General features: G+C 40.4%; 6 protein-coding genes across 6 annotated transcripts; 2 read left to right on the plus strand and 4 right to left on the minus strand.

The window, feature by feature from the left end:
* Positions 1–4,562: 4,562 nt before the first annotated feature.
* Positions 4,563–8,637, minus strand: txnipb (thioredoxin interacting protein b). Its single transcript, XM_048261032.1, has 8 exons — positions 8,590–8,637; positions 8,054–8,113; positions 6,912–7,169; positions 6,712–6,787; positions 6,450–6,597; positions 5,939–6,298; positions 5,503–5,781; positions 4,563–5,370 (listed from the first exon to the last, which is right to left on the minus strand). Exons 1-8 carry the CDS (start codon positions 8,603–8,605, stop codon positions 5,338–5,340), a joined length of 1,230 nt encoding a protein of 409 aa, XP_048116989.1. The 5' UTR covers positions 8,606–8,637; the 3' UTR covers positions 4,563–5,337.
* A 1,745-nt stretch (positions 8,638–10,382) lies between these two features.
* hjv (hemojuvelin BMP co-receptor) lies at positions 10,383–16,495 on the minus strand. The gene is made up of 4 exons (XM_048260330.1): positions 16,379–16,495; positions 13,275–13,429; positions 12,573–13,072; positions 10,383–11,963 (listed from the first exon to the last, which is right to left on the minus strand). Exons 2-4 carry the CDS (start codon positions 13,366–13,368, stop codon positions 11,343–11,345), a joined length of 1,215 nt encoding a protein of 404 aa, XP_048116287.1. The 5' UTR covers positions 13,369–13,429; positions 16,379–16,495; the 3' UTR covers positions 10,383–11,342.
* A 2,213-nt stretch (positions 16,496–18,708) lies between these two features.
* On the minus strand, positions 18,709–41,032 carry thbs3a (thrombospondin 3a). Its single transcript, XM_048260329.1, is given in 25 exon segments — positions 18,709–19,189; positions 19,333–19,472; positions 21,224–21,396; positions 22,062–22,258; positions 22,347–22,395; positions 23,474–23,632; positions 23,634–23,653; positions 23,865–24,058; positions 26,352–26,404; positions 26,990–27,108; positions 27,204–27,363; positions 30,793–30,900; positions 31,705–31,815; positions 32,201–32,353; positions 32,559–32,633; positions 33,146–33,286; positions 33,492–33,640; positions 33,753–33,804; positions 35,482–35,564; positions 35,703–35,729; positions 36,364–36,466; positions 36,721–36,974; positions 37,206–37,412; positions 40,198–40,570; positions 40,920–41,032. Coding segments are annotated over 24 exon segments (2,880 nt in total). The 5' UTR covers positions 40,289–40,570; positions 40,920–41,032; the 3' UTR covers positions 18,709–19,127.
* Positions 41,033–42,919: 1,887 nt separating this feature from the next.
* mtx1a (metaxin 1a) lies at positions 42,920–57,404 on the minus strand. The gene is made up of 8 exons (XM_048261458.1): positions 57,312–57,404; positions 51,099–51,168; positions 50,755–50,834; positions 48,816–48,908; positions 47,664–47,846; positions 46,010–46,086; positions 45,540–45,697; positions 42,920–45,074 (listed from the first exon to the last, which is right to left on the minus strand). The coding sequence occupies exons 1-8, from the start codon at positions 57,390–57,392 to the stop codon at positions 44,851–44,853; spliced, it is 966 nt and encodes a 321-aa protein (XP_048117415.1). The 5' UTR covers positions 57,393–57,404; the 3' UTR covers positions 42,920–44,850.
* A 4,531-nt stretch (positions 57,405–61,935) lies between these two features.
* LOC125305782 (mucin-5AC-like) lies at positions 61,936–64,774 on the plus strand. The gene is made up of 7 exons (XM_048260731.1): positions 61,936–62,167; positions 62,474–62,554; positions 62,839–63,020; positions 63,794–63,855; positions 63,971–64,095; positions 64,183–64,602; positions 64,746–64,774. The coding sequence occupies exons 1-7, from the start codon at positions 62,077–62,079 to the stop codon at positions 64,772–64,774; spliced, it is 990 nt and encodes a 329-aa protein (XP_048116688.1). The 5' UTR covers positions 61,936–62,076.
* A 61-nt stretch (positions 64,775–64,835) lies between these two features.
* On the plus strand, positions 64,836–70,231 carry LOC125306206 (mucin-1-like). The gene is made up of 7 exons (XM_048261432.1): positions 64,836–64,936; positions 65,766–65,827; positions 65,941–66,065; positions 66,253–66,509; positions 67,783–67,923; positions 69,709–69,790; positions 70,003–70,231. The coding sequence occupies exons 2-6, from the start codon at positions 65,817–65,819 to the stop codon at positions 69,766–69,768; spliced, it is 594 nt and encodes a 197-aa protein (XP_048117389.1). The 5' UTR covers positions 64,836–64,936; positions 65,766–65,816; the 3' UTR covers positions 69,769–69,790; positions 70,003–70,231.
* The last annotated feature ends 1,505 nt before the right edge of the window (positions 70,232–71,736 follow it).

The raw sequence follows: 71,736 nt of genomic DNA on the forward strand, positions 1-71,736 counted from the left end.
TTTGCGTGCAGGGCATGGGAGAGTCTGACATTTTGATTGGGAATGGCTCAGCAAATATGGCGCTCTCTTAAAGGAGAATTCCGGTGTGATATTGACCTAAAGTGTATTGAAACATGATACCGAGTGTGAGCGTTATGTCTCATAGCCCATCTCGGCTTGTCCCCTGCACTCCAAAATCTGGCTAGTTAGCCGATGCTACCAACAGCTTTTTCAATAGTGGTGCTTCGGCATCGGGCTAGCCATGCAAATAAATCACTGTTTTACACCCATTTACGAGGCTCAATGTATCTCCACACTTCATTGGTAGACTTCCGAGGGCCCTCACATTTAAAATGAGACATTGAGAACTTTGAAAAAGCACTGGTAGTTTACTTACAAGACGATTTATACAGACAGTACCTTCCGCGGTTTAAGCGTTTGCAGCCATCTTGAATTTAGTCCGCGATAAATTTCGAACGGAGCAGTAAGAATGAACAGGTATGATAAGGGATCATAATTCAGTGGAAATGCATGGATTCCAGTTTCTTCCAGTAGCAGCAACTGGAATCCATGCATTTCCACTGAATTATTTTTGGAATCTGATCCCTTATCATACCTGTTCATTCTACTGCTGGCTTCGTCGCATCAATAACCTCGATGCGAAGCACCACTATTGAAAAAGCTGTTGGTAGCATCGGCTAACTAGTGCCAGATTTTGGAGTGCAGGGGACAAGCCGAGATGGGCTATGAGACATACGTTCACACTCGGTATCATGTTTCAATACACTTTAGGTCAATATCACACCGGAATTCTCCTTTAACTATAGATGTCTGTGTCAGCGGAGGCCAAGCCACACCAGTCTGTTTGAGCAGAGTATCATGAAATGTGCTCACTAATTTCTTTAATTCAAGAGCAAACCCGCAGTTTGTTCAAAGATTAAGTGAGAGTCTTGGCCTGCAATCACACACACCTAGTCATGCAGTGGCTTGCACCACAACTCCTCCCATCTAGACACATACACTTGAACCGTATTGGGATGGATTGAAAGATTCAAGATGACATGATTTGTCCCCTTTTCAGAAGATTCATAAATAAATAAATCTCACTACAGTGTGACATCCACTTCTGCAGGCGACAGTATTGCCATTAATCACTGTTGTCCCTCCCCTATGATGATGAGAAACAAAAATGCTATATCAAATAGTCTTTTATGATTGGCTATGCATTGTTATACTGGTATTGTTTTGATTGGTATGTCCCCTCTGGGTTAAAGTAGGTCCTGACCACAACGCCATACACAACCATTGATTGTTGAGATCCATTTTTTCAACCACAACCTGAACCCTTTTTGCTGTAACTCTGTGTCCCTGTAAGTGGGGTGGGGGTCCCTTCAAATCTTGGGAGCCAAGCCCACTTTGACTGTCAATTGATTTGTTCATTTGTGATTACAAGACATGCATTGCCAATGGTAGCTTAGGCGAACGTTCAACCAGGAAGACTCATAGTGTAGTCTAACCAACATCATTCATTCATTTATTCATTCATTCATTCATGGGCCTACACTCAAGTCTTTCTAGGAACTCTTGTGTTCTAAGTCATCCTATCACACTATTTCAACTAACCAACAGGGAAGTAATGGGTGCTTTTACATTGTTCCGTCTAACACCCCTCTCTGTTACCTATAGAGTACAGCGACTTTGGTATCTCCTCCTTCCAGCCATCGCCACCAGCTGATCCCTGTCTCGATATTTTGGGGGTAGGCTTCACACCCCTGCCTTCTACCGATGGCAGGAATTGAGATCTCCTCGCCACTAGAGAGATCGAAGACGGGGGCCTATGCAAAATACTGTTTCTATTATCAGAACATTAACCATATTATGTTCTGTATTCTGGGTTGCATGGTTGGTAAATGTGTTGTTAGCTCTATCTTGCCTACTGAGTCTCTCTGGTAGAACTGTGGTGAATGTATGAAGGAGGTGACTCAGACCTACTTGGAAGTTCCTGTCCGTCTAAAGTTGGAATAAATCGGCGGGCTACATTATCACACCATCTGGAAAAGGAAAGCAATGGAGGAGCAGAGGCAGGGGGGTAGAAGCACAGATGCCGCTACCTTTTTGAGAGAAGGTCTCCCCTCTGAGACAGCTGCGAGTCCAGTAAACAACAGCATCAGGTTTCTAATTTGGTGGTTGCTCGCTTGTGGGACACGTCCTTACCACATACACTCACCTACCAAAGCTGGTAGCACGGTTTACAGCATGTGGATCTTCTGGGGTCTTGTTTAATGAAACTGTAGTTTAACATTGGTTGGCTCCTTACATAATGCTGTCACACATTTATGTGTGTCCTTTGTTACCCTTCTGTCACTGAGAGAGGTGAACATTTTACAGCTAATTATGCAGGAATTAATGGTCCAGAATGACCATTTCAGGTGTAATAGAACAAGCATATATTCAGTAATTCAGGTCTTAAGTTATATGAATCATGTATTTCTGTTGAAGAACAATGTTTGGCATAGGGGATTTGCTCTGTAGCAATACTAATCTGTCATCTCAATAACAGATTCAGTTTAATTAGTAAAAAAATCAGGGAAATAACCCAATCTGATGTAGACACTTTAATTATCACTACTTTCCACAATAGCTCAATGTTTAGAACTGCTGTGTTTACAAATAATTAGCTGAACATGAAGAGATCTAGGACTGTTGATATCTTGCTACACAAAGTTCATCTGTGCAGCCAAATTGTTTCCTATGCCATGGAACATTGTAAACAGATCACCTGTCAGTATTATGCATCATGTGCCTTTTCTTTTTTCCACCCGTTTGTTTTGACTTTTGCAAAGCGACCTTGAGTTTGAGGCGCTATATATAACTTATTATCATTTTTCTTCTTCTTCTTCTTCTTCTTATTATTAATATTATGTGCTGACCATTTACATACGTACACACAAACACATGCACTATATAGACAAAATTATTGGGACACTTATTCACTGAATTCATGTGTTTCATTCAGACTTACTGCCATTGGTGTATAAAGCACCTGTAAGCACCTAGTCATGCAGTCTGCATTCAAATACATTTGTGAAACAATGGTAGTTGGGGGCCGCACATTTTCGCACAAATTCATCTAAAAGCGCCAAATTTGGCACAGATGTAGCTTAGATCATACTGAAATGATTTAGCTAGAGCGCCGGAGTCAATGACCCTTGGGGCCAAGATGGCGGCCAAATCCAATATGGCCGCTGCCCGAAAAGGGTTCCGGCTATAACTTTTGAACCACATGAGTTACAAATACAAACTTGATATCTTTTTCAGCTTAATTGATCATGGGAAACACATAGGAATGTTAATATGTATGACCCGGTGCATCTGGACCTCTTATTCCTTGAAAGGGACATCAGGCAACGTTTTCGTGTTAATTACTCATCTTCGTAAGTCGGTATATGGTTAAATGACTCATTACAGGGCGAATGAAGACTCTCTCGCCCGCCCCTACTGCCTGTAGGAAGAATATCCCGCTTGCAAGTTCAGTGTATCGTACCCGCCGACCTTTTCAGTATAAATCTATTCAGTATGACCTGTGCTACATCTGTGCCAAATTTGGCGCTTTTAGAAGAATTTGCGCGAAATGACCTATGTGCTTAAGGCCCGTATATGGGTCGTTCTGAAGAGCTCAGTGAATTCAATCGTGGTACTGTCAACAGTGGTGGGCAAGCTACTTGGAAAATGTAGTGAGCTAAGCTACCTCTACATTAAATTAAGCTTAACTACACAAAAACTTCCTCAAGACAAAATGTAGCAAGCTAAGCTACATACATTAGTAGTTTACTACATCAGAAGCTACTTTGTCATTTACAAAAAAATAACCTAACCAACATACTGTATCTGTCATAACAGTTACTTTGATTTACACATGTGGGTACAATTACCCAGGGAAGAAGGGCTAATAAAACATGGTGGGTGAGTTTGGTGTGGCCAAACTTGACTGACCTGCATGGAGACCTCACTCAACCCCATGTTGAGGGATGAACTAACTGAGATTGCAAGCTAGGCTTTCGCCACCAGCATCACTGACCCTGACCTCACAAATGCTCTTAAATTAACGTTGTCCAAAGAGCAACTCAAGGTTAAGGAAATAAGTCTTTGGGCTTTATTGTGTCATCCCTGACTATTTATGTATTTTAATGTATGACACAGACTACTGTTTCATATCTTATATATAAGTGGTCAAATAAAATCAATCAAGGCCAATGTCAGCCGGGTATTGAACCCACAGCTTTTCAGGTTACTTACTGCATGCTAGCTCAGCTCCTTAGCAGCCACCACATCTTCAGGATGACATGGGCAAAAAAAATCCCACACACTCACGAAAATCTTGTGGCAAGCCTTCCCAGAAGAGGAAGCTGTCATAGCCATCCTGTCCTAGCTTTAGAACAGTCCTAGTGTAGTCCTAGCATTATAAAACATCCAGCAGTTGTAATGGCTAGGTGTCCCAATACTTCCAGTGTTTCTCCACCAAACATTCTTTGCTTTTAATTTACAACAGTTTGTGTATGGTCTTACAAGAAGAGAGAAGCATATTAATGTGTTCACTATTTTATTGTCATCAAAATAGTGGCAGCCCATAGGGCATATGAAAATAAATAACACACATAAATAGAAAAAAACTTATACATGGCTGCATGTTTAGATGTGTGCAAACATGAATGTTAAGAAAAACATTTCTAATTTTCTCAGTTGGAAAAGAGTTCTCAATTCTCAAATAAAGAATTATTTTTAAATAAATAACACATTCAGTTATCATTTTACACAACAATGAAAGTATACAAGTTTGATACAAAGAATGGAAAAATATTGCATGGCAATTACATTAAATAAGGTGAACATATGCATTCTGTCTGGTACTTTTCAAATAAAAGTGGTAATTCAACTATTTGAGCAAAACCGCTGAGCAAAGACCTGAATCTGCACTTGTTATGGAATGGTATATGGTTCTACATAAGATGGCTTAGAAACCCAGGAGGATAGGTTCTTGATTGAGATGGACCACACTTGCAGTACAGTAGCATCTACTTAAGGATATCCCTTGATGTTACACCAGACAGAGTACCACAAAATGCTGAAAGCCTAATTTTCCTACATCTCATCTAATTTTCCTGCATTTCATTATTCATTTTCATTTCATTCTCTATTTAGTTATCCTTTGTTCTCAATTCTTTCCAACAATGCTGCCGATCCACTCTTCGGTCCTTCAGGAGTCGTCTGACTTCACTTTGCGTTTAGCAGGCTTTCTTCTCAATGCCATTTCTGGAGTTTGCACAAATGCCAAAGAAGCCACTTCATTGAGCCAACCGTTCAACAGAACTGAACCTGAACACCATCATCCATCTGAGAAAAGCACAAAATCAAAAAAGAGAGAAATTGTTGAGTGTGAGTTAACTGAAAAGAAAGACTGACACACAATTTTCCCTTCATCAATCCAACTCTATAGCCCCTGTATAAGATGACCCTTAACCCTACCTCAGTATACGCAGGGGGAGGTCGCATGAAGATGGGGGCGTCATCTTCGTCATAGTCTTCCAGGAGCGGGGTGAGGGGGCTGTCCACCCTCAGATCCTGAGGGATCTCACTGTAGCTTGGGGGAGATGAGGGAATGCCAGTGGAGAGCCAGTTGCTTGACTGGGCGCTCTGCTGGCTGGACATGCTGCTGGAGCGGCTGCCAAAGCCATAGGGAAGGGTCCCAACGACCATGGGCAGCTCCAGCGTCAGCTTGTCACTGCCAGGGATGTGGATATAGAGCTGAAGAATGAAAAAAAAAACAAGCAAAAGTTAATTATATTATATTATTATATATATTATACTATATTCTACTGTACTACATACTGTTTGTTGTGCAGTTTTGTGAAAATGAAAGTGAACTTCATGCCCTGTGGTAGGTTCTTAGTGCATCACTCACCATCAGGGAGTAGTCCACATGGATGATGTTGCAGCCCAAGATGGTGGGCTTGATTTTGGGAACACGAAGCCGCTTCCCCTGCCACATGTCACACATGCCAGATATTATATGGTTGCCTCGGACAGAGCACAGTTTCTCCTTGATAAGTTTGGTTTTGCCGTTCGCCAGGTAGATATGTCTGGCAATGATAGCCGCTTTGGGGACGACGATGCGCGAGCAGGTGTTCTCAAACTTGGCATTGATGCAGATGTCTTCTCCCTCGCAGTAACCTTTACGGTCGATCTTGCCTTGGATGGAGACACTGCCGTCAGGAATGAACATGCATGTCACCTTCTTCTCCTTCATTCCAGCAACAGGAGACTGCAAAGCAAGGCCATAAAATAACGTTCAACTGATGCTGTCATGGATTTCATTGCAATGCCTGCCAGTTTAATATTACAATTATCTTCAAAATGATCTCCTATCACCAGGAGTACTTAGATTTGGATGTTGACTTGTTTTCGTGACTTACCTTTAAGTCTGGGGTGTTAACATCAAGGGGCTCTACAACTTCAAAATACTTCTTGCACTCTGCAGCAGACTGAGAAGGCCTCTCCATCACAGCCTTCACATAATAGTGAACATGGCCAAACTTCCCATCATAGGATGACACCAGCTGCCTGAAATAAGCAATTGAATACAATACTGAAACTGCCATGACTTTAACTATGATTAAAGCCTAAGCCATTTTGTTCATTCAACACATCAAGAGGGGGAGCTTTTAGGCTACCTACCCTTGCTGGGGGAGTTCAAATCCAAACATATACTCGTATCTGTTTCCAGGCCTGAAAGTGACACACCCATCTGTATCTGAAAGAGTAAAATAAATAAATATCAGACTGAATTTATATTGCATACATTTATTTTCTTTGCTCTGTGTGACCCGCGCAATCATGTTTCGTCGGTAGGCTAGTAGTGTTTTGGTTAACTTTACCTGTCTGTTCATGGTCCAGGTGAACGACGTCCTCATATTTCAAGTAGTCAATTGCATCGTGACACCTCCGTTTCCCTTTCAGATATTCCACTTTTGCGTTGCCAATTCCAAAAACTCTCATTGCTGACACTTTCATCACCTCCGAGACCTCCACTATGATCCGACCGGCCACCTTGTCTCCGCTATAATAAACAGTCTTGCTCGGGTCATTGAACAATACCTCGAAGGTCTTCGGCTTCTTGGACAAGACAACCATGTCTGTGATGAAAAGCGTAGGCTATAATGTGAGTATGTAATTAAATACTAGTAAATTAGGCTCTACACTGTAAGCCTAAATAAACCTACTGTATTGCAGAAATTGTGTAATTTGGTTTTATAGTTAAGAGTATTTAAATTCGCCTCCCTACAACTGTCTAACTGTGGATGTAGTAGTAATAATGGGTAGTGGCAAGTTCATTATATACCCACCCATGGTACCATTTTGGCGTGTAGTGAGGCCATAGCTCTGCGTCTTGTCAACATGTGCATACCTCATGCACGAAATTAACTACCTCGTGGACAGTGGTCCGATTGGTCAAACACAGCGTTGACTATGCCAGTATCCAATGAAAGTGTGGGTACAACGCGTGCACAACTCGTGGATGACAGTAGCCTACTGAGCTGGGACATGTCTTTGAGCTGAGGAGCGAGCCCCAGTACATGGCTAACCTATCAGGGCTTAGATGTCGCTGTTGACTTAGAGACCAGCAATGTGGCTATGTGTCTACCCCTCAACTTCCCCCTGGATATTAAAGTCAGCAGTTCAAATTATTTTTGTTTTTATGCACCACCTGATTGTTGCCATTTCTTTTTTCTTTTTAGATCATTCGTTTGATCTGAAGACAGTATGTTCAGAAGATATTTTATATTCTAAAGAGAGAAGTCGCACCCTACATAGTTTAGTTAATTTCCATATCTAATAGGCTATAGGCTACAAATGCACAATGTGCCAACAGGGACAAGCAGCCTATTCTATGCATTGCATTATGCAAGACACTATCCCAGAACTCCACAGTGTCACATCATGATGTAGTAGGCTAGCCATCTGTTAGACTGGCTTGCTAAAAGTGGACCATGTTGTTTGCAGTAGTGATACATCGTACCTGGACATGAAAGAAATGTCCACAGAGTAGATCCAGACATGCTTGCACCTGCAATCAATGCTGTACAGAAAAGGACAAAACTGAATCAGTCACTAAATAAAGCACAAATGAAACTGGGCATTTGATCCATAGATAACATGAAAGGGAGCCTACTGCAGTCAGCAATAGATTTATATTTCAAACTGAAGTGTGGAAAAATATCTAAACAATAATGCCTTAAATTATTGTGCCTCAATAACCTTAGGCCTACTTTCTGTCCGTGACGGCTTACTCTAATGCCATCTACTGGGAGACTGGGTGTCATCCAAATGGACCCATATATGTCTGTTCTCATTGCAATGGATCACTGATAACATTATTTATTGTTAAAATTGTTTTGCATTATAATATTACAGATAGCAATGATTTATGTGATAAGTCACAGAAATCACATGATGTATCATAAACCAATCAATCAACCTATTAAAAGAGCAAACAAGTAAGTTGTTCAAGTGTTCGAATTCCATCATCATCCTGAAATATTATTTTTGACTCACCAGGCACTTTGATCATTTGTTGTAGGCTAAATAGGAGGATGAAATCTCAGACAGGTTCATCCCTAAAGCCACATCTGGGTGGACAGTATGATCAGACTCATTGTGATGCAACAATGTAGTCAATGAAGAAGCTCTTTACATGTACACTTGTTAGCAAACTGCAATAGAATGTGAAATAGAACTTCAATGTGCTTTTAAACAAAACCAAACGATAATAACAAATAAAAAAAAATAGAAGCCAATCTTGATAAAGCTTACTCATCAAAATAAAGAATAATTAGTAAGCACAATTTGTTTTTTATCGACTAAATCAAAATCACAATATTAACTAATGCAATTATCTAATGGCAAAGGCTGCAATTAATTGTGCAGCTTGCAACTCTGCCCAAATGGTTAATGTTGTCAGATCTATGATTTTATATTCATGTCATTCATCAATAATTGAGAGACAGAGAAGCTCACTTAACACCTAATGTTCCTCAAATCATGCAGCCCTGCTCCTCAATAGGCTAGAACACGCCACCTTCTGCCCAGAATAGGTGTTGCCTCAAAGCAGTGTCCAAGACCACCCACCTACCATTCAGCCACCTGGCTGCTCCCGTTTAGTTGAGTAAGCGCAGTTTTTTTTTGAGTAAACACAAATCATCACTAACATGGTTTGGTTTAATAGCCTAATTATGTTCATGAGATGTACAGTTGTGGCTAAAACTTTTGACAGTGGCACATATTTTGGGTCTCACAAACTTTGCTGCTTCAGTTTGTGTGGTGCCGATGTACATTGTTTCTAGATTATTGTGCAGAGTGATCCGATGCGTATTAGTAATTCATTGGAAATAGCTTCTTTAGCATTAAAAGTTAACTTTATCACAAAAACCTAATCGTATCATCAGCATAGGGTAAATGAATGAATACAGGTCAGTTAGAATAACTCTAGCTTTCTGACTCAATTAAATGAGCAGACTGATGGCTATAAATGGAGGGAATAAGTGCTCAAAATCATGTGTTTTCTTGTGTTAGGAATGGTTACCCCTCAAATGCAGCTGAAATGCTTATACTTGTTCTTCAGTATACATGAAACAAGAAAAGAATAATCCAAAAATACTGAAGGAGCAAAGTTTGTGAACCACAAAATGTATGTCATTGCTAAAACCTTTGGCCACAACTGTGCAGTATGTCAACACCTATTGTCTTTGATGAGGCTAATAATTTAAAACCGTCAGTCTACCTATAGCACCAATAGATGGGCGGCTGGTCTCTTTGGAAACTCCACATGGGTGGCCCTTGGCGAGTCCCCAACAACAGCTGCCACTCAGTCCAGTGACAACTCAACAACAGATGGCTTTATTATTGACAGAGGAAAAGGCACGCAAAATTCATTCATACAAAGTAGGTACGTTGCCTCCCTCAACAGATCTATATGTCAGTGTATTTTAATTACTCTAAATTGATTTTGAATATGGTCCTTTGATGTGATTTAGGCTGATACTTAAGGTGGCATAACCATCCAAACTGCTTTCACAAATAACAGGCAATAAAGAATCAATATTTTTGCAATGGTTTTTTACTTTTTGAGATTGTTAATTGAATTATAAATACAATTCAATGTCTTACTTGTGCAAGATATCATTGTTTTGAGTGGGAATAAATCAAATGCACTTAGACTACATTGTGTTTTGATTATTTCAGCATTTGAAGAAATCACACAGATTTACTCTACAGCAATCAGCAATAGCCTACTGCCATTTAAGTGTCCCAATAGTCCAATGGTAGAAGATCATTCAGAGAACACTTAATATGTATGTCTGGGATAGATGTGTTTATTTTTATTATCTTACAACACAAAACAATATACTACACGTACAGATGTTGTGTAAATAGTGATTAACATCTTATGTAACAATGTTACAGTAATCCTGTGTGAATATATTAGAAAGTGTCTTTTAGTCCAAAGATTTCTGCCCAATAAATATAAAGCTATTTTCATTTCACCTGCATTATAATTGTCATCTCTCCCACTGTCATGGGGATGGGTTAGTAATCAGTATACCTTAAACACAAACAACATATTAGACAAGCAACACATATACTTTCAGGAGATACAGTTCCAGACTGTGTCATATTCTTTTACATCATTTTACGCATGTAAAGTTTTCATCATGACAGTGACACACTTTCCAACTGACTTTGTACAGACTTTAAAAATAGCAATAACTTATGGTTTTGTAAAATGTGCCTTTCTCCGTGACACACTATGTTCATATTCTTTAGTCAATATATTCACATATACAAGTAGTTTAAATTAATGGCATGAAAGTTTAACTAAAATAAATCTATAAATACTAAAGCTTATTTTATATTAGGTGCAAAATATGGCTCCCTGAACCCATGCAGTGGATGTAAGAAGCAGCACAGGGGAAATATTCAGTTACTTACCTAATAATTTGAACAAAGCGCTACCAGCCCCCAGACACTGGGATGATAATATAATCTATGTTTGGCTTGTAATATACTCTTACCCTTTCTTTTCAGTAGGGAGTACTAGAAATGTGTTACGCCACAAATTACAAGAAAATGTAACCTACAAATTAATAATAGAAATTAACAGCAACAGCGATTAAATATACAATAGCACAGTGTTCCCTAATAAATTAGTCATTTTGAGAGAAAGAACTAATAAGTTATAGATTATTTTATAAGTTAAATGGGTTCTTTGGCTTTTATGTCCACCATGTCAACAGGTCCAAATGCCACCATCATACACTTTGCTCTAAAAGAAATGAGAGAGTGACATCTGTGAGAGACACTATCAGAAGCGTGAGTAGAGCACATGACAGGTGACTGCTTGTTGCCGCAGCCGTTAACAGATGCACTCTCCCTGTGTCCGCAATCATGCCACGTGCGTCCTGCAGCGCGGCGACAGCCGAGGAGCTGAAGTTGACATCCCCCGTGGTCAGCAAGTCGAACAGGCAAGCCTGGAAGTACATGTCCTTGGCGGGCAGCAAAGATGCGCAGTGCGTGTAGGCATCCGTGCCGGGCTGTGGCGGCGGGTGCTCCAGCCGCTGGGAGGCCGGGCAGCCCCACTTGCACAGCTGCAGGTCCTGCTCAGGGCTGAAGGCGTCCACGATGGCGCGGGGTGCGCGCACCGAGAGGCTCAGTGAGCGCCCGCTCTGCCGCACCACCAGCGTCGTGCCGATGTGCGTGGCGTTGATCTGCGCGTGCCGCCCGGGGCCGGTGCTCACCTGCAGGCTGTGGTGCCCACGCCGCTCACCACTGGTGATGGAGCCGTCGAGAAAGGCTGGGGGCACGTTGTCCAGCTCAGCGCGATAGTTCTGCTGCTCGATGCACTCACGCCAATTCTTAAAGATGATAGTTATCTGAGCATTGGGATAAAGAGGGACAACAACGGAGGAAAAAAATTCAAATGCACTTCAGTCTCAGTTCATGTTTTTCTAGTGTCATTAAATACATATCAGTGAAGTTATATACCGGTACATAGTAATTTTCTTTTTACAAGTCATTTTCTTACAAAAAAGTGATTTTACAAGAATGCAAGGTCTGAATAAGGGCTCCCCCTACCACTTTGGGTTGCATATTTTACCACCGTCTCTTTGGTATTTTAGCTGGCTCTGCCATAATGAACATCTAAATAATGAAGCCATCTTATAGCTAGCCGGCATGGTGGGCTTGAGTCTTGGTGTATGTCCAGAGAATTTTAGCATTTTAGCATTTTGTGTTTCTCGCTTCTCATGGGACTTCCGGATTCAGACACCGCTGGGACACTAGTGCAGATCTTGCAAGGCTGGTTTTTAGGAGATGGTAGAGGAGCTAGGAGAGCCGCCATTCTCGCCACAACATGTAACTTAACCATCACAATGGTTTTCTAAACTGTGTTATTAAGTTGAAAATCTTGCATAGTTCCCCTTTAACACAAAAGCTGGACCAATCAGTCAAACATGTCAAAAAATACCCCACTTGTCCCCTACCTTAGTGAGAGCTGTGGCAGACACCTCTCCCGGCAGGACTTCACTGGTTGCCTGCACGTACAGGTAGTCATTATCAATGAGAGGCCAGGCTCCCTGCACAGCGCATGTTTGGAACTCATCATGGAAGGTGCGCACGTGTGGGTCCCCGAACACGCCACAGTGGAGGTACTCAGGGGCCTTCCCCTCGCGCTGCAGGTAGCTTTTCTCATAGAAACAGGCGTCCCTGGAGATGGGGACCTGAGTTGGGCGCCGCGGCCGAGCAGTTGGGCCCGTTTTGGGGCAGCTATGTTGCATGAGAAGGTCCTCGATGCCCTGGACGGCTGAGTGGAACGCCAGGTCCCCCCTGCAGGCGCGAGCAGTCCGGCGGGTGCAGTGAGAATAGGAGCGCAAGGCGCTGCAGTAACCAGCGTTCCCACCCTCCCTGCCAGCTCCACCACCAAGGTCCAAGGTGGCAGCCACAAACTCCGAGTTACACTTCAGTATTTTGCACTGTGCCCATACTGCAGTCAAGGAAGATAAGGAGAACAACAACACAGAGTGCATGTTGATTAATAAAACCACATACATTTCATATTTACAGATTAGGCTTCGGTTAACTGAAATGTAATAACAGATAACCTAAGTTGGAGATTATATATGGAATAGCAGATAAGCAAACAATAATAACTGTGTTAACAGTTATGTACTACATACACAACTTACCTTGTACGCAACACAGATGAGACAGCAGCAAGACTACATAAATACTGTGCTTCCATGGGAGCCCAGTGTAGCTACTGCAGTCCTGTGTGCCCATTCCCGTCCATGCAGACACAGCCTCACTGGGCTGCCAGTGATAACCACACAGGATCCAAACACTTTAAATACAAGAAAAGACATCTTAGAAATTAGCTTTTTACAGAGACAAATGCATAGCTGTATAGCAGCCTTGATTGATCATAATAGTTTACCATAGTGACCAACATGATGTAGTCATGTAATGCACATTGTAGAAGTTTAAAAATAGGGCTTTGTGTGTACAGTGGTGGTATCTATTGATGGATAAAAGGCAAATGCTACGAATACCAGGCACATATTATTTGAAAGATGCAGTTGGCCAGTTCCTTTCTATGCAAACAGTATGGCATAATGAACAACCACAACACAACAATCCATACTGTAAACCTCTAATCACCATCCAGAACTTTCACCTGTGGCTGCTTGTAGTATTTAATAATGTCAGATTATACCACTGGTATTGTTCTTAGGGTACATTTAAAGTTTAGGTATTTTTGGGGACTGTAATCGTCCCTCTAGAGTTGCAATATATTTATATTTTACTCTGCTGTTGTAAATAGTAAACCTCTCGTGACGTATCCCCCCTGTACACAATGAAAATGCTTTTGTTGTGGAGTTGAAGGATTAACAACAGGCAAAAACTATCTCCAAAGAACTATATCTACTGACAAAGTAATGTTTCACAATTCTCGTGAGATTTGTCGTTGTTTTATATTAACTCGCTATGTATACTGTAGCTATGTTGAGCGATTCACCTATTACAAGCTTGTTCACCATCAAATTGGCTTTGTAAAGGTGAAAATCTGTGTTAAGTTGTACAATTTTGAAGGATGCCCTGCCAACCTTCAGCACCAGATACAGTGTTTCCACTGTCTTTGACATCTACAGCAATCTATATTATGTGGATTCTAACATAGTTCCAGCCCCCTTCTGTACTTCACAATCTTGTTAAACCTGGAGATCAAAAAGAATGACGCTGAAGTGTTTTTTTTATGATTATAGTCAAATAATACAATCAGCATTTGACATAATTATATAAATTTATATATAGTCTGATTTCACTTTTGCCATTGCCAGCAGTAATTATATTTTTGCAGCGGTAATTACATGAAAATAATTTACCGTAGAACGTTGGGAAATCCCATTCAAGTCAAGGGAGCTTTTGTGAAGAGCCGTATAATAAAAATAGTGACATTTGTGTGGCAAGGTGATTGGACATGCAGCATGACTCTTTATGTTTACTCCACACCTGAAGGCTAGTAGAATTCTCAAGGGATGCTGGATCTGCACCAACCATGTTTGTGTGTATGTGTGTATGTGTGTGTGTGTGTGTGTGTGTTGCAATTTGGACTCTTCCTTTGTTGACAGAGCACAGAGCAAACAACGAAAAGTGAACCAGAAGTGACCAAACTAACATAGTTAAAATGAAAGTTCCCATGTTTTTTGGGGTCACTGAATGTCAATCCATTTCAATCACTCAATCATACATGTCATTTTGTATTTAGTGTGCATCGTCTTAGCAGAATGCTGGGTCTAAATCAGACTAAAGAAGCTGTATAGTGATGAGTGACTTTGTCAATAATGTGTACAAGCACCACAATGACAGTCATATAGTCTTGCGCCTAACTCCTAACTCGTGTTGTTTACAACAGATGGCAGTGCCATCACTTCTCTCATGTGGGGTTATTGAAAAAAAGAAACATATAAAGCTGAAGTGCAATTAAACAGTGTGGTCCATTCAGCCAAAACACCAATGTCTGACCTTTCTTCCAGTTTATGGGACCTGTGAGCTCCACTAAACGGGGCAAGTTACTGGAGTTGCAGGGCAGAAATAGAGGAGTCTAAATATACCCTCCATGACCGTCTCCACCCAACCCCTTCCCCAACCATGTGTCCCCAGCTGAAATAGCCTCCACCAAAGGGCTGGGGCAGGAAGGCAGGTGTCGGAAATACAGTGGAAGTTGTAGCATTCACAGATATACACTATCGATGACTTGACACCTCAGGTTTCATTGCAGCATTTCCATCATGGTGTTGTAGAGGTTTGATGCTGTTGCTGGGAGTAGCCCCTGCTGAAAAAGTGTGTGTGTGTGTGTGTGTGTTTGTGTTTCTTCTACTCTCTGTATACCCAGGATTTGGCTCCTTTTGTGGTGCAACCACCATTGTGCTCACCAGTGTGTGTAGTGATTTGGAATGCGGTGCTGATTCTGATTCTGATGCAGCTGCACTTTTTGAGTGCATATAGGCAAAGCCTTCCCCTCACATCTCGCAACTCAGCAGGACTCATTGCTAAAATGCACAGGCAATATAACTCATGTTAAATATACACAATTGTGTCTAACTCACATACGCATATTTGGTGACACACCTTTACAGTTGTGAGGTCCACCACAATCGTACAACCCAAAATGTGATGGATACTTCCAAAGATAAGCATGATGACAAATACACATGAGTTTGGGGGGTTTGGGTGAGGAGAGTGCTTGTAAGTGACCACACCATACTTAAAGCCGTTATGTTGGATCACTGATGTACTCTGTGGACTGACACCACTTAGCAGTTCATTCCTCAAATTCGTACTAATTAAATGTATACATATGGTATAAGAACATAGAATGACTACATGTATTACATGACCAAAGGAATTAAAGACTGCCAACTGAAAATGAAACAGTTTGTAACTTGGCTCTAGCCTATACCAGATACAGTAAACTTTGTGCTATACTGTGACACCCTTGGCACTATCCACCTTATGACAGTGTTTTCAGATCTAACCACAACAGAGCTGATAAGGCAGTGAAACATACCAATGATTAACAAGCTCTATTATAACGACAGAATGAAATAGGTTTGGCACAAAATATTATTTTCATAAGAAAATGGACTATAGGCTACCATTGAATAGGCTACCATAGGCTATATTAAACAATGATCACTGTATTTTAACCACGTAGTCGTGAAATTATCAAGTCATGACAGCACATATGAAAACAGAATACGACCATTAAATCACATAGTCAAATGCTTACCTCTTTTAACGTCGGCTTCCAAAAAGTCCTGGCTGCTCTCAACCGGCATGCTCATACACTCACACTGGATGAGTCAACTGCTCGTTGCCACCCGCTTTTCCTCCCCCCATACCAACTTTAGGATGAGTGAGATTTCTGACAGAGTTCCTCTACGAGAAGCATAAATTACCCGCTGCGAGCACCTGCTGTCTGTGCAACAACTGTCCTCAGAGGTGGAAATACTCTAAAGAGCTGGGGAGCTATTTTAGAACGTCACACGTCTTTCAGTGTGGAATCTGTTGTTGTTTTTCCTAATAGCATGTGTGAATGCATTGATGATACGATAACTCAAATAAATCAATTATGCGCCCACGAATTCAAAATAAAACAAATGTATATTTAAGTCAAAGTAGCCTATAAATGTCATTGGAAGCATGAAAAATTAATGCGAAAAAAGACACTTTTGCTGTTTTGGTGTGTTTAATAAGATAGCCTAATCGACTGCGCAAACGAAACATTTCACATCGGCATAGGCCTACACTTATCCATCTGTGGACAGGTCATCAGTTTGGTGTTACTTTTGGTTGTTTACCGATTAAACGCCTTATCTTTACATCTTTTTGACCACTTCCAGCCTCCGGTTTTCTAACTCTTCATTGGTATGCAGGTTTGGGCTATAGTCTACATTGCTGGGTAGGCCTGCCAACGGATATTCGTCCACCTGCATTCATTCTTTGATCTTTTAAGTTACATTTAGCCTAAGATCAAAGTAGGCTAAGGTTATATTCAAATAGACAAAATGTCAAAAGGGACCTATCAATGTCTGTTTTTTTTTTTTTTTCTTTCTTTCTTTTTGTCGTATATGGACACTTTTGTACCCCAACAGCTGTACAAAGTATAGGGGTAGGTAACCATCTGATTGTCCTTTAAGCGGGCACATGCTTCAGTGAGCTTTGCACAGTGGCTTTTGTTGACTCTGGCAGTGGGGGCGGGGCACGCAACGAAGCACAAACCTCAACAGAGTTGTGAGAGAAAAAATTTAGGAAAGGCGACTGTGCACGTTATGGTAGCATACTTCGTGATACAGATCACACCTGGCACTGTATGGACTCATTTTGAGTTTTTTTTAAATCTCCGAATTTAATCTTTGTAATTCTATAGTCAGCCGTTTTGACCTATTTTAATTTCGACGGATGGTTGCTATCCTGTGAGTCGGGTTTAGAACATAAAGGGAACATAGTAACAGATGTGACTTCAGATTGTAAACTGAAACATGTTGGGTAAGTGATACATTTAAAAATTCTCGGTCCTGTTATCTTTGTCAGGGAACCTGTAGCACTCTTGCTGTAACTTTGTTCGTCCCATTCATTGACCATGCGCGCGCCAAAGTTAATGAATTTAAGTGAATTATGCATTTCGTAGATTAGCGTAGCCAAAATCGCGGACTACTTTTACGTGTTTTATCTCAATTATTTTAAAGCCACACACTTAATAAGTATTCAGACCTGAAAGCATATGCTGCGTTATTTAGCCTAAGTATTTTCACCTGTTAAACGTAGGTTAAGTGTGTAACTTCGCGATTTAGCCTAGTTAAGGAAACAATGTTAGTAGCTATACTTAGTGTGTATGGCTTGCAAACTCGTAAAACAACGGGGACTAACTTATCTATTAGGACTAGAAACCAATACATTTTTCCTCATGGGATACCCCAAGAAACGTGACATGTGCACGTTTTCTTAGGCAAGTTAATCGGAGTGTGTGCGAGGTCCAGTTCTTAAAAAGAATGACCTAGTCCTAATAGCCTTGGCTTCTAACAATATTTTGTTTTAAATAAAGACAGGACATTTTTTTATTGTAGTAGTAAGTAATGTGGACCGTAATGTGGGAGGGTGATTAATTATTTTCATGATCTTATCCAGTCTCCCAGGGTCTGGCAGGTGTGGGATGCGGTGCACTGTTGTACAATCTCCTCCCAATATTGCACTCGTCCCGGCCTCCCAGACTTTGTGGAAATAGCGTCACCTTTGTTAAGGAAATTGCCTCTAGATGATACTGGTCATTGGGGCTAGATGATGCTGATCACTGAAGCAGGTGTAAAAAAAAAAAAACTTACTGCAATGCTAGGGAGACTGAGATGTGTAAGGCACACTGTGTCGTAGTGTGTCAACTTTTACATGAGTTCGCTTCTTTGAAAACACTTTTTAAAGCATGTTGACTTTGCAAGACAGCACTGAATTCCTATTTAATATGAATAGGTAATGTAATGTAGGCCATCATGTTTAATGGCAATTTGTCTTTTCTGTTGTTCTCTCTTCTGATGAAAGGTTTAAAAACATTTCCAAAACAGCACATTCCCATCTGTAATCCCTTTATTCCTGTAATGACTGTACACAGAACTCTCAAAAATGTGACTGGTATTCATCATCATCATCACCCAATGAGCAAGGACAGTGACTTTTTCACCTCAGCACAATAGCCTCATCCTCATCTTATTGTCAATTCATCACCGCTCAAGATTGTCTTTATTTATCCTCACCACTGCCCTATGATGATGCCATTTTGTTTTTCAGTCCAGTGTGATGGGGAGTATGTTGGTAGTGGCTAATCTCTGAAAGTCCACCCCCTCTTAAAGAAAGCAGGCCCTCACACTCGCAGTAGTTGGTATACAGGCCCTGTTGATGCTGTGCAGACCATGTGTGCTGGTGTCGGTGCTGGACCTGGGGGCCATCTTACTGCCTCACACACTGGCAGACCATCACTAGCCCTATCCTCACACATGAATGTGCGTCATGGAGCTTTCGCGGTGACGGTTGAAATCTTCTGGAATAGTGTCTAGTGAAACACATAGAAAGAGATTAGAGAGAGTATTATTTATTTCTGAATATTTAAACCTTTAAAACATTATATTAGAGGAGCATATTTTTTGGCATGTACAGAATTAGGTTTGTGAATGTGTTATTTTGAGTTATCCATACCATTACAGCGATAACGCAGGTTCGACCAAATGATGTTCTCTTGGGAGAAGCAGAAGACTCCCAGTCTACCACCTCGCATAGTGGTGTCAACGACCACATTTGAATCGGCCACCATCTCCGTCCCCTCAAAGAGTCTCACTCTAGAACACAACAATAAATAGAGTCTCAATCTAGAATGCAGCAATAATGAAACCAGTCAAAAAGCCACCTCCACCTACAGTGCCATTAAGAGGAATGCATGCAATGTGTCACATTCTAGATCCTTTTACACTTGACTGTTGCTCAGTCATTTTACATCCTTCAGTAAATGTGTTTTTTTTTACTTTGATTTTCATCTTAAAACAATTATATGCTACTTATTTTAATGTGGCAAATCAAGTAAATAACATTTTTAACTCAGGTTCATGTTTATTTTTTCTATTTTATCTCATCTTTAGAATTATTATTATTATTATTATTATTATTACTATTATTATTATTATTTCTGGGGACTAAAAGGGGAAAGCTGGGGACTACAGAAGTAAATGGGCATGCCTACTGTATTCACTGGGCGATGACGCAATGGGAGAAAGTAGCCCGAGCTCAAGTGCAGTGAGTCGTCTATTCACCAGTCTGCCCAGAATACAAAGCAGGTGTCTCTCTGTTGGTGTTTGAATGGGCCTCCAAGACAAACAAAGACCTGGCTCTCCCCATGGGGAGAGGCTCCCTTACCCTATTCCAACACAGAAACTGTAATTTGTGTCAAAGCTAATAAAGTGTTTTATGAAGTATTCAGTTGTAATGGTTTAATTCCTCTTACTGTAAGTCTGATATGTGGTCAAATGTCTGAATAGAAGACAGACAGACACATTATTAATGCTGTGTGCAGACATAAGGTATCCCATTCATTTTGAAAGTTTTACAATATTATATAAATATATTTTTTAATAATTCTCTTGTGTTTCTTCATCAGTTTCACTGTGTTCCTTTCAATCACACTCGATCCCGCCCTTCCTGCCAGACCTCTATACTTTCTTCTGGATCTGCATATCAACAGGCATCCAGCAAATTCTTGCCAATGATTTCATTGGCATGGCAACCAGAACAATGAAAGGCTAGGGGGGCCCACTCTCTGTAAAGTCACAGAGATTCAGAGATGTTTTTTTTTTTACAGAAACGATAATGATAACGAACCTTGCCCCCAACCAACCAAACACACACACAAACACACACACACACACACACACACACACACACACAATGTCCTTTCCTTTCCCCTTTCCCATCACAAAACCTTGAATGTAGAGGTGCTCTTGTAGCATTCCAAGCTCAAACCCCAGGAACACTCAGCAGACATTCTTTTGGAGGCTTTTTGTCCTCTGTGCATGCACATACTCTCTGCTAGACCATACAAGCCCAGCTGAATTCAAAGTGGTACTAGTCTCCAAAGTAGTACTATTGGGGATACACAGTGAGGTCTAATAAAGGCATAAGCAAACTGGAAATCTATCGGCCGGGCACCACTGAGAACACAACCAAAGCAGAGTGTATGCAGGGCGCAAAATAGAATGGAAGACTGATCGCACGTCTGCTGTTACCAATTGCATTGATTATAGTGGAAGCCAGGGTTGTGCAAAATTCCAGAATTTAATTGAAACTGGCTCTTAAATTCCAATTCAATTCTTGAATTTCACTTGCATTTCAATTAAGGTAGCAAACAGGAAGCAGAATTGCAATTTGAATTGTGCACAACCCTGGTGTGGCGTATTGTTGCAGCATAATGCCCCCTCATTAATGCAAATTTTCCGCTTCAGTTTGGCTTTCAGTGTCACATGGTTACAGGCCGTAAGCTCCAAGAACCTCCAGTAGAGCTGTCTGGCCGCAGTGCATGATGGGAGTGCCCCGGGCTCACCTGATGTAGCCCACCTGGGGCCTGTGGCTGAGGTGCCAGCGGTAGGAGGTCTTGTCGCTCCAGCCCACGTTTCGTGGGTCCTGCCACAACAACTTCACTTCCCCTTCAGTGTCACCTGCGTGCCACAGAGCATTTCTCAGGTATTCGCCAGGACCGGTGCGAGATTTCACTGCCTGCCAAAAACAAAGCAAGTCCAAACAACTTAAATTGCTAATGATATAGTAGATAGCCCGTCCAGTAGGTTTGAATTGTAGTAGAATTACTTTAGGAAGGAAAGAATGACTTGACTCCCATTTCATCCCATACTGTTAGGCTACTTATTATACTCCAATGCTACTTTGTGTGTAAAATAATATAACATAAAATATACCTCTTGATTATTGACCACTATACCTTTTGGTGTATATTAGGTAACACTTTACTTGACAGTATCAACATAAGAGTGACATGACATTGTCATGAACACATGACACTGTAATGACACATGAACCCTAACTCTAACCCTAATCCTAACCCTAATTTGTTATGACAAAACCGAATGTCACTTAATAACAGAAGCGTTATGTCATAAACGTTTATGACTTGTTTAAGACACGTTCATGACAGTGTCATGTCACTCTTATGTCGATACTGTCAAGTAAAGTGTAACCATATATTAATATGAGTATTTTTATTTTATTATAGCATTCTTATTTTCTACATAGCATCATACATACATTTTGTCGCTTTGAACAAAAGTGTCTGCCAAATCCCATAACCATGACACACATACATAAGGGATGGTACTATCATGACATCCTAATGAGGCATACTTCACTGTATCTGGCAGTCCACCTACTTTGAGCTGCAGTCCAGGCTCTGCCATGGCCCTGAATGGAACAGACTGCCAATACGTCTGCTCAGTCTGTTTCCACATCACCACATAGAAGCTAGATGAGTCCTGGTATCCAAAGATGAAGCCTGCATAGTCGTCATCAGTCACTGTGTTGACGTGGAATGTGCCTTCAAAATCCACCCCATTGAAAGCAGTGTATCCTGTGAGTGGAAAAAGATGAGGAGATATGTTTTTGTAAGATAAAAAGCTTTTCAGCATTTTTTTCTCAAACTGTAAATGTCAACTTACCCACTGCCAATCCGGGGTCACTATTCATAGTCTGGACAATCTCCATACCCTAGTTAAATTGTGATAAAAGCACACATCACTGGGTGCAATACCTACATTTACATTTATTCATTTAGCAGACGCTTTTTATCCAAAGCGACTTAAATGTCAATTATATCACAAGGGCCACTGTCCCCGGAGCAACTTGGGGTTAAGTGCCTTGTTATTATATAATACACTGGACCCCAATTATTATATAATACACTGGACCCTAATCTGAATGATAGACAATTCTTAAGTTTAACTCATGCATGGACCAAACACAATTCTCATTGCTGGGCGAATATGTATGATTATACAGTATAAATACAGAAGTGACTTTAGACTTTGCCCATTTATGTCAATCAAATTTTAGCCAAATTTGAAAGCATAGACATCTGTCATTCCCTTTAACACCAAGCAGCACAACTTCAAACAGTGCATCATTATTTTGATAGTCAGCGGGCAGCTGCGCATTTGAAGGAATCTGCTTGCAGGCGAGACCGTATGGAACAGGTATTCCACTAAACCATGCTTTACTAAAACCTGTTTGTGACTAGCAGAGAATAGCCTAAACGCCTCTGCACTCTATTATTTGAACGCATAAGCAAAGTGAAACCACCTTCACCGTGGTCTCATAGTCAACGACAAAACAGTTAATTACTTTCACTATTGACGGTTTCCATCGAAAACATAGCCTGAAAAAAGCAACACTTATACCAATAATGTTCGAATGACTGAATAAAAATCTCAAGGACATTTACTCTGCAGAGGAATTGCTGCTTACATCTTGTGACAGTGCATCTTCAGCTGTGCTTTACATGCGCCTTTCGGTATAGACCAGGTTTTTTTTGGTCAGTGGCATAGTGATTTTTAGAGGGTGTAAGATATTTTTGATCATGCGCCAGACCACATCTTCTGCACAAGGCTTAATAAAAGTGAAGCGCATGGCGCAAAATTCTCCACTGACTAACTGTAAGATAGGAATAAACTTTGCTTCGCGATAAAAATAATCTTTGCGCCGTGTTTTTGATTGTCAAAATAGAGACCTTGAACATAAACAAACCATTATCATCAGCTCCAAGTTTCAGTGTCAGAAGAAAACATACCTGGTTAAGCACAACCCAGTTGGGGTCAATTTGAGCGTCACCTTCTGGGTCAAGAATGACTGTCTGATAAGCTCTGAAGTCTGTCAGTGTGACCTCAGCACTTTCTGGGCACACGTCCACCAGATCCAACACAGAGTCGTTGTCAAAGTCATTTTCACATCACGTCACCAATACCATTACCTGTGAAGACACAACAGAGAAATTAACCCCCGTGTTCAAGAGTAATGTAGAACAATTTGTATAATTTACACAATTTGTTAGTCAGAAAGAATTTATAAAAGACAGATCAAAGATGTTTAACCCTATGACACCACCCAGAACTACAGTGGATAATACAGTTTACATGTATCGCTATATGCACTCTTTTATCTTAAAATAAAATACCAGTCACCATCAGAGTCTTTCTGGTTGGGGTTAGGTATTAGACGACAGTTATCTGGACCGCGACCACCCACATCAGGAATGCCATCGTTATCATCATCGTCATCACAGTCATCTCCGAGGCCGTCGTTGTCCGAGTCTAACTGAGAGCTGTTTGGGATGTCTGGACAGTTGTCACGTGAGTCCTGATGGCCATCTCCATCACTGTAATTGAAAACAGGATGGTTGAAACAGGATTAGAGCTTCTCCATTGATTAGGGCTGTTCTGTATCGTTATAATTGTATTTGTTAATTTCCTGCATTTTGAATTTGGCAATGGCATTTTAGCATTTTATATTTGGTATCGTAATTCTAGTCTTCCACTGCTAACTATTTTGTACTGTTCACTGTTCCTACTAGAACATCTGATCACTCATCATTTCCAATTGTATACTGCACCACAGTGAATTTGAAATTTGTTGGATAGTATCATCTCACCAGTGTATTTGTCATCTTTAGTGTTGTGAGTGTTTTTCTTGTATGTGTGTTATGTTGTATGTGTGTGTTATGTTGTATGTGCTTGGTATGTTGTGCATGGTATGTTGCAGGTGCATGCTGGGAGTTGTATGAAGTGTGTGTGTGTGTGTGTGTGTGTGTGTGTGTTTGGTTGGCGGCCAAGGTTTGTTATCATTATAAATTACATTACATTAAAACAATTTTGTATGTGTCATATAAGCTACTGGATGCCTACATTTCCCTTGAGATAAATTAAGTATCTATCTCTATGTCTATGCAGTGTTATATAACAATATGTAGTTCTCGGTTTTGAAAGCCTCTCACTGATGTATATTTTGAGAAATGAAATAACTGAGTGAAAAAATGAAACATCAGGCTTAACTTTTCTGTTCATTATATAGGCCATTATCAACTTCATTTGGTGATTATGCATTTCAAACACTACAATCACATCCCTATCTGCCAATAGGGGGCGCCAGATTATTCTAAATGGAAGCACCTTAAGTACATTGCAGTATTTCCACACTGTAACTTACTAGAATTACAGTCAAGGCTGAAATTGTTGGTACCCATCTTCAATATATCTCTGAAGTAAGTCATCAACATTCATCCTTGTTTATACCATGTTTGATGCTAATTACACTTCCATTCAGCAGAATATTTGAAATATTATATTATATATATTATTATTATATAATACAACATTAAAATGGAATTGACAAAAATGATGGTACCCTTCACCTGAGGCAATCACTTCCAACAAACATTTTCTGTGGCTCTGAATGAGACTTCTGCCATCTGTCAACAGGTAGTTTCGGCTACTCTTTCTGAACAAACTGCTCCAGCCATCTCAAGGTTGAAGGGTGCCTTCTACAGACTGCATGTTTTAACTCTTTCCAAAGCAACCAATATCACATCCTCCTCCATTTTTTCAAAATAGGAATGGTGTTCTTTTCTTTCAGTTTTTTATTTTTTATTTTTTTACAGAGCTGCTGAGGTCACTTTTCTAAAAAGCTCCAAGTTTCATCTCATCAGTCCAAAGGACATCTCAGAAGGGTTGGAACTTGACAATACTCATTTTAGCCAATTCCAGTCTGGCTTTTTAAGCTTTTCTTTCATTGGAGTACTCCAAGGAGCCCACTGCTGTCTAAAAAGTGACAGATGGTGTGATCAGACACTGATGTACATCCACCTTGGTGTTGTTCACCTTGGAAGTTTACTTTGGCACTTTGTCTTCCAATTTGCACTATCCTTCCATTCAGTCCAAGGTCAACTATCCTCTTGCAGACACATCCAGTGAGGTTGGTTACAGTCCCATGCACCTTACATGTAAACTTGTTAAAAACATGTGCAACTATAGTGACCAGAAGACCATGCTGCTTGGAGATGTTCCGATAGCCTTTACCTTTAAGATGCTTGTCTATAATTTTCTTTCTGATCCCCTCAAGCAACTTTTTCCTTTGACTCCTCTGGTCCATGTTGATTTAGGTGCACATAGTGATACCAAACTGCAGAGTGACTACTTTTCTCCATCTAATTAAGCTGAATGACTGAATACAAGATCAAATACATCTGTTTATATATCACTATAATCCAATAATTTATCATCTTTAACAAATCAGTCTGGGTACTTTAAAAATATCCATGTATGCCAAACTGCTTTTGCTGTACTATTACATACTGAAGGCATGCAGGTATACATGAGAAAAAATGAAGTATTCTGTCAATAATCTGTAAGTGTACCAACACATTTAGCCACGACATTAATAGACATGCAATAGTCTAGAGGGGACACTACATATTTTCAAGGAGGCCAAAAGGTGTGTGTGTGTGTGTGTGAGAGAGAGAGAGAGAGTGTGTGTTTGCGGGTGTGTGTGTGTGTGAGAGAGAGCATGTGTGTTTGTGGGTGTGTGTGTGTGTGTGTGTGTGTGTGTGCATGTGTGGCACTAGACAGCTGCATGAGTGTGGGCTCTGGAGTGTGTGAGGTCCTGTAAACACTGACCTGTCCTGATTGGTGTCACACACATCGCCCACCAGGTCATTGTCAATGTCAGTCTGCAAGAAGAGAGAATCGAGATATCAGTCACAGGGGGAACATCCTTTAATATTATATACAACTAAAAATACATAAACAAATATCTGTTAATTCACTAGATTTTTGTCATTTGAATATAAAAGGAAAGCAGAGCTGACAAACAGAATTACACAGTGCCATAGGTAATTTGTATTTAGACATTCGAAGGATCGTCCATGATTCCATCAATAATTATCCAATTTCCCAACACCACCCCCATCTCTGTCTCCCACTCATACCCTGTCACCCTTAACTGTCCTATCTATGAGTGTTTTAAGTTGCACTCTGTGCATACAAAAAAGCACTATATAAATAAAACTGACTTGACTTGACTTGATTTGACTATCTGCAAAAATAAAGCCGGTCTCCACAACTTATACCACTACCACTGATGTCAGAAAATACTGATCCATTGTAGGTATCTTGCCCAAAGGTCTGTGATTCTTCATCTGCCTCACATTGCAAAGTTTGCTAACTGGTGTCATGGAAAATCCACTGGCCTGAGGTAGAGAGATAAAATGACTTTATAAATGCATTGTTTTTATCATCTTCAGCATTGCTCTTACCTGCATGGGGTTACTGACTTCAGGACAGCTGTCACAAGCATCACCCACCCCATCCCGATCTCGATCCGTTTGCATGGGATTGGGCACTTTTGGACAGTTGTCTAGTACATTAGGGATGCCTGTAACAAGAAAGGAATATCATGATTTGGACTTATACAGACATAAAGGCCAGGAAACTAATACAAAGTATTGGTTTGTTCAGAAGTGATAGTACCATCGCCATCAATGTCATTGTCACATGCATCCCCTTCTCCGTTGCCATCTGTGTCCTTCTGTTCGATGTTGGGGACGTTGGGGCAGTTGTCACAAGCATCACCGAAGGAATCTGTGTCTGAGTTTTGTTGGTCTTTGTTGGCTACCAGCCGACAGTTGTCCTACATAAATGAGGATGTAAATAATAATATTTTACAGAAAAAGAAATGTTGAGAAAATTGTTAATACATGACAACCAGCTGGCTGTGTGTGATTTCTATAGGCCTACTTAGATATGCTAGAAAATAGAATGATTTAGCTTTAACTTGACATACCACATAGCGGTGGATCATATGACCGCTGCATAATGTTGTCAACTACTATGTGAAAAAAAGACGCCTAATAAGTTCCCTCAACCCCTTATTTCTGCAACTAACTCCTCGCAAACTTTTATGATTATGATTATGAAATGATCATTTATCATGAAATTACTTAGGTTTTAACCAAAGATTCTAGAACAGAGCCTCGGTTACTAGGTAACGATAAACAAACTCAAAGATCGTAATTCTTGATTTCGCTTACAAACTGACGGTTTTATGCGTTCACTAAACAAAGACTATGAAAATTAAACACCACTTTTCCATCAAAAAGCTTGTTGTAAAAGGCATAACTTGTTACATTTAAGAACTAGGTTCGCTAGCTCTGTGTGTTACGAGTCCCATAGAACAACACTGCCATCTACTGGATTAGAAAGTCTTACAGCAGGCGAATTAGAGGTAGGCTTTGTGGATCTGGGTGGCTCCTCTGTGCAAAGATTGTCTCAAAAACATGTGTGCTGATCCACAAATGCGAAAACGAAAACTGCGTGTGCTGGTGATCCACAAATGCAAAATTAGATTTCACAAAGACAATTTTCAGTTTTACAAATTACATTTCATTTACAAATACACATCTACACTTGTGAAAACGAATTTACAAGTTACAAATATGATTTTTTCACATGTGGATTTGTGCGACTTTCATACAAAGAACGTCTCTGTAGCTTGTGTGAAGAATGCGTGTGCTGGTGATCCACAAATGCAGAATCACATTTCACAAATGAAATTTTCGGTTTTACAAATGCACATCTATATTTGTAAAAATCAATATACGAGTTACAAATATGATTTTTTTTATTTATAGGTATCAAAACACGCTAGCCTGGCGAGCCAGACCCACATTAAAATGTAGGGTCTGGACACTCACCGTTCGCAGTGCTCAGTCCGAGGGGCGGGATAATCAGTTGTCTTTCAAATTCCCTCTGCACGCAATAGGACAGCGGCAGCTATGAGTCCCATCGTTTCCCACCAGCGAGCTAGTTGGCTAGTTCAAACGTTTGCCAACTTAATAAAAGCTTAACTCGTGTCACACTGTTCGCCAGAAGCAACATCCATCTTATTTGTTTTCAAGTAGCAGGGAATTCAAGCCAAACCGTTGCAACTCTGCCATCAATCATTATGTTAAGCCCACCTAACGACTCTATACACAATTTCATTGGCCTGATTAAGTTTCGATTTCTGGAGCTCACAAGCCAACGGAGAGTTGCTAGACTAGCCCTGGCAGCAAATGTAATTCGCTGCCACTAGGGGCGCGTCTACATTTCTAGGCTAAAAACACGCATGAAAATCAAGAAATATTTAATAGAGGCAGAGGTTGAAGATCTACTACAGAATGCAGCACAAGAAGCAGAGCTGACACCCATGAATACTGAGGTGGAGGATCTGAAGAGAGAGAATGAAGTAACTGTATATACTTGCCTTGATCGAACCTGATCAAGGCAAGTTCAGCACAACAGGCTGAGCTCTCAGTACTGAGGACCAGACAGGAGACAAGTGAGCCTGAGGTGGAGAGTCTAAAACAAGGAAATGCAGCCCAACAGACTGAGCTGTTAGTGCTGATGACCAGACTCGACACTAGTGAGGCAGAGATGGAGAATCTGAAAGAAGAGAACGGTGTTCAAGGGGCTGATCTGACAGCAGTGAAAGACAGCCTGGTGGCAACTGAGACAGGGATAAAGAGTGTAAAGAAAGAGATTGCAGAACAACCGAAGGTGGCCTTTTCAGATGGTCTCTTGATACACAGACTCTGGGAACACTGATCTGAATTTGGTCTTCAGTGAAATCATTACTAATGTTGGACAGGCCTACAGCAGCATTTCAGGGTTTTTTACAGCTCCAGTTAAGGAAATCTACTACCCTTAGATTCACAGTCCTCGATAACTTAGTAAAACGCAAGATGAGCAAGTTTAAGATGAGAACCAAGTCATGTGGATGGAACATGTGCCACAGATGCCACAGACTTGTACTATCTCTCTGGTGGTGCGACTGTGCAGCTGGGCATGGGAGATGAACTTAACTTGCGGCTCCCTCCACACAGCTCTTACTGTAGAAAACGGTAATCATCACAGACAGGCCCTCATGAGGAGGTAGAAGTGCATATTTAAATGCAATGCTATCAATTGGTTATTGCGATAGACATGTTGTAGTATTCAACTCAAATCAAATCAACTAGACCCAAGGCCAACATTACCACTGCATAGTGTTGCAGCCTACTAAATGAAGAAAACAAATGGTGCTTCTCCTTTACTCCTGCAACCCCTTGAAAACTAAGTCCTCTCATCTCAGAAATACAATGATACAATGTTTAACTATGTAAATCAATGAAATAAATGAAGTACCGGTACTTCAATTGAAAAGTGTACCAAAAATATAATATATTTTGGATTTATAAAACTGATTAATTTGACATAAACAAGTTAACACAATAAAATGTGTTCATATGGTAATGGTGTATATTGTACTAACAATAGTGTCAAAGTGTGATGCAATATAGTTATAAAATGAAATGATAAAATAAGTATAACATCTTTGTAACTAAATCATTAATTATTAATTATGGCGGTTAGTATTGTACAGTAAAACCATTTCGTTACAGTGGATGGAATCCACTATCTTGAAATCTCCTGGCTTCTTATAACGTTTTCTTTTTACCTTTTTAAGAATGAATGCAACTTTAACTGCTTGACGTACAGACATGTTGAAATAACTGTTGTGTATGTCTAGAGTTGGACAAGAGAGTTATTATTTCATATTTTTTTTAAAGTTTATACTTTTTGAGAAATAGGGGATTAAAAATGTTAAAAAGCTTTTCCCCCTATTGACTTGAATGGAGGCTGTGATGTCATAATGGCCTAAAGCCAGCTGCGCTCGTTAAAGCTCCCAGAGTAGTTCCCGGTTAATCAGAACACTGGCACAGATGTCACCTGTGAATCCAACTGTCTCAGCTTCTTAGCATACAATCTGGCTCTCCCTGAACTACATATCCTGTTTAAGTGTTTCCTGCCTGTATGTCCTGTCCAGAAGCATTAGACATAACAGTATATTGTCTAAAAGAATGTTGACATATTGAATAGTTATTTCTTGTTTCTATACAATGCAGGCCACATACATACACATATGCACTGTGCTTTGCACTACTAAGTACTAAGTAGTACAACAACATATTGTACTTTTAACTCAATAATATTAAGTACATCAAACAAACATATTCATCAGTAATGGTCACAAGCTTACCTCCACATTCTTGATTCCATCTCCATCTGCATCCTCATCACACTGGTCCCCGATCCCGTCATTGTCTGCATCCTCTTGGCCTGAGTTTGGTGTGTATATACAGTTGTCCTGCACCAGAAACAAACAGCATATGTCCAATTCATTTCAATATTTCCTGTTATCAAAGTCATCCATCTGAATGCATTTAAAACTGGGTAAATCGGATATATACTGTAAGTGATTCAATTTGGATAGTATATATACATATCGATATATATAGTATATATTGATATGTATATATCGATATGTAGTATATCGAATCACTCAAGCATTTGCCTAAAGTTATATTTTTGTGGTGCATAACACTGTGACTGTTGTCAAAAGTGCACTTTCCTGTCCTCCAAGTCAGTAGCTGATTTTAGCTGATTGCCTTCCTATTCCCCAATACATTTACATCTATTTATCACCCGGAGAGAAGAAATACTCTTTTCTGATTGGCTGGTGGGGTGGCTATTAATTCTGAATAACAGGACACCGTTCCATATCAATGCTTATGAATGGTAACTATAACAACCATAGTAGGGACGACAGTTTTGCAGCTCTAGAATCTTTGGTTTGCAGGCTTGAATCAACTGTAAACAAGCTAACTGGGCCAACGAAAGTTGTACAACAAGCTGAACTAGTGAGCTTCTTTTTAAACGGAACCACGTGTTTCCTTGCTTTACAGTGGGAACCGGGTGATAAGCGGGATAACGGCCTTCGAGGTGTATCCAGTTATACGGAATTAGTCGGGGAGTTTTATGCCCCTCGCCCTCGTCCATTAATTCCGTAAAACAGGACACCTCGCCGGCCGTTATCCCTTACATAATTAACTGTGTCTGAGTTTGACATCAGCTTCTTAATAGGCATTGGTGAAGGTAAATCTCAGCTGACCTGTTTACAGTGCTTGTCATTGTCCATGCAGGGCAGAGAGCGGTCAGGGTACCCATCAATGTCAGTGTCCTTTCCACAAGTATTTCCATTGCCAGCCCAGCCAACATTACACTATAACCAAAGAGAGAAAAAACATATTACACAATCTCATATTTCATCACAAACAACAGTGACCAGATGTGATAAATGTTGCAACAATTAAAGGTCCACAATACTGGGCCCAAAATACTTTCATACAAATTCATACAACTGTTCATCGTGTATGAGTGGTAAGGGGGGGGAAATGGACTTGGAGGTTTGGAGTGAACCATACACTAATGCCAACCAATCAACACGTTAAAAAAGGGTCCTGCTGCACTCTGGCAAATTCAGACAGAGATGTGGAATTCCAGTGAGGAACTTGACTCTCTCAGAGTAAAATATCCATATACCCATATAAATCTGTTTTTGTGTCATTTTATACAGCTGTACTGCAGGGCTGAGAACTCGATCTCACCGCGCAGGACACCTCTCCATTCCTCTCGATGACACAGTGGGCGTTGACGTCGCAGGGGTTGAAGTTGAGGGCAGCACATGACCTCCGTGGGTGGCAGCCTGCGGTCTGGTTACCCATATAGCCAACTTTACAGCCTCCACACATGTAGGAGCCCTGGCACACCACAACAGAGGGGGGACAGGAAGATAGATAGAAAGAGGGGTATGGGGATAGAGAGAGAAAGAGTGCAAAGATCCATTTATCCAACCATCCAATCAAATGTTGTAACTTGCATCATCTAAACTAATGTTGTGACCGCAGTATGCATAGGGTATGTATGTGTATTAGGAACACCAGACTTATTTGATGAAATACTTACAATAGTATTCGTGCAAACAGAGTTGGGTGTACAGGCGTTGCTGATCTCAAAACACTCATCAATATCCACACATTCCTGGTGATGAAGAATGATATTAATATTAGTGAAAAAATGATTTAATAAATATTTACTTTTTTGTCACAACTTTGAAAATAATTGTACCTGTAGTTCTAAACAGCAACAATAAGCACTGCTACACAAGTATACAAAAAATTCTTTGGTATACCTTGGTATAAAGATTTGAATCTTTTTTTTTTTGGACATTTGAACATTCTAACAAAAGATTATGTTCCGCAACAATGTAAGGATCTAAAATTCCATGTTGTAACACAGAACTACACGCTTACACCCATACATACACACACACTCACACAGTACATACATACATACACACACACACACACACACACACACACACACACACACACATGTACATGTACATGCACGCACGCACACATGCACACACGCACAGCTCTGAATGAACCCAGAAATTCTTTAGAACGTTCATTTTCCAACATTGTCATCACACCGGTCACTACTGTTTTGTGAGGACACTTTCATTGTACTGCAAGAAAGAGAGACAGAACCTGTTTGTGACTTTTGGCGAACTCCACGCCAACCCCCATAAGGGGTGGCCCCCAGAGGCCAGGGGGGCAGGGCTCACAGGTGAAGCCTTTAGCCGTGTTCACGCACGCGCCCCTGGAGTAGCAAGGCTGAACTAGGAAACACTGAGAGCATTGACGAGAGGGAGAGAGTGAGGGATGGAGGAGAAATGGAGAAAAGGAAAAGACGGTGTCATTTATTAATCAGTGAAGCAGATAAGACTCTCTCAAGTCAGGTGGGATGACAGCAGGTGCAAATCTGCAAAAGGACTACGATACAATCAAGACCATGTTAAAAAAAAGACAGATAAGTGTTGTGCAGTTTGCCCACCTCATCAATGTCTTGGCAGTGGGTTCCATTTCCATGCATGCCTTCTGGACAGGGCCCACAGCGGTACCCGGGGTACTCCACAGTCTCCATGCAGCTCACCCCTTTGAAGCAGGGGTTCGGGGAGCATCGCGAGCGGGGTTCATGGAAACCTTACGATGAACCGACAGACAAATGAGCATAGCATAACACCCATAGCTGGACTATCAACTGGCCTGGCCACTGATAACTGACAGGCCAATAGTGGAATGGAGCATCACTTACCACATACTTGGCATTCCAAAATAGTGTTTCTGATCAGAGACATTTCTTTCACCTACAAATAAATGAGAGAGTTTTTCTGAGTCTCTGCATGCCCATTTTTATTTACCCTACATGCCATCTCACAGATAGCAGGATGACCCCTCGCCTTCAGGGGGCGCTAGGTGGTCTTATAGCTCCCCCTGGATTCGCCATAGCACCCCCAAGAAAATAATAGTTTATATCTAATTTAAAAAATATTTAAAGGGACACTAGTCAAGCCTGCTGCTTTTTCTCTCTGAAACTCCCCTCGCTGGGTCTGAAGCTCTTTTCCTTTTCTTTTCGTCTTCCGTCAAGGGTTTTAGCTGCTTCTTTGCGGCTCTGCCATTATACGCATCGCGTTTGCAACAATCTCTAGCGTTTAAGTTAGCCTGCCTCTGTGCTGTAAACTGATCCTGCTTCGGGTCGGCGGGTAGGATACACCCGAACTTGCAAGTGGGATATTCTTCCAACAGGCAGTAGGGGCGGGCGAGAGAGCCTTCATTCGCCCCATAATGAGTCATTTAACCATATACCTACTTACGAAGATGATTAATTAACACGAAAACGTTGCCTGGTGTCCCTTTAACCGCACCAAGACACTTGTCATTTTCTGTGAAGACAGACGCATCAATACACTGGACATGCAACTGGACTGTTCCCTGTTTTCAATTTTCTGTTTCCCTTGGGGATCAATAAAGCATGATCTTTATCTATCTATTTCTCTGTCCATGTTCTGCAGTGTTAGGGCCTCCTTAATGAGGAGATTGCTGGTCGGCAGATAATTTGCAGCACAATTGAATGGTATGAAACCGCAGACCGAATGAAAAGGAGAGTAAATATTTTCCAGACTAGGAAATATTTCTTAATTTAGTGTTATCAAACAAATTAGGGGATAGTGATGTGAGCACTCATTCAATGTGTGTGTGCATCTGCGCAAGTGAAACTGAACCACTGGAGATAACGTGGATAGAAACAACAAACAATGTAAAACAACAAACAAAGCAGATTCTTGCTGTCCAGCATAGAAACGGGCTAGTCTAATCCAAAAGAATGGAAATAACAGGTATTTGAATTGACACTAGTTAAGCTGGTATATGCAACACAAATATATTCCCTTTGCCATGCTTTGTGCTTTATTGAGGTAGGCTTCAAAAGTTTATTTTGAATTTGAGCGTAGCTAGTTCTGTCTAATCTGTCTTTTACATTTCCTTACAAAATATATAGCCTATTAGGCCTATCATGCATTAATAGCCCAGTGATACAGACATGGGTCACACCTAGTCTACTCGAAATTAGGCTGTTGTACTGTAAGTTAAAAGTTTAATTGCCATCACGATTTGTTGTGACAGAGGTAAATGTCATAGCAAATATATGGTGATCCTATGGTGATCACACCGCTTTTAAACATTAATTTCACTTTCGCTGGAGTAGTAATAATAAAAATACAGTCGATTTGTACAGTGCTTTTCATGGAGAGAGCTAACATGTAAACAGATGACAGACACTTTTAAGAAGATGGGTGGGGTGGGGGGGGCACCCTCGGTTAAAAGCCAAGCTCCCCCAGCACCTGCAGAAACAAATCACTGGCGCCGCCACTGCTAACACACACACACACACACACACACACACACACACACACACACACACACACACACACACACACACACACATACACAGAGAGAGAGAGAGAGAGAGAGTGAAAAACACACACCTGTTCCCTGATGTCCTCTCTCAGTTCTCCCAGGATTTGATTAAAAATAATCAGCTGCCCAATCAGAGCTTTTGTGTGGTCACCTTAAAAATCACCAGACATGACAATTGACAACATGACAAACAATTCAGTCAGATCGAGGTTACTGTTATGTTCACTGAAAAGAATGTGACAAGACAAAAAAACACTATCAAAAACAAAACACTACTAAGTTCACTTACCGAGTATAGACCCCATCTCTCCATTTACTCCACATAGATAAAAACAAATATTATTATCATGATGAGTAAAAGTCTGGTTTTATATACTATACTATTACTATATAATTAAGGGAACACTTCAATCATACACTGAATCGGTACTCTGACACTGTTTGGTTCTGAGCACAAGTAAAACTTTTGAGGCGTGTGTTTTATTTTGCAAGAACTGTCAGACATTCTGTGAATGTACTTTGAGAATGGAGAAAAGGGTGGAAGGTTTCAACTGAAAGTGTTCCTGAAAGGTATATTATATTATATTATATTATATTATATTATATTATATTTGGGTAATTCCACGCAAAACTGTCACATCCATAACACCAACTAAATGCCGTGGTATTTGTATGATGCACAAATGATCATGTAAAAAGTTTTTCATGTAAGTTCTACAACCAAGATGCTCAAATTTCAAGTAATCATCATTCACATCATACCATACCTTGGCATTGTGTTAGCGTTATGGACGTGACAGTTTTGCGTGGAATTGCCTATTTATTAGTCCTCTAACAAGGGACTAATAGCAGTAATTGAAAGACAATTATAGCCCCTAATGTCAGACACACACACACGTCAGTCTGTTTTGTATTGTAGTCATGCACACGCAGGATGAGAGCTGTGCTACCTATGTTGTAGGATGAGGAGTCCCCTTGGAAGGGGCAGTCTGTGAGAGCTCCTGCTTTGGCCACACTGCCCCCTAGTGCCACTTTCAAAGACTCCACTGCACCCTGAAACAAATTCAGATTCAGTAGATCAGATCAGATTACCAAATCCAATGACCTCGACTGCAGGGTCATGACTGGTAGTATTTCATGGGAAACAAAATGCCAGTCATGTTGCAAAAGAGCAACCTCTTTAGCTGAATCAAGATGTCATTCTAATGACCTTAGCAAGTTAATGCACTCTTGATGACGCACTCTTTCAAAAATCCAAGATATCATCTATAAAAGTACAGCATCTAAATCTGAGGTAAGCAGCTCACCTGTAGTCTTGCATAGGCCTTGTGGCCATTGCGAATATCCACTAATTCTGGATTAGAAGGCAGGGACACTAGTTGGGGAAGGCGTTGGCCTGAGTCAGCCAGTCGACAGTCTACGTAGAGCTCCAGGTGCAGGTTTTCTCGGCGAAGGCCCCCGACCCTTAAAATAATGGAGTGGGTCCTTCCATCAGCCAGATTAGCATTCTGGAGATTGACGGTGTGAAGCTTGCCATCCTGCCTCACATAGCGCACCAAGACTGTGAAAAGCATTACAAGACTGTGTAAAACATGGATTACATAGATGGCCAAAATAAAGGAGGGATATGATTACAAAATAACTTTTAAAAATAAGATGTATATCCCAACATGGATGTTAAGATTTGCTGTAATCACCATCACCTTTCTAGGTAAGGGTTAGGGCTGTAATCAAAACTTCAGACTGCTTGATACACCAAAGGCTTCTGGAAAACAAAACATTTTGTAACAACCTTTGTTGATCTTGCCCATGATGGCAATCTCCAAGAACTTCTTGTTGTCCTGCTTGTTGTAGAAACCCAGCAGCACACCACCCAGTTTGGGTGGCAGACGGAGGGTAGAGGCCACATAGATGTCACTGAGGGTCCTCATGGCTCCGGACACCTTCTCCACCGCTGCCACTGTCTGCTTGTGGTCCTGGAGTGCCAGCAGGTCAATCACTGTGGCCAGACAGTCAGAGAAAATGAAAAGAGGAGAGAAAGGGAGAGGAGCATGGGGGCTAGGCAGAGTGGGCAATCTGTAAGACCGTTTCATCTCTGTGTTTTCTTATGACATCCAGCGCCACAGTATAGCGTTGGTGTTTTCCTCAATGCAGAAATTTAGCATATTGCTGATAAACACATATTTCTTGATATGCATTGCCTGCTGTTTGAAGAAATATCTCTGCATTGCTTAATTAGTGATGCATTGTTATACCTTTCAGATCTCTGTTTATTGGCTGCATTATATGTCTGTCTTAATCATGTGAATACCTACCTGCTGTTTTGCTTACATTAAGCTCTTCTTTGTTAGCACAAACCACTTAGTTTGATAAGGATTTCCAAGGTGTCCTATAAGCCCATATACCAAGTGTAAAGCAAATATATTGAGAGCAGTCAAAAATTTAATTTGCAGCCGTGGCCTACTGGTTAGCGCTTCGGACTTGTAACCAGAGGGTTGCCGGTTCGAACCCCGACCAGTAGGAATGGCTGAAGTGCCCTTGAGCAGTGGCGGACATTACTTGAGTACATTTACTCAATTATTGTACTTAAGTCACTTTTTCATGTATCTGTACTTTACTTGAGTATTTCCATTTTGTTAAACTTTTTACTTTTACTCCAGTACATTTCTAGGTCAAATATCTTACTTTTTACTCCACTATATTTTGTGACAGCTGAAGTACAGCTGAAGTTCCTTTTGGAAAAAAGACTGTCCAAATACATGTGTATTACATTCCATTAAGCGAACTATAGGCTTTAAATAATGGTCTTGCCTAAGCTATGTTATTGTTATATCCACTATTTACTGTACCTTGTTGACCCCTTTTCACAACATTGATGTTACCATAACTACAGTAGCCTCATGACGCCATCGAGCAAATAATGATAGTCAGTGACAGATAGATATACAATGACAGACAATCTAACACTATCACAAACACAAAAGGGAACGTCTTGATTTGGTCCGAAAGTGTAAAGCATTCAGCAAAGCAAAAAGTGGTTACTTTGAAATATCTAAGATAAGATCTCACATTAGTTTGTTTTTAGTTCTTTCTACATACAACAATTCTTAGTTGATTTTGTCCTTGAATGAAGAAGAAAGGCTCAATGAATGCCTATGTCTGTGCAGAATCTTTTCAACAATAGTAAATGGAACTGTACTGTATTAGCCGTATTACATTTCAGGACTTTTACTTTCGATACTTAAGTACATTTGAAGGCAAGTACTTTTGTACTTCCACTCAAGTGGAAATGTAAAAAGAGGACTTCTACTTTTACTGGAGTAACATTTAACCATGTGTATCTCTACTTTCACCACAGGATTTGTGTACTTCGTCCACCACTGCCCTTGATCAAGGCACCAAACCCCTCACTGCTCTCCGAGCGCCTCTGTAGCAGGCAGCTCACTGCGTCGGGATTAGTGTGTGCTTCACCTCACTGTGTGTTCACTGTGTGCTGTGTGTGTTTCACTAATTCACGGATTGGGATAAATGCAGTGACCAAATTTCCCTCACGGGATCAAAAGAGTATATATACTTATACTTATACAGTTTAACAATTGTTTGCTGTATTGTTTTTGAGATCCTGGGCTTTTAAATGTTCTCAACTGGGCTACAGCAAGTCTATGTTTACTTGCGCAAATCAGCACTCCATTGGCAGAGAAGAGGATGTCCTTCACCCAGCAGACACATGGTCCTGCTCTTAAATTCCTAGGCATATTAGGTCAAGTTATTTAACAAGTCTAAATCATCATATGTCAAATCAACTTCATTAAAACCTTTCTTGACTGGTGTTCTTATTCTTTCTCTGTGTGATTTTTTAAAATATTTAGATTAGTATGCCTTAAAGATAGAAGATTCTGAGGAGCTGAGGTGCAAGTGGCTGCTGCATCCATTCGGGGTCAGGTGCCCATGGGGACCCGGCTTCGAATCCAACCCACAGTCATTTCCCAATCCCAGACCTCTCCCACTCTTTACTATCCTATCTGAATAAAGGCAAAAAAGCCTTAAAAATTGGAAGATTCTGGACTGTGATTCAAATAAACTAACAATTATAAGTTCATTATATGACAACAATATATACTTACTTTTCTTCTGACAGTGTTCCATACACTACTACACTACCTCCAGCATTTTCCACATCCATTATAACAACAGGAAGAGTCTGGGTCTGTTCTCAGACTTGCTCTCTCTCTCTCTCTCTCTCTCTCTCTCTCTCTCTCTCCAAAAGCAACCCTCTTTCTCAAAGCCTCAACCATACAGACATCTCCACCACTCACATAATCACAGCCTTTGAACAAAAAGGGCTAACTACACAAGGGCCACAGACGAAATACCTGTTATAGAAACTAGGGAGAGAAAGAGGACAAACTTTCCTTGGAAAAGAAAAAAGCTGTTTCCCAAGCAACCACACTGTAAATAGAGGGACACCAGGATAGGGTGTAGGACAGACTCACCTCATTCCCCACTAAAGAAATAAGACAATTACAAATGCCATACAGAAAAGAGCTGAATAGAACATATATGTTGGGACACTATCCAGAATATCAATCACTGTCTCCAGAATATATTACCACTTAATATGGTCAGTAGGCCTAGTCTAATTTCATGCAATATGAACTGTGGGATCAACAAGCAACTTATACATAAGTTGTATGTTTGACATAAAAAACAGCCATAGCCTATCACTTGTGGTAATGATATTTAACGTGGTACTGGTTGAGAAAAATAAATATTAAAACAGTTACCTTGCATGTCCTGTTTCTCCAGTGGCTCGCATATACAAATAATTTGCCACACAGAAAATAAGATCCAAAATGCAAAGTACTTCACCTCCATATTTCCGAAAAAACTCGAAGCGTTATGTCCACAAAGCAAATGTTTTTCAAAGTATATTTGTCCCACCGTAAATCGGTATATTCCAAGACTTCACAGATGTTTTCCTTGTGGTGATGATATTGCTGCAGGGACTGGAAAGTTGACTGCGATGATGGTCCCTTCCGTGCGGTGTCCCGTCAGTTACTTACCTCGCGCTGTTGAGTTATGACACCATGAGAGGTGGCTCAGCCGATTCCTCCCTCCAAATCAGGGTAGCGCAGCGTCGATGTTGCTCTCTCCTCTCTAAACACACAGAATAAGAATTAGCCCATTAGAATTAACGACTAAATTAGATGTAGAACATACCTCACAAAATTGCCTCCATTTTTTGAACGGCTAATCAATTTTTGTTGCTGGGTTGTTTGTCTAAAACATCCACAGTGTTGCAGTCCAAACAGATGACCACTGACCCAGTGGTGACCTTGTCATTTCCTTTAGTAGGCTATAGAGAGCAGTTGAGAGTAATAGCTAGTCTAAACTCTTGGCTGCAACCTCAAGGATGTTTTACAGAATAATCTGTTTTTCAAAGAAAAAAAAATGGATGCCTATGTGAAAGAAAAAAAAAACAGCTTGCCATGGTATGAAGTCATACTTTGACACAGGGATGGGCTCCCTTTTGTCAAATCCACCACAAGTAAGCTTCATGAAGATTCTTTGTTTAATCTGGTATTTTAGTTTACATCCAGTAGCCTAGTGTTACCCTGTAGCCCAACTCAAATCCAGAATTTTAAGCATCCTTAGTTTTGACCTGACAGAACCTTTTGGCAAGAAACCTCTCCAAACAGGACAGCAAAGTACAAACCTTATCTAATTTGACTGCTAAAGAAAAGCACTGTTCCAACACGAGCCAGCATTCCTTGTTTTCATAAGCCATGAACAAATGTCTCCTCTCTCCAAAAAACCATTCCAGCCCGAGCCGCCAGACCCCCACCCTCCTCCAGGCTACTCTTTGGCACCATGCAAAATGTTTATTTTTGATTACTCCTGGGTTTCCACAGCAACGTCTTTTAACAGCAGGTGATGAGGGAATATTTTTCTCATACTTCAATCTTTATTGGACCCCAAGAGCAACATATAAAATATACGGGTTGTCATCTTTCACAAACCTCTGCCCTCTAAATTAAGAACATGTAGCCTGAGATGTTGTAAGCCTGCATGCCTGGTTTTGAGTGTGCAGCTTGTTAGAAAGTATTTATTTTTTCCCTTTGGGTGGGGGGGAAGAAAAATGAGGGCATTCTGAAACATTGAGTCAAAATTTCTGGACCTGGGTGGCCATGAGTCACTGCTTTACCCCTCTTGACCAAACGAGAACCATTAAAAAACCTGACGATGCTCTGAATGAGTAGTTATCCTCTCCATCTGTGATATTTTCCCCTCCTCATTTGTTGTATGGAAAAGTGGGGCAATGTCAATGTTCTGCTCATTTTTTTTTATTATCCCCACTTGAACAAGAACTCTTTCCCCCAATCTTTTTTCTAGGTCATGAAACCCAAGTCCTTTGGGATTTAATTGACAGAAGAGGGGTTTCTTGAATCAGGGGGTTGTGGATGGAGATCTGGGATGTGGTGGTTGATAAATCCAAGGGGTTTCACAAAAGTTTCCAGTGGCAGACACACACACACACACACACACACACACACACACACACACACACAAAAACAAAAGAAAAAACACAAAAACCTGAGTGAACAGAAGCCAAAGTGAAATTCCACACGGATGGAGTAATGCACAGCTGTGTGTCTCCGGGGTCTAGGATCTGAGCGGAACATGTTATCAGCGCACAGAGATGTGCAGGAAAACCACAAGGCCAGGGTTCCAGTTCCCATATTTCCCCTATGACTGAGATGGAGTGGGGGAGAGAGAGAGAAAGTGTGACAGAGTGAGAGAGTAAGACAGAGAGCCTCCATTAACCCCCCTGAGCCAGACGTTCAGATTCTTTACATGCACAATTGTACAAAACAATTGCAGTAAAATGTTGTAAGTGGAAAAACAGTTCTGCACCACTGCGCATAAATCTCTAAAAATAAAAATAGAAAACTAAAAATGGCACATTTATTTATTTACAAACATAAACTATAATAGAAATTAAGATAAGGCATGTGCAACAGAAATATACACTACAATGTGCAAAAGTTAAATGTATGTCATATTAGTGTAATGTTGGGGGTTCTGGCAGGGTTAAAGGCCCTTTACGACCCCTCATCTTTGTAATGTTTTAGAAGTCTAACCAGGGTTCTCACTCTATGAATGATACATTGAAATTAGTTAACAGACCAAAGATTTTAAGTAAATTTGAAACTGCTTACAACAAAATTCCCTGGTACTCCCAGACTTTCCCCCAGAAATGATACAATTCCCTGACTTTCCATGTCTGGAACAGACATTATCAAAATTCCATGATATTCCAGAAATTCCATGACCTGTGGGAGCTGTCTAACAGTCTGTGAATGAGGCAGGAGACAGCCATTGAGTCTGAAGACAACCTGTGACACTAGAACAATACGATGTCTCAGTTTCATATGGTTCAGTTTATCCCAAATTCTGAAATGGGTGTAAAGTGTTTAACACAAAGGCTACAGCATATCAGCAATCTTGTGTTCAAGGCCCATTTATTCATTCATTCATAAATTAAGAAAATATAATATTCATTTGCAACATATTTACATTTTTCTCGTCATTAGGATAAGTAACAATGCACACATTATTGGTCTTGTAACAAGAGCATGCAAGAGATTAAGTGCTTGTTGTGATCACGATTAAATCATAAATGCACTTCTTCTCAAGTCTGGCAAGTTAGTAGTGAACAACAAACTATTAATGTATGTACTCCATCTTGCTTGATTACACATTTAAAACTAAGTAGTTGATAAATCCAGATTATTTGGGGAGATGGCTTCCAAGATCACTATTCTTTTTTTTATTTATTTCTTTTTTTACTTTGAAACAACTCCAGAGATCTTAGCTTTCAGCACACACTGAAACAAACTCAACCACAGAGAAAAGGGAGATGGTCGCAGTAACAAGCACAAGTACACATCTTTGAAAGATTTACGCTTTTGGACACTGAGTCAATCTCTTTTATTGAGTAATATTTTGAAAAAGCAGCAAAGGCTTATTCTTTGGTATGTTGCTAATATACTTTTGTGATGTTCCATTCAAATCAGTGCTTCAGACTGTGAATTAAGACATCAAATTACAACGAGCTGCAGACAGCACAAGCATTGGTCTGTTAGAAATATGACAAGATCTCAGATATTTTAGAGCTTCAGCCAGATCACATAAAGAGGAACAGTCCTCTGGTTGAATTCTGGTCATATTCTGGTTCAGTAGGAATATATTGATAATAGTCCCAAGTATCCATTCAGCCACTATGCTGCCATTTGAACACTTAAGTAGCAGTATATGGATACTCATGCACATAAAATAAAAACAATGGGGTGCATGATGAAACAAGAGAAATGGTACAGTGAGCTTAAAGCCAGAGGTGCGTTCAATTCAGGCAAAAGTTTGTGGCAATTGCCTTGTTGCTTTCCATTTTGTTTACATAAACAATATAAACAATTGACACAAAAATGTAAAAGTTGAAAGAAAAAGAAGTCCACCAGGGGCATTCGCCTCTAGCTTTAGGCTCAACATACCACCAATCTCGCTCCTTGGTATAGCTTTCAGGACTCTACTCAGCCATTTGCTGCATACAACAAAATGTACATAAAAACACCTGATCTTAGGTTCGAACATAAAACCTAAAAAGAGAGGGGGAAAGACGTTTCAAGAAGAAATCAAAATAAACACGACGACAACAACAACAACAACAACAAAAAGACATAAAAGCCAAAATCAACTCACTCAAGGCAACAATGGAGTTCCTCTATATCAAGTGCAAATTTGATCCACCTATAAGGAATTATAGTCCCAAATCTGGGTAAAGTTTTTGATGAAAGGTTTCCTGGGTTATGTTGGTCCCCACAGGTAATTTCATTGAGACCTGCATCATTAGTTTGGCTTGACTAGTCATGGCTGGACATGGTGTGTTTATCCAAAACAGAGAGAATTGGATAGCGCAGAAAAAAGGCCTGCAATTTCAGTAATGCAGTCATAATTTCTCTAATGAATAAGCAAATGTGCCCTAGTACATTTTCATAGTAAAGAGTACATGCTTCTGAAGAAAATAAATACAACACTGATAAAGTGAAAAAATTTGGTCATCACTGTACTTAGTCGTTGTTTAACTGATAAGTTGACAAATTGAATTGGCCATCATGATTATCATGCAATAAAAAAAATCTTTATCCATCTGTAACATAAAACCTAATGGTTCTTGCTCACGTCATCTGATATGAGAAACCAAAATCAGGGAGTGGTTCCTCTTGGTCTTTAGAGAAATGCTTTGCACCACTAACTGTGCTGGTCCCCTAAAACTGTTAATCACAAAACACTCCCACACCTGTCCCTGATGCTCTATCCCATTCTATCGCCTTTCTACTCTCTCCTCGTCTACACACACACACACACACACACACACATCACTCCTCGTCCTCGCCTGGGGAGGCCTCTGCGATGCCCTGTGGCTCCCTGAGGTCCTCCTCGGTGGGCACGTGCTCGATGGAGACGATGCCCGTCAGCAGGGCGTAGCTCAGCATGGCCCCCAGGGCAAAGACCAGAGAGAGCAGCTGCTTCCTCCTCTTGTTGGGCTCGTTGTCAAACTCGTTGGCCTCGGGCTGAGTGGACACTTTGTGAGCCGCGCCCTCTGCATGTATAGAAAGGTTCGATTTTTAGTCATGATTGCTATGACTAAATTAGAAATTAACCCTTATCCAAGTTGTGGTACTCTGGGTTTGTTAATTTGGTTACACCTGTCTAAATAAAGATGCCCCATCTTAGAAGATCAAATCAGATCACTTGACAGATTGTATGTTAGAAATATTAGTATCAAACACTTCAATCATTAAGCCATATGTATAGTGAATGACTGAGACGAAGCTATAACACAATTAACTAGCGTAGTTACAGCTTCATTACAAGCATCCCATTCAAATGACCAGTTCAGTCAGGCATATAAATTAAATAAAACACACTGGGTCCATTTTACATCCATGTACAGGAACAACAAGTCCTGGGTTTTCAGCTTCAATCGAAAACTCAGAACATGGGAGCATGTGTCGAAGAGCCAGAGGAATTTGGCTTCAATAAGCAGTGGGCCTCCTCTACTCACCATTAGGCTCGCTAGGGAAGTAGAGGGTGAGGATGTTGGAGCAGAATCGCGTCAGATTGTCCAGAGACTTCAGATGCTGCTGGAGGCGCCCGCACGGCAGCTTGATCTTCAGCAAAGGCGCTAAGTGGCCAAATACATACGCATCCAGAGAGGAAGGCCTGAGAGGATGACATGATGAATACAGAAAGATTGGTGCGATGTATCTATACAACACTTTACACATCTTGAATATCTATCTATACAAATTATTTAGATAGCCTCAAATTGGCAATTAATCGTAAAAGCACTTCTGCACTTCACTCTTTCATGGAATTGAAAAATGGAAGTGAAAATTCCTTGCACAGGTTTAATCTAAGAGAGTCCCTCACAAACATTACATTTTGAGGGAAATTTTAAAAAGCTAATTCTTGTTCCATTCAACAAATATTCCTTATATTACACACAACTGCAATATAAGAAGTCAGACTCACGAATCTCCAAAGAAGAATTTGCTGGAACCAAGACGTTGAGAGAGGAGATCCATGCACTCCTGGGCGTCGTGGTAAAGCTGGAAAGAAATGAAGACAGTGTGTGTGTGTGTGTGTGTGTGTGTGTGTGTGTGTGTGTGTGTGTGGAGGGGGGGGCATAAATGAGAGAAATGACTACCCGCATGGCAGGCACCAGACCTCAGGTCAGACCAGCCTCTCACTCACAGACACTACTTTATTTGCCTGCCATAATAGCGGTGGTGCGTGTCTTCCTGAGAAGCATAAATCAAGTGGATTGTGGATCGGCACACAGGCAGCCATCCACATGGCTACCACATTTGCCTCCATGACGTGTGTTCAATGGGAGCGTGAGGATGAATAATTTGTGGAGGTCCCCAAGGCACGCTTCACCACAGAGACCGGGACATACCGAGGCCCCCCAGCCTCCAGTGGTGCTGGAAACTACATGGCTGGATACTACAGTGTCATTTCCCTGCACAGAACCCCCATTTCTGCACAAACATTACAGCCTTCGCACCTCAATTGGTTGACCATGGAGAGAACTAGACCACAGCTACGAGGGATCAAAAGTGCATGTCTTGAACGGAATGTGGCCCGGATCATTAGGTATAGAGAGCAGTCTGCCTGACTAGATGTAAAAGTAGAAATGTTAGGTTACAGATGGCGAAATTTAAAATGCACAACCAAATCTGATTCAACTGTGTACATCTCCAAGGGGCTGAAGTGATACAGAACAAACTGTTTACACGTTTTAACCAAACAATCCCTTTTTATCTCCAGTGACGTCATAGTAAATAAGAGGTTGAAAAATACAAATACGTAGCTATGGTAGAAAAATACAAATACGTTATCTTCCAACCAGCTGGGCAACCACTCTTTACTTGAGTTTTTAGACAAGTTAAATGTTAAATGTCAAAAGCACAATTGAGGTCACAGGTCAAAGGTTGTGTCCTCAATAAAATGCTTCATTCCTCACAACCTTCCCCCTCTTACTACCTCCTTACTAGAGTCCACATACTTGTCTCCCTTGAAAGGGCAGACACGGTTAAAAAAACCTTCCACAACTACAGCTCCCTTACTCAGCGTTGTGGTACCTGACTCAAATTTTACTCCTTATTCCCAGCACTGCTTAGGCTTGTGTAGCCAGACGTGAATTAACATTTCCATCTAGAGGACACCATGTTGACATGTGGGTGGCGATGACTGAATTATTAATGGCATTTGACATTTCTGAACCAACCCAAGGGGCTCTTGAAGGTGGTCCTTGAAGGAGAAATGAAAGTCTTTTCCAGACAGCACCGGGAAATGTAGAAGTTAGGGATGGGACTTATTGGTGTTTTTTTTCTGAGCGTCATTTCTGTGCATCACCTGTTCTTTTTCCATGTGTGTCTAACTAACACTGTCAATTGGTGTTAACGCTTTTGTGTATTCAGCTGATGAGGACAACAAGTTGTCTCGGAGTTGTGTGCGAGACTGCCAGACTGGCCAGGTCCTCTGGACTACAGTACATATGGTGCCACCCCCACTCACCACCACCTTCACTACCTCCACCACCACTCACTCCCCATTCACCACCACCCCCATCACCCCCATCACCCTACTATCCCCACCCCTCATCACCCCGACCACCACTCACCTCCTTCTCCATGTCCTCGCCGGCCTCCAGGGTCTCGTCCCCCTTGATGAGGCGCAGGCGGGCCAGCTGCTGCCGCTGCATGCGGCTCGGCAGGAAGAAGTTCAGTGGGAAGGGAATGTTGTCGCCATGCCAACGGCGGGTCACCTCCACATAGTTCTTGGGGTCCACCCACAGAGCGTAGATCTGAAATGGGGAGGCAGGGGTTGAGGTTTGTGTGTTGTTTGTGGGTTTTGTTTTATTTTTTATGTATCTGATCTGTTTGCAGTTTGCTGTTTTTGGGGGGTGTCGGGGGTGAACCCCAGGATTTGCTAATGAGACCTTATCCTGGTATGGAGCTCATCTGTAGCAGTGATTGAGAGGAACAAAATAAAAATGATGCCAGGTGAAATACTGTGATACACAGTATAATAATGAGTGCAGTGTGATCATGGCAGTGTTTTATGGACAAATCACTTAGACTTGAAGGGTGGTAAAAGTCAATGTGTCAATCTAACGTAGGAAGATGCAGGCATTCTCCTGGATGTTAGTGGCGCTGTATTCTACAGTCCAGAGGCTCTGCCTGTGCAGTAAGCCCTTCAATGTTCAGGGCTGCTGTGCTGTCTAGCTGGGGTAGCCCGACAGGAAACGTTGAGGCATTTCCTTTAACAAGAGGCAAAAGGTCAGGAATAATGACTGTGAAAATCTGATACACTTACATAATAAGGAAGGACTGAGGTTTGAGCAGAACACAGCAGGTTTTCTTTAAATCGGTCTCAAGGTTTGAGAAAGAAAAAAAAGGAAAATGATGCCAATGAGGATTTCAGATGGTTCATACGGCTGGGACAGTGAAAAGTCACACTGAAAGCCCTTCATGATTTCCATGTTACTTTGAGTTGCTATGACGATGCGGTGAAAGAGTGGGGAATGGAGTAATTCCCTTGGAAACTCATGACAGTGATTGTGGTGGTGGTGATGGAGGTATGAATGGTATCAGGTCGGAGAGGAGGTGGTCCTCTATCCAAATATATGCAGTGATATGCATGAGCAACATGTTTTATCATATCAGATAAACGCTACAGAGAGAGAGAGAGAGAGAGAGAGAGAGAGAGAGAGAGAGAGAGAGAGAGAGAGAGAGAGAGAGAGAGAGAGAGAGAGAGAGAGAGAGAGACTGACCAGTGCAGGCATCAGCTTCTCCTCCACCAGAGATATGAAAGCCAGTGTGTCTGCTCCCTCTTTCGCTGAGAGGTCAAAGTCAGCATTGTACTTCTACAGAAATAAGAAAAGACAATGTTATCCGTCACTAAGGGTACACTTTGGTGTACAATGAAATAAAAAAAAAAACTGCATTTAAAGTTGTTTTTCCCCAGACTTTTCATTCAAAACTCATAAAAAGTACCATGATGGCATGTGCATAGCTTTGGAGTTGACCCCATGACCTTGGCCATTCATGAGCTAGGGTCTAGCAATGCACAGAATTCAATTTCACACTTTTAACTGTACATGATATTGAGCAGAAAGAGCACAAACCAACTTGGCTAAATTGCACCATTAGAATTCCACAACAATGCCCAAAACACATCAGTGAATGAAGAGGGAAAAAAAAAAAAAAAAAACAATATTATGGTTCCAGGCTGCTTTTATTGCATTTTCCTCCTAATCCCTAACCAGTAGGATAGCACAATTACACAACAGTCTAACAAGGTCAGTGAACTTAACACTTCTTCTGCCAGCCCTGTGTCTGCAGCATGAAATGTATCATAAAAACAAAGGCTTGGAAAAACCATACACAACCCAATTCTGCAGATGATGAGCACAGAAGGAAGTGCACTTGATCTCTCTTGGGAAAAGATACTGCCAAAACTTCAATATTATGTGGCTACGAGCCTAAATATTAGTTGTAGATAGAAAGGCAAAATGGTATAAACGTAGATTAGTATGACAATTCAAGGTCAGCCAACTTTTTTCCACATCAAAACATCCTGTGGATGATGACATGATGTTGGAAAGAAGGATCCCCGCAGTTGTAAACTCAGGGACTCAGAAGGTGGTCATTATGTGGTGTCTTTGACGGTTTGAGTTTGTTTAACGACATGGAAGAACTGACAGTGAAATGAAAAATGTATGATGCCTGCCAGACCGTCCAAGTCTGAGTGTCTGTGTGTCTGTGTATGTATGAATTATGTGGACCATGTCACTTTTGCCTCAGACTTCTAAACAGGGATTTCTAAACACTAGCCTGAACTCCACCCTATCTCCACCTATCCCTTTGAGACAGAGATGATTTCATCTGAGCCATTCTTTCCACATCCCATCAAAAGCATTTATCAATCCTTAGGTTGGTTTGACACACTAAAACTCCCACAAACCAAGCCAAGCACAAGGACAGTGTCCACACATGCTCAGACTTTCAACTGAGTCAGGACCAGGATAGGGGCTGATGGCAGCATGGCAACAATGGGTGCTGTGGGGGTCGGTTGGTTGGTGGGTGGGGGTACGACTCCCAACTGGTCTAATGGTTCCGACCACTCTCAAGGAGAAGAGAAACTTGGATGATGATGGGAGTTCTTTTGAAACAGTTAAGCCCAGGTCTCTTTTATCGACATTGTGTGCACGGTTATGAGGAAAATTGTAGGATCAGTCGGGATTAGTTTTACAATGCTCTCCAAATCCAAAAAGTGAGTTACGCCTTTGTATGTATAAGAGTGCACAAATAAGCCACTGGTCTCTTCTACCATTCTACAAACTAAGTAGGCTAATACTGGCTTTGACATCATCCCACTTCTGACACCAATTACTGCAAAGAGCTGTCATGTCCGCTGGACTCTAACCAAGTTCTCTGGGGCAGTAACTCTGTTCTGACTTTGACAACACAGATCCAGACATTTTGACATGAGCACATACTTGACTGTAGTGATGGTACCCTGTAATACCTAATGAGCAATGTAATTACGCAAGATGAAAAATGTCTGATGTACAGATGACTTTTTTTTAACTGATGAACAGCATTGTTATCTTTGTATTTATGTGTTGATTTACCAATTCCTGGTTACTTTTTGATTTCTTACTCTGGGGTACGACAGGGTTTGTAGTAACTCAATCAGAGGTAGCTCACCTGTTTCCTGAATTCAATGATGATTTTACTGGGCTGAGAAAAGCTGCCATTCTCTTGAGTCTTCAGCGCTGGGAGGATGCCTGGAGGAAGAGAGTGGGCGTGATACTGAACATTTCTACGATTTTCTCTAGGGTTCAGTGGCCCTGTTTATTCTACTTTCAGTGTAATTTGTCTGAAAACAAATTTGTCTGAAGGGATAATCTTCCTACACAGAGCAAAAATCAAAAGAAGATGCGGAAAGAGGTTAAGGGGCCATTACAAGTCAGGCAATTAATGTTAAAAAGAAATGTTTGGAACTTTTTGTATCCAAAATTAGGCTGAGTAACCTTTAATGCTATCTTTACCTGTAGGACTTCCCCAAGGGTTGGCAGTTTTGTGAAGTTTGAGAGGTACTCCTGCAAACCTTGCATAAGCCTGAGAGATGAGACAAGTGAAAGGAAGAGAAGGGAGAAAGTGAGAGAGAAGAAGAGGGAAATTACATTTGTTTAGTCCTGCCATCTTAACTGTGGGTCATTACAGCCAGTACATTAACGGTTCTCTGTGCCAGGCACACTTCCATGTGCTTAAATCAAAACCAGGCCAAACCACACAGGAACTAAGCAATGAGTGCCAGGAATGCCTCCTCTGGCATGCCAGAACGTTAACACCTCACTTACGATAAGCTGTGTCTTAAAACACAGCGAGACACCAAACAGCCTGTGACTTCAGATTACCAATATACTACACACACCTGGGTGCACAGGGGAAAAGGCAAGCAGTGGCAGTACAGACAGCTCGCTGAGGCACGTCCCCACAGCCCTAACGCAGACAGAAACACTCACACAGGACTTTCCACCGATGGCTTCTTTTTCAGGGCAGGAAACTTTCTGACAGGCCATGAAGTATTTCTTCTGGGAGGCTTGTAAAACTGCAGGTCTACAAAATAATTTCCAGCAGTTAAGGCTTCTGTTTTTTTCAAATAAGGAAAATGTGTGTATAGTTGAACAGCAGCCTGAAGGGAACCTCCTCTGAATCGTTTGGGTCTCGGTGAGAAACCCCATGCTAGAAATGTGGTCTGGGAGAGTGGGGAGAGACAGACGTGTGGGGTTGACCTGTTTTCACTCACTGGTCACAAAAACAGACACAACAGGCTGAGGTTGTACAACGTGTATGTCACAAAATATAAAGCCAGAAGACCGTAAGCTTAGTAGATACCAAAATCAACCAAGTTGATGGCTACTAATTAAATGATGATTAAATGTAGATGGTTTCTAATCAAAGTTATGCTAACAAAACTGTATAGGCCTAACCAAGCATCTCCTAAAAGTACAGCATTGCCCAAGTTTAACAAATTCCTGGGAATGATAGAAAGTTAGCTTTTAAACGTTAGGAAATTGCTTTTGGTGATTAATTGGTAGGGAGTGCCTACTTTGGTCCAAGATAACTTTTCACAAAAAAACTTCTTGCATTTAAACTGGTTCACAGTTGGTCAAACCAAATTAATTACCCCAAAATTAACGACCACTACCAACATTTTTACTCCTCATAAAGCTATTTGGACAACAGGTTTTCCACTTCAAAATCTTGATTGAACAGATGGCTTCCATAGAAAGCTCAATTTAAAAAAAAATGAGCACCTAAAAGCATGTCAAAACACTCAAAAAGGCACAAGCCTGCGAGCAACAATCCAACATGTTCCTCCCTGCAGATAGGGACTCTGCCCTGCGAGGTGCCATTTGGCCCTCCTCCCATTGACTAATGCCAGCAGATGTAGGAGCTTACAGAGTGGATGAGGCTTGGGAGGCCAAGCCAAGGTTTTGTCAATGGAAAAAATTACAGAGTTTGGAAGACAGTTATGAGGGTGGAGGAAGGGACCCAGAGCAGAACGGAGCACAGCAGTGGAGTAGGCTAACCCCAAGTAAGCGGAATAGGAGCGCCAAAACTGGAGCTGGAACTTTATCAGTAGACAGGAATTAGGTGAGGAGTAACAAGGCCTTCCTCCTGAACTTTGACTTAAGATCTGATCGGGATTCGGCAAGACTTTTCTTCCCTGTAAAGGTTGAGAAATCTGGCATAAGATGAGATGCAATACTAAATACAACACAAAATAGTCCAGAGATGGTGGGGGCGGGGGTGCTACCTGTGCTATCACACCCCCAAAAACGGAAATGAATTTTCAGGGCAGCCGTGGCCTACTGGTTAGCGCGTCGGACTTGTAACCGGAGGGTTGCCGTTTCGAACCCCAACCAGTAGGCACGGCTGAAGTGCCCTTGAGCAAGGCACCTAACCACTCACTGCTCCCCGAGCGCCGCTGTTGTTGCAGGCAGCTCACTGCGCCGGGATTAGTGTGTGCTTCACCTCACTGTGTGTTCACTGTGTGCTGAGTGTGTTTCACTAATTCACGGATTGGGATAAATGCAGAGACCAAATTTACCTCACGGGATCAAAAGAGTATATATACTTATACTGAACCCTAATGAGGCTAGGTTGTGGAGACAATGCAACAAATGCAGCTCTCCAATTCACCTTCCTCAAAAAAAACTTTGAGTCAAAATGGATGGCATTTTTATGCTTATGTCTTGCGGGAATAGAAGCCTTAAAATGTGAAGGTGGTTGGTTTGTTTGGCAGACCTACAGCATCAGACCAGACTGTACATGCAGATGGAATGGTCGCTTGACTTCATGGAAAGTAGCTTATTCCATCATGTTACTACAGCAACAGCAACATTCTTCATTCTGTCTGCGCTTTGCCTCTCAGCACTACTCTAATTTTTTTAATAGTTGGATGCTAAATATAATTTGATAAATTTATTCAATCCTTAAACTGTATCATAAGCTTCAGCTACAGGGGCAAAATAAATCAGTGCATTAAAATCCAACTGATGAGAAAACAGCACAGCCTTAACCCTGCTATGCTACATCATGGCTGATGTGAAAATGTGTCCATATGAAACCCACAGGTCTCTTCCAGGCTTGCTGAAAAAACACAAAAAAATGATCTGCACATAATTCATACAAAGACCTCCCACACAAAGTCGCTCAACAGGCAAAGCTAATCCTGCATTTCCGAGATCACAGCGTAATTGCCATGACCTGGAGCCTGACGGCTGACGCACAAAGTCTGCACATCTGGGTGGTTTAAGAGAAGCAGGCCAACTGGTGGAAACATACCATCTCCGAATCAGGCGATTTGTTCAAGATATGAAGACTAATAGCCGAATAAGAGTTTATCCAGATTAGAATAAGAGTCTAGATTAGAATAAATGTTTGCACAGAATTTGTTCAGATTATCCATTTTGTGGAATAGAAAGATGGTTCAGCCTATTAAGTTTGCAGCCAAACTGATGTAACACTATTTAGATGCCTGTCGATGCCCTGTAATGACCATAAATGCATCCTAAAGATATTATGGATGAGGGATGCGGATGCATTGAGGGCACAGGGTGTCACACTTTTGCCTGATTGGTGAAAACTGGAAAGCTGAAATAACAGAAAAAAACACTTAAATATTTCTGCCAAATACCTTGATAACAATAAAATAGATTACAGTAAGGGAAAGGAACATAGCTGCAATTAGTGTGCATTTATTACAAACAATATAATAGCAAAGTATAGTAGCCTAAGTGTGGAAAAGTATTCTGTTTACAACAAACACGGCAAGCCAGTTATTTTTGCTGCTTTTTATTGCAGAATTAATAACATTTCCAAAAAAATTCCACCCAGATGCCTTCGCAATAGACAACTGTTTTGTAGCACTGTAGCAACTATTTTTTTCTTAGATTCTTTTTGGACTGCCCTGAACAGTTTGTTATGTAAAAGGTTGGAAGTAGGCTAAAAAAAGAAGGAAAAGAGTGAAAAATGCAGCCCCTCCAAGGTAAGGTAAACCAAAAGCATTTTGCAATTTGGCATGAAGAGAGCGAGCAGTGAAACTGCATTAAAAGTTCTCAGCCAATAGGAATTTCATTATGTTTTACCTTAGGAAAAACGCTAGAGTAGCAGCGTCTTACATTGGCTTACAGTAGAACTGGGAGGAAAGGGCAGAGAGGCAGGGTGGCCTATATATGCCAACAAAAAAAATGAGGCTGTAACAGAGGAAATGTCTGAATTGCGTATAATTGTGAGAACACACACACCATGATCACTTCAATAAAACCCCTGCTGCAGCGTTTAATTACCATTTTGTTGAACTACAATCGTGTTTGTTTACATGCAATTTAATTATTAAGAAAAACACACACACTGTTGTGAGTCTTGCAAGAAGCAACGGCAGTGTTTTAGGGAAGTTCTTCTAGTCTAGACTCTACTCTTTGCAGGAGTGTACATTGTGCAGTCAAATCTATTATTATTACATCTTTATAGACCATATGATGTGACCTGTAGTTGAGTATAAAGCATACGTATAAAGCAAGCCTGAACAGTTGTAGGTTCAATACCCAGCTTCCACCATTGTGTCCTTGTGCAAGGCACTTAACCCCGAGTTGCTCCGGCTCAGGATACCACCAGTCCCCCTCCCTCTCCCCCCATCCTCTTATGTTCATCTTTTGACTGTGCCGTGCACTAACCAGCTAACACACACAGCTGGTTGTAATACAGTTCCATCGACTCCATTTAACGGCATACCAGAGTGCACACAACCACACTAGTGGCACAGACCCCCTTAGGGAGGGCTAGGCTTCTCTCCCAGCACAGTTAATTGGGATTCCTTTGGCTCAGCTTCACCACATCTCCAATGAATGGCTTGCTAGTGAATGTCCCTCAAGGTAGACAAGAGATCACAGAGCATTAATAAAACGGTCTGTGGTTTGCAAACTTACTGGAGGATAAAAGGTTACTATAGCCTACACTTTTTCACAGAAATGAGAATTAACTGTGATGAAAAGTGGCTAATTCGATAAACGGCCAGCATTGTGTACACAGCAGAACAGACAGACAACCGGACGACAGAGAAGCGGCAGCTTATTAAAAGTGTTCCAGAATATTGTGAATGAAATTTCCAAAAGGCTGCGCCAGACTATAATGATGCATCACTGAAATGCTTCCAGTTCAGTAGTTGGTTTGTGGTCAGAAGACCACACAGAATAGGTAAGACAGCAAGAGCATTAGCCATGCATTTTCCTAACCACGAGGAGGGGAGCAGCAGACAGTCATACTGGCATTAGAGTCTGACCAAAGGACACAAGCTCAAAGACTGCCTTAACTGTTCCACAGTGCTGTAGAGGAAATAAGGCCTGACAGTCCTCAACTTTCCTTTCCACCTTCAGTAAGTACCATATAATCACACCAGACCAGACTATATAATCAGTATAACTTCACAGAACAGCAATAAAACGAGACAGAAATGCACCATAGGACATAAAGAAGGAAATAAGGATGCCATAATTAACCACATACAGAGAGGTAACTGGACACTAAGGAACATTATCTGTCACTAATATGAGCACAAGCTGATATCACACAGCCTTGTGTGCAGCGCACTGTAATTTCCTGAGGAATCTAAGTGAGCAAGTCATTCCCTTAACTTAGATATACAGCGGCATAACGAATACACACCTGTTATTCCAACTGAATGTTGAATTTTACACTTGTGGCAGACCTGGCTGTATGCTGATAAGTATAACCTTAATTTAGTCACTAATTTTAGTGTATTCATAATCAAAGAACGACTGACAAAGCGACAGACACACACACACACACACACCACTGTAAGAATGGCTGTAAGAAGCATTGGAACAGGAAATATTTCTTAAAATAGTAAAGCAATAACACTAGTCTTTTGGACTTTTCAACATTGCCCAGTTCAGTTTTAGATCACTGTTGCTAGGGCTGAAAGATTAAACAAAATTGTGATTTGATTTAATGCAGTTAGAAAATAGCAACGGCAAAATGAATCGTGTAGCTCACGAATGATTTGGGACTGATTTTGCTACTTCCTGAGGCAACACCTTGAACACGTAGACTGGCCACATTTTAAAAGCACCATAGGCAGCAGGATGAATGTAGCGTAGCCTATAGCAAGAAGGCCAACAGGGTCGCCCAGTGCTGCAAGGTCTTGTCCAGTAAGTAATATTACAGCTTACTACGTAATTACATTGAAGCTTGACTTTCGCAAACTAGCCTAGATCACCAATCAAGTCGCAGTCGCAATATCTGTAGGGGGAAATCGCAATGACATTTTCCCTCACATCGTTCAGCCCAAAACTGCTGAACGATGAATAGTTAGACACAGTAGGCTACAGTATACTGTGTAGCCCGTGTATACTACGTAGCCCAATCACAAAACAACACCGGACTTATCCTACATTAACTGGACAGTAACGACACTGGACTAAGTGGAGCAGCTAAGATAGGCTACGTGTGTCTGAGTGTAGCCTATTTTAAATTAGCAGGTGAAACTATTACAGCAATATCAGTGGCAAAGTAATCTTATAGCTGCTACTTCATATTATAAGATTGTGCAGTTGATGTTAGCCTTAGCCTTTCCAGTGGCCGATGTTACACGGCGAGGCAAAACGTTAGCTATAGGTGGACAACAAACCAGTGAAATTCAATGGCTATCAACACAAATATAGTGTAATTACCAGCACGATAAGGCATTCGGTGTTGACAGAAGGCAATCCCCAGTTGCCTTTCCAGCAAAATAACTCCAAGGGAGTCGCCATCTTAATATGAAAGGCGCACTTCCACTCGGAAGTGACGCAATATGTTGTTTGTAAAGATTTATAATGGCCTAAATACATTCGGAATTCATTTAACGGTAGGCCTAAATCAGCTGATCGTGCTAGCATAATTAATTTATTTTAGAAGTGCTTATTTTTTAATGAATGTACATGATGCGTGTTTGCAGGGCACATTATTTGATGAGTGTTGATCCAAATAAAATGATCAAATGCCTGCGTGAAGAGCAATTTAATTGTTTGTTTCCACTGATGGACTATTTGGTGTTATGGTTATAGTGGGCTGTTTAGCAGACGCTTTTGTCCGAAGTGACATAAGCTACAAAACAACAATAGGCGAGTTAAATTTAACAGTAAATAATTGTAAAAGTTGGTAAGACTACCAAAGAGAACAGCAATAACTAGAAAATGTAATTTCGAGGAAATTACCAGTGCATGAAAATATAAACATACATATTAACATAAAATGCAAAACAAACTTTTATTTGATAACAGTTGGCAGAAGTCATAGTTGATAACAACTGACAGTTGAAATGGCTGAACAGTTAAATAGTTGAGTAGTTTAAATAGTTATTATATAAATAGTAATTATTTAATAGTGAATTATTGTAGTGAGGACATTTATTTTGAAACAGTTGTGGGCAGAGGAAATAGTTGAACAGGATCTGTAGAGCCAGATTGTATGTTTAAAGCCTGAGACAGAGTATAGTTTAAAAGTTAAATATAGATAGTGTAATGGATGTTGATAGGCAGATTGTTTAATGAATGTTGATGGGATAGTTTAATGGGTAGATGAGTGAATGGTTTGAAGAGGATGAATGGATAGAAAGTTGGATGGAATGTGCCTTATATCCTTGTAGAATGGAGATACACAGAGAGAGTTGGCCTAATTGAGCAGAAAGCAGTTGATGCAGGTGCAATCAGTTTAACTAGCTTTTTGATGGGACCTAGTTGAGCAGCTGGAAGTTGATACAGGTGCAAATCAAGTTAATTAGCCCATTATGATGTCATAGTCCCCATACAAAGTCTATGGGGAAAAATAAGCTTGTTTTTTATTAATATCTCAAACAGTATAAAGTTTACAAAAGTGAAAAATGCATTCCTCAAGTCTCCTTTTCAAGACCTACGTTACAAAGTTTGAACGAAGTTTCTACGTTAAACGGTTGAAGCTGAATTAGACGCAGAAATTTGGTGGGAAGAAGAAGAAGAAGAAGAAGAAGAAGAAGAAGAAGAAGAAGACTTCGGATAACAGAACAGTGCATTTTCATGCACTGTAATAAGAAGAAGACTTCGGATAACAGAACAGTGCATTTTCATGCACTGTAATAAACAACTGGTGTGACTAGTTTCGGATTGTAGAGTAAATTCCAGTAGGCGCGCACCCTATAGCACGCCCATGAACATGTTATCCTGCATCTGTTTCTCTGCACTCCACTAAGCAGCTGGCAAGATAATTGCCAACAAGACATGTGCAAGACATTACATCACCTCCTTGAGCCAACAGGTGGGGTCCACTTTTCTAAAGGCTATAGCAAATATTAACCCATCTACAATATTTTGTTATATATAGTCGTAAGGATAACACTGCCATGCTCCAGCCGGCATGCTTAGGCCTATCTAGACTGACTGTGTTCATCTAGCTTTCATTTCAACTCAAAAGTTTCAAACAATTTGGAAATATTCATACAATGAGGAACACACTAGCCTATAGAGTAAAGAGCCACTCGTTACAAGTGGCGGGTCACACGTTTTGCGTTAGCGTTCGCCACTGATCTCAAAAGAATAGGCCTAGGCTGAAATCAGTGTGGCGTTCACTCCTGAATCTAAGTAGGCTATTCTAACTCCACTACAATGCTTCCCTCTTCTGGAGAGAGGGAGGACGTTTTACAACATTTTTAGTCCGCCAGTTTGTGAAGTTAAGATAGCCTAAACTGGACTATTTCAATATGCTATGCTGACGGGTAATTTACAAACTAGATGTACCGCAGAGCGGTACAAAATATGACCGCCGCCCAGTCCAGCACATTTTTTCCACAAAAATAAATCACACTGAAAGGCCTATATGATTCTAACTGTCTTATGCAATGTCCACACTCAATTCTCACTGGTATCTGCTAGACAAAAAGTACCAAAACATGATTAGTTCATACTAGATTTCACATGTAAAATTCATTTTATACAACCCCACCCCCATCTTGCCCATAATTCTCAGAAATTCTTGAATTGTGTGCATGTGTGCGTGTACACGTTTATGTTTATGTGTGTGGGTGTGTGTGTGTGTGTGTGTGTGCGTGTTTGTGTGTTTGCCTGCGTATGTGTGTTTGTGCATGTGCATGCATGCGTACATATGTCTACTGTGTGAGTATGTGTCATATGTATGATTACTGTGAATGTATGTGTGTGTGTGTGTATCTGTTTATGCACATGTGTGCACATGGAATGGGTTAACATGACCCCTTGAGGCAAACATACGGAAAAAATTGGTCATCCTAGGCCCTACGGTTCTCAAGATATTCACAGAAAACTGTGTCTGCCCTACCCTCCTTTCGGGGGGTCCAGTACAGCGGGGGGGCAACAGATCAAAACGAAAAACTATGGTTCCATGCTATCCATGTGGGGTTACATGCCCACCAAGTTTCGTGTACCCCGGTCTTTCAGTGTCCCGGGAATCCTTGTTGGTGTACGGTCACTAAATGTACACATAAATGTATTAATAAAATATATTCATAATGATCCTACACTTTCAATTTCGTGCAGTTTTGACCATGTCAGCCAGAGATATTGTGATGAAAACACCTAATATTTTGCTTTTTAATTTTTAACTAGGTGGCGCTATACATGAAATAAGTGGTAATGGGATGGGTTGACATGCCCCCTTAAGACCAACATACAAAAAAAAGGTGGACCTCCTAGGCCCTACGGTTCTCGAGATATTCACAGAAAACTGTCTCCGGCCACCTACAGGCCAGTTGGTGTATAGTAACATAAATTAATTTATTGTGTGGCCCCCCATGAACGGAATTCCACGAAACTTGGCGTGCATTCAGAGGGTGTCATAATGATCCTACACTTCCAATTTGGTGCAGTTTTGACTATGTTAGGTCACAGATACCTGCAATTACAACACCTCATTTTTACTTTTTTGTGTTTAACTAGGTGGCGCTATACATGAAATGAGTGGTTATGGAATGGGTTGACATGGCCCCTTGAGATCAACATACAAAAAAAATGGTCCTCCTAAACCTTTCGGTTCTTGAGATATTCACAGAAAACTGTGTCTGCCCCACCCTCCTTTCGGGGGGTGCAGTCGACGCGAACGAGCGGGGGGTACAGATCAAAGCGAAAAACGATGGTTCCATGCTATCCATATGGGGTTACATGCCGCCCAAGTTTCGTCTACCCCGGTCTTTCAGTGTCCCGGGAATCCTTGACGGAAATTTGGACATGCGAAAAAGAAAAAAAAAAAAAATCTGACTAAACCTATATGACCGCTTCGCTGCGCGGCGGTCATCATCATAATAATAATAATAATAATAATAATAATAAATAAACATCTAAATATTCCTATTATAATGAGCGCTGTTAAAAATAGCGCTCTCTATCAAGTAGAAAGCCCTGAATGCAATTTTCAAACTATGGCACGCTCCATTGCCAAGTGCTTGTGGCTAAACAGATAGTGGATGAGCTTCATTTGTTTTTACATTTGTCATTTGCCATAGTAGCTTTTTGTCGATGGGTTTAATAGACTTGCAAAAGGGGGGCCTTGTCTTGGAAAAGTTTGGGAACCCTCGGCTAGGCGATCATGAAATACCCTAGGCCTAAATGTATCATTATATCCCATTATAGACACCAAGAAAATAGGCTATTAGCCTATAGCCTTCAACAAGGCTGGCAAATGGATAATTCGCATTTTTGCTAATGGAGAGAAAGAGCAAGCAAATAATGGAAGGCGTGGTCATGATAGGCCGATTTATACTAATATAAAGCAAAATATACACATTTGTTTAGAGCTGCAGTGTAGTCTACTGCCACACGAGGGAGCTCGTTTGCGTCAAATGACATCTAGACCTACAAAAAGTTGCTTCAACCACCGGCTAATGGCTTGAGGAAAGGTTGTATTATAGAAGTCACAGAAGAGCTACATCATGCATGCAGCCAAAAAAGTAAATCATAAACACAGCCTATAGCCTACTATTCCCTATTGATAGGACTATCATACTGGCCACGCGCTATCTTCCCAGTCTCAGTTTGGATAGATCATTTCATTAAACATTTGGTGAACTAGGTGTTCTCCAGACATTTTCGTCAGTGCGCGCAGCCTTCTGTTGAAAGTTTGTTTAAGTTGAGGTGCCTGTCCTAGCCTAGATGCAGGTGAGATATTAATCAGAAATGGAGACTGTGTAGCCTGCTACAATTTTTCACATAACATTATTGATTGACATATAAGCCTACGCGTGCAAGGTATTTATTTGTTGCGTGAGTCTAATCTGTTAGTGCTATCAACGTGTCTGGAATGGAATCGTGACGCATCGTGCATCATCTCCGCCCCACCTTAGGTTGCACCTGCAGTCATCTCGGCGATAAAAGACAGACCTAGGCTACTCCTTTTCTATTGCAGAGCACACGATCCATTTTACTCGACCTGGAACGTTCCGTTTACAGCATTTATATGGAGATGTATTTCACTGATATGGATTACAACATGTCCCGAGCTTCTAATTTTGGTGTTGCAGTCATTTTCTTTGTTTTAATACTCTCAGGTAAGAGGATGCTTTACATTTCAAATAATCAAATTGCTTGACTGTTGCCACACATTTTCTCCGAAAAACAAACAAAAAACCTCTAGGGTCTACGTTTTTTACTTCATTATCTATTGAAATCAGCTAGACTTTTATAGTAGGCTATACTTCTATTTAAAACATGAATGTTCTCGGCTGATCTGTCTTTTGCACAGCAACTCACTCATAATAGAGACATTCAATATAATATTATCTTCTTGCAAGGATTTTTTTCAAATCATAATCCAAATCACAGAAAATGTATTTTAATATTGTTATGTACTGTAGCAACAAGCACAGTGAATGCAACAGATGTCTCACAAACAACCATGCATGTCAGCAGTTCCACAAATGACACTCTGACAACAGGTAATAATAATAATAACTTTACATTTTCAAGAAACCTATAGAATTTTTAAATTATAATCCAAATCTAAGAAAATGTATTTTAATATTGTGATGTATATTCAATTATGTCATATTGGTCTCACTATAGTGTTTTGAAGGAAAGACAGAGGAAAAGTTTTGCCTCACAATATCCAGTTTATGAATTCAATGTTATTAATGCAGTTTACTAATGCTTTGTAATGAAAGAGAGACAAGCCATACAAACGAAAAATATCTGAATTGAATCCAATCATCTGAGCTTACAGGAGTTCATACTGCAGATGTTGGCCCCACTCTTTCATTGACTACTGGGGACAGTACTGCAACCTCATCCTCTGTCACCACCTACTTAATTAGCATCAAAATAACAAACCGGATTTTCAACGACACTCTCAGAGATCCAGACTCAACAGATTATAAAAATCTCCGGGAGGAAGTTGAATCATTGGTAAGAGACTTCCCATCATGTGATTGTTATAAATATGGCACAAGCACACCTGTTTAAGTAAACAAATTATTTTGATTATCTGGAAGAACATCAATATGATCGTATAAATACGTATTCTTCACTATAGACCCATTATAGACCCTTTCAGCTGCAGAAACAAACATGTGCATTCTTATAGGCATTTCCGGTGGCACAGAAAATGACATTGAGCTAATGGTAACTTGGGGACAAACAAAAATGTATTCAAAGTGTCTGCATTGGTTTTGAACATTTCAACCGGAAATCTTCTAGGAACAGATTAAAAGGTGATTTATTGTTAGAAGGGTCTGTTAGTTATCTGAGCACATGCCTGGCATCCCATCACAGAAGTCTATAGGTTGATCTCAAATAGCTCACAGTGTATGGAATATGGTACTTATTATTGTACTGTTTATTTTTTTATTTGTCTAAAAACTTGAGGTTGAGGGGCAGTCTTTATATACAATGGCTTGTGACTGGTCTATAGGGCCAAGACAGCTGAACTTACTGCTGATCAAACCAGGCTCATAGTAATATTCTTGACATTTGGTGTATCAGAAGCACGGCTCTGCATCCACTTTAATTTATATATACTTACTATAAAAGAGACCAAAGCCTAGAACAGCTGTGAAACTGCTAATAAAAAACCTTCATGTATTTTCTTGGTGAGGTCAACATCTGCACATACCTTATAAAAGTAAAGAAAGAAGGACTGCATGGCAAATATCGATTAACATGTTACTGGGCTCTTTCAGTTCCGGAGTGCCTTGAATGGCACCAGTGTCCAATACCAAAGAGTAACACGCATGATTTTCAGGTGAGAGTTCCACTGGGTGTGGCACATGCAAAGCTCCACATTTCTATCAGAATTTGGAATGTTCATAATGTCATAAAAAAGTGCTGGATAAATGTGAGTGTTTTTTTTTTTACAGCAATGGGTCTGTCATCGCAAATTCAACAACACAGTTTGAAGCATCCAAAATAAATTCAAATATAGTTAGAATGGGACTTAATAATGCAAAGTCCTCCCTGCTTCTACAAGAATCTTTTACTGAAGGTACAGTACATTTTCCATTTTTGTTCTTTGTATTCTATTAACATAAATACATTATTATTTAACCCCAAACTCCTTTTTGTTGTCTAGTTACTTCACCTCCAGCCACTCCAACTCCAACTCCAGCTGACTCCAGGAGCTCCAGCCCAACTGCAGCTCAACTGTTGACCACATCTCCAGATTTCAAAGCCACGACAGCAGCACTCAGCAGTACAGCCATGACCACAACATCTGCAACTGCCTCATCTACTGATGTCTCATCTACTAATGATGCTGATAACATCACATCCAGCACCAAAGGCCCTCAACATTCTCCCTCAACGCATCAAACTAATCAGGGAAACTCTACCGGCTCTTTAGTGAGTTTCAGTACAAGTGTGCTTGTACAAACAAATCAACCTTTGATGACCAAAATAACAGCAAGCCCAACAACAAGCACAGTGAATGCAACAGATGTCTCACGAACAACCATGCATGTCAGCAGTTCCACAAATGACACTCTGACAACAGGTAATAATAATAATAACTTTACATTTTCAAGAAACCTATAGAATTTTTAAATTATAATCCAAATCTCAGAAAATGTATTTTAATATTGTGATGTACATTCAACGAAAAATATCTGAATTGAATCCAATCATCTGAGCTTACAGGAGTTCATACTGCAGATGTTGGCCCCTGATCTTTTATCTTTTCATTGACTACTGGGGACAGTACTGCAACCTCATCCTCTGTCACCACCTACTTAATTAGCATCAAAATAACAAACCGGATTTTCAATGACACTCTCAGAGATCCAGACTCAACAGATTATAAAAATCTCCGGGAGGAAGTTGAATCATTGGTAAGAGATATATTATGTGAAGTGACTGACATGTGGTGGCTCCCCATAATGTGATTGTTATAAATATGGCACAGGCACACCTGTTAAAGTAAACAAATTATTTTGATTGTCTGGAAGAACATCAATATGACCATTTAAATACATATTCTTCATTATAGACCCATTATAGACCCTTTCAGCTGCAGAAACAAACATGTGCATTCCTATAGGCATTTCTGGTGGCACAGAAAACAACACTGCGCTAATGGTAACTTGGGGACAAACAAAAATGTATTCAAAGTGTCTGCATTGGTTTTGAACATTTCAACCGGAAATGCTCTAGGAACAGATTGAAAGGTGATTTATTGTTTGAAGGGTCTCTTCATGTTGCACTGAGTTATCTGAGCACATGCCCAGCATCCCATCACAGTCTATAGGTTGATCTTAAATAACTCAAAGTATATGGAATATGATACTTATTATTGTATTGCTTATTTGTTTATTTGACTAAAAAGTTAGGTTCAAGGGCAGTCATATACAATGCTGGCTTGCGACTGGTCTATAGGGCCAAGACAGCTGAACTCACTGCTGGGATCAAACTAGGCTCATAGCCATATTCTTGACATTTGGTGTTTGAATGAATATCAGAAGCCTTACGGCTCTGCATCCACTTCAATTTATATATATACTCACTATAAAAGAGACCAAAGCCTAGAACAGCTGTAAAACTGCTAATAAAAAACCTTCATGTATTTTCTTGGTGAGGTCAACATCTACACATACCTTATAAAAGTAAGGAAAGCAGGACTGCATGGCAAATATCGATTAACATGTCACTGGGCTCTTTCAGTTCCAGAGTGCCTTCAATGGCACCAGTGTCCAATACCAAAGAGTAACACGCATGATTTTCAGGTGAGAGTTCCACTGGGTGTGGCACATGCAAAGCTCCACATTTCTATCAGAATTTGGAATGTTCACAATGTCATAAAACAGTGCTGGATAAAATGTGAGTTTTTTTTTTACAGCAATGGGTCTGTCATTGCAAATTCAACAACACAGTTTGAAGCATCCGAAATAAATTCAAATATAGTTACATTTGAAGTTAATAATGCAAAGTCCCCCCTGCTTCTACAAGAATCTTTTACTGAAGGTAGAGTACATTTCCCATTTTTGTTCTTTGTAATAACATAAATACAGATTTTATTTGTAATACACTTTACATTTTCAAGAAACCTCTTGCTACAGGATACAAATTACATTAAAACTAAATAAAACAATACAAAAACATACAACGCAACCTAAACATACAACAAGTGACTTAATGAGCATGTTTACAGTTACTGAGGCCATCTCATCAAAAAATGGCACTAATAATGAAACAACCGAGTCAGCAACCACTACAGGACCAATGACTACGAGAGTGTCACCTAGCCAGACCATCAACACAACAGCCACCACCGAGACTGCGTCAATGCAGCACAGTGCTGGAGGAAACACCTCAGGAAGAGACACCTCAGTCCCTGGCTGGGGCATTGCCCTTCTGGTCTTGGCAGCATTGATCCTTCTCATCCTTCTCATCTTCCTTGTTTTCCTGGTGAGTCCACCATCAAACCTACGGAAATTCCTCAATTGAAACAGTTATAGCCATAATGACTAATTACAGTATATTGTCTATAATTGCACTTGCAATTGGCAAAAGTACCCCAGAACAGTGTTGAACACAGTAATATCTCATTGCCTAAAAACAAAACAGTCTCTCTTGTCTGGAGTTTCACTTTAGCTGTCCTATTTGTTTAAAGAATCATCAAAATGTACTGTCTGATTACAACAATCACTGAATTGTAAAATAAGTACCACAAATGTTTTATACTCAACCAATTCTTTTTTAAACATATATAGATTTTTTTTTTCTCTTTATCAAATTTTCATCTTATTGTTGTACTGTCTGTAAGTTATTGAATATGGGAATTTGAAATTATCCAACATTTTTAATGTAATTTAGAAATACACAGTTCATGTATAACATTATGTTGAGAGTTTTGTTTCTGGTTATGTTTATGTATTCAATAAATTATGAATAAATATTAAGTGTAATTAAGTGTTGTTGCTTATGGATAAGTTGGTAATTGGATGTATAGACTGGTCATGAATGAACATTATTGTGTACCAATGAACATGACATTGGAGGTAATGCATATAATATACAGTATCTGATGTACCACTACATCTTGCATGGTACTGCTTGAAAATATCTTAATTGCAGTGTAAACCACACACAATTTATTTTCCAATAACAATACCATATTACCTTGTGTGGAGATTTCAACATTGTGCACATGCAGGGCGAGAGGTGTTGCCTGTTAATGATTCATAGTCACCCCCTGATATGGTCAGGTGTTTGGGTGGAGCAGAAACTGATGGGAAACAATGCTATTACCATCACCATAAATAGTAGCGTATTGATTTAGATTAACAAAAGTTAACATTTTGGTAGCATTTTGTCATGACATAGTTCTCTTAAACTTGTCTTAAACTCCTGGTTAGTCCACCATCTCCAACATATCCAGTAAACCTACGGAAATTCCTCAACTGAAACAGTTATAACCATAATGACTAATTACAGTATAATGTCTATTATTGCACAGCCATCTCTGTATAACGAACCTCATCTTGTCAATATAATTTAAGTCCTCCAGGACTATACATGTTAAGATGCAACTGAATTCAATTTGACCTCTTAGCACTTCCAATTGGCAAAAGTACCTCAGAACAGTGTTGAACACAGTAATATCTCAGTGCCTACAAACAAAACAGTCTCTCTTGTCTGAAGTTTTACTTCAGCTGTCCTGTTTTTTTTTCCCTTTCAGGTGTATTTTTGTTGTTGCCGGAGTGGAGGGAGAGGTTTCATGAATGTGTCTGATCCTACCCCCTACATGCCCTTTAACCCAGACATCCCCATGTACTCAACCCACACCACCATTGATCTACCACCCAATGGTAAACCCTATGTGAGTAATACTCTGTCAGCACCTGAAGAGTAAATAGTGTGGTGCTGTTTGCTTAAAAATGAGCTCTCTGAAATTCTATCAGAAGTACTTACAATGACATGATGTGACGGTAACTGTTGCTATTACAGTTGAATATATCATCCAGGACATAGTGCGTGTTAGTAGCCAGTGTGATACATACTGTACATACACAAACGACCACACACACCAAGAGCAGACAATAATTAAGTCAAGTTAATATCATTCGCATAGGACTAAGACATAATGAGGAGGCAGTTTTATTTCTGAAATAGTCACTGAAATGAAATTGCTAGGGACAAAGAGCACAGCAGCCCAACACCACAGAAGAATAACCCAGTGTAGAGAGCTAAATAGAAACAATGAAACTGATCAAAATGCCAGGTCCTCTCCAAGAACACTCTCAGCACTTTTAGTGTCAAGCATGTGGCTTCTGTCCACACCAGGGGAAAGGGCTGTGTGCACAGGCATGGCTTTGGTGCAGCGATGTTTTGGCCTTCTACTCCCAACATTCTCAAGTCCCCCCGGCTTTCATAGACTCCTCTTTGTCCCCCTTTTCTCTTTGACTAGGAAACCTGAGGCGTGGGAAACTCTACCCTCCTCATAGAGGGACTGGGCTACCTTCATCCAGCCTTCATCCCTGCCTCTACTAGAGTGATAGTTACAGCTGTTGCTCACTTATTCACTCGCACATGAACAATGCAGGTCATGTTGGCATGTCAACAACAAAAAAAAAAAAACAAATCTACATATGCACTAAGAGTCAGGAATGTAATGATGCTTAAAGGATTTCATGCAAATGTTCTACAATTCAGAGTAGCCAAAAGGTGCCATACTCATTGGGATCAAAAATGTTTGACAGGACAAAAAGACGTGGGGTTGTACAACACAAAGCGGTTGCTTCTGAATAGTTTAAAAAATTCCTTCCCAGTGATACACAATGCATAATGGATTTTGCTCTAGCCGAACTCCAATCCTGATGTATCAGAACAAAGAGTGCATTGACTGTGTGCTGGTAAGAATATATATACACGTCACACTAGCTTATGCCCCGTCCTCACAGAGGTAGTGGGAAAAAGGGAGGTGAGCCGCGTGTGTGAGTGAAAACCATGCCGACTGTGCTGTTGTACTTGAACAGCAAAGCTGGCATCATTACCAACAGTGAGAGGATGTTGTGGGTCCATGCTATGAGAAGGACCCTGATTATGAATTTTGAGTTTAAAGTCCAAAATGGTATCTTATTTAACAGGGCTTGGAAGCTATTATTGTGTGTGTATTGTTATTAAGTGTGTGTGTAGGATACGTCCTGAGATGGTGGGAACTGGAATATAATTGTGTGATAGTGCATCAGCAAGTCTCTTGTATCAGTTTTAATGGTAATGTATTCAGCCAAGTTCTATTAGCAGACACCAGGAAATATTCATACCCACTCAAGTGGTCCCTGAAAGCCACGCAACCATGGAAACGTTCTAGCCGTATGGAAATTGTAGCCGCTCATTGCTCTGAAGCCCAATGACCAAACAAGCTATTTTGCATGACATGAAATGAAGTCATTTTATTTTGAGGGTACAATCCATTATACTTAGTGTAATTGTTTTTGCAGCTACATGACAGCAATCAATCATTTGAGATCATAAAAAAATCAGATACTTGCAAAAGACTGCTTTGTTGACCCTGGGGTTCTGAACCAAAACAGTGCACTGTGACAGTCTGCAAAACAGTTTATTACCTAAACTCCTTAAAGATTGAAAATGTTACTTTCAACAGGTGGACGATAATCTCAAGAACAGAAGTGGAATGTATGTGGTGAATCCTAGCGTGAAGTGATAGTCAGGATGGCTGTCTTATGGTTTGTATATCTGAAGGCTTATAAATGATTATGTGATAGAATAGGCCTGTTATATATTCATTTAATAAAACTGAAGGATATCAAACTGCTAAAATGTTACAATACCTTCTTAGCTATGATACAAAATGCTATACTATACCTGTTATACCTTCAAAACATTTTTGTTCGCTTGAACATGTTGTTCATTAATCTGCTGTTGCATTTTAATACAGGAAGGTGTGAGAGGACAATAACTGGTTCAACCACCAAATAGTGTGCCACTAAAGAATAATCAAAATGTACTGTCTGATTACAACAATCACTGAATTGTGAAATAAGTACCACAAATGTTTTATACTCAACCAATTCTTTTTTAAACATATATAGATTTTTTTTTCTCTTTATCAAATGTTCATCTTATTGTTGTACTGTCTGTAAGTTATTGAATATGGGAATTTGAAATTATCCAACATTTTTAATGTAATTTAGAAATACAGTTCATGTATAATGTTATGTTGAGAGTTTTGTTTTTGGTTATGTTTATGTATTCAATAAATTATAAATTGTAAATTACCAATATAAAGTGTTGTTGCTTATGGATAAGTTGGCAATTGGATGTAGCCTATAGATACTGGTCATGAATGAACATTATTGTGTACCAATGAACATGACATTAGAATGGAGGTAATGCATATAATATACGGTATCTGATGTACCACTACATCTTGCATGTTGCTGCTTGAAAATATCTGAATTGCAGTTACATTGTGCACATGCAGGGCGAGAGGTGTTGCCTGTTAATGATTCAGTCACTCTTGATATGGTCAGGTGTTTGGGTGGAGCAGAAACTGATGGGAATTCATTAAACAGCAACCCTACATTAATGATGAAAAGACATCCGTGTGTGACTCACGTGATATGGACAAATATTTATCCCACTATTTTATCCAGTGTTGTAAGTTGTTTTAGGAAATGAGTGTCTGCCAAATGCTACTACCATCACCATAAATTAGTAGCCTATTGATTTAAATTAAAAGTTAAAATTTTGTCATGACATAGTTCTCTTAAACTTTACAATATCACCTGTACTTCATCTCCAGATCACTTGCACTTTCATCTTTACAGTACAATACTTTTCATTGGCATATTAAAATATACCATGTTACAGTAATACAGCCCTAACATCAAACCATTCTACATACTGTCAGCTTGTGATTGTGATTAAATTAACGTTCACAGTCTGATATTAAGTGAAAATGTATTTAGCTATTCTTCTAATTATTAGCCTTTTTTAACCGTCATGTGTGGGTGCAGTCTCAGACACGATTGCACACCTCTAGGAATTCTGAGGCACAGACTTGGTGCCAATCTAAATAAGTTGGTTTTCTGTGGTAGGCTATTGGAGTGATTACAAATACTCCACCTCGACTTTGAATGGCCAAATTGACCTCATCTTAATGGAACAAACAAAAAATCAAGACAAGGCCATATTTATTTAGTAAATGGTTAACTAGGTGTGCACACTTTGTCAATAACAAAATAATAATGATAAGATTACAGTAGGGCAGGCTATAACAAGGACTGACTGTACTCTCAAACACTATTACTAAATTACTAAACACATACATCTGTTTTAGGTGACTTTTGAATGTGAGGATTATGAATGCTAAGAGCACAATTACATAACAATGTCATCAGCTGATTTTTGTTTTGTGAAATGTGCTTGTTGGATACATTGTTGCAAATAAATTAGTTTGGAAATGAATAGGACACAAAACACATGACAAACCCATGGTACTTCACAGACCTTGTATTGATATCCCTGGATCATAAGTCATAATGGGGTGGATACAATAATTTAGAGTTGCATATTAATTTGTTGGGGCGATGTTTTTATTATTGTCACGTTAGTTCCACTAATGAGCCTTATGAATCATGTCAGCCATTACAAAGCACACACTACTTAT

The sequence above is a fragment of the Alosa alosa genome, chromosome 13, assembly GCF_017589495.1.
Source record: "Alosa alosa isolate M-15738 ecotype Scorff River chromosome 13, AALO_Geno_1.1, whole genome shotgun sequence".
Lineage (NCBI taxonomy): Eukaryota > Metazoa > Chordata > Actinopteri > Clupeiformes > Clupeidae > Alosa > Alosa alosa.

Coding starts and splice junctions, on each gene's coding strand:
- mtx1a (XM_048261458.1), bottom strand. CDS start 57,392: ATGGCGACTCCCTTGGAGTTATTTTGCTGGAAAGGCAACTGGGGATTG. Junction 48,909..50,754: donor TCATTGAATTCAGGAAACAG/GTGAGCTACCTC, acceptor TTATTTCTGTAG/AAGTACAATGCTGACTTTGA. Junction 46,087..47,663: donor GCGAGGACATGGAGAAGGAG/GTGAGTGGTGGT, acceptor ATTTCTTTCCAG/CTTTACCACGACGCCCAGGA.
- txnipb (XM_048261032.1), bottom strand. Junction 7,170..8,053: donor GACATTTCTTTCATGTCCAG/GTACGATGTATC, acceptor TTTTCATCACAG/ACATGGTTGTCTTGTCCAAG. Junction 6,788..6,911: donor CCTGGACCATGAACAGACAG/GTAAAGTTAACC, acceptor TTACTCTTTCAG/ATACAGATGGGTGTGTCACT.
- LOC125305782 (XM_048260731.1), top strand. CDS start 62,077: ATGGAGATGTATTTCACTGATATGGATTACAACATGTCCCGAGCTTCT. Junction 64,096..64,182: donor ACAAGAATCTTTTACTGAAG/GTACAGTACATT, acceptor TTTGTTGTCTAG/TTACTTCACCTCCAGCCACT. Junction 64,603..64,745: donor AAATGACACTCTGACAACAG/GTAATAATAATA, acceptor CTGAGCTTACAG/GAGTTCATACTGCAGATGTT.
- hjv (XM_048260330.1), bottom strand. CDS start 13,368: ATGGGCACACAGGACTGCAGTAGCTACACTGGGCTCCCATGGAAGCAC. Junction 13,073..13,274: donor TCATCTGTGTTGCGTACAAG/GTAAGTTGTGTA, acceptor CCTTGACTGCAG/TATGGGCACAGTGCAAAATA. Junction 11,964..12,572: donor CTGCCACAGCTCTCACTAAG/GTAGGGGACAAG, acceptor CCCAATGCTCAG/ATAACTATCATCTTTAAGAA.
- LOC125306206 (XM_048261432.1), top strand. Junction 66,066..66,252: donor ACAAGAATCTTTTACTGAAG/GTAGAGTACATT, acceptor GCATGTTTACAG/TTACTGAGGCCATCTCATCA. Junction 67,924..69,708: donor CACCCAATGGTAAACCCTAT/GTGAGTAATACT, acceptor TACTTTCAACAG/GTGGACGATAATCTCAAGAA.